Source organism: Panthera tigris, chromosome C1 (assembly GCF_018350195.1).
Source record: "Panthera tigris isolate Pti1 chromosome C1, P.tigris_Pti1_mat1.1, whole genome shotgun sequence".
NCBI lineage: Eukaryota > Metazoa > Chordata > Mammalia > Carnivora > Felidae > Panthera > Panthera tigris.
In genome coordinates, this window is record NC_056667.1 from 31,226,941 (window position 1) to 31,282,708 (window position 55,768).

Here is a 55,768-nt window from a genome sequence, read left to right on the forward strand (position 1 = left end):
ATTCTTATGAATACAAGGACTGTGGAAAAGCCTTCAAAAACAAGTTTTGTCTTATTAGACATGAGAGAAAAGCACAGAAGGAAAAAAAGCTTTGGCTGCACTGAATGTGGGAAAGCCTTCCAAAAGAGGTCTCATCTTGTTAGACATGAAAAAAAGCATACAAGAGAAAAAAACCCTTTGAATTCAATGACTGTGGGAAAGCCTTTAACAGTAAGGGACACCTTATAGCCCATCAAAAAATTCATAGTGGAGAGAGATCCTTTGCGTGCAGTGACTGTGGGAAAGCATTTGTGCACGAAGCACAACTGGTGGTCGGTCCCCCAGAGACTTCACACTAGAGAGAAGTCTTATGAATGCCATCCGTGCGGGAAGTTGTTCACTCACAACTCCTCCTTTACCCAACATGTGAAATCTCATGCACTCGAGAACTCGTTTGAATGTAAGGAATGCGAGAAAACCTTTGAGTACAGTTTATCCCTTTATAAACGTTCTAGATTTCCTATAGGAGAGAAGTCCTACAGATGTAGAGAATGTGGCAAAGCCTCAGTGCTTGTCACGCATCAGAGGATTCATACAGGCGAGAGACCCCACGGGCGTACGAACTGTGGAAAAGCCCTCATCAAGAAGTCACATCTCCTTAAACATTACTTAACTCCTACAGCAGAGCAACAAAACAAATGTGGCGCATGTGGGAGATGTTTTAACCGGAAGACACATCTCACTGTCCATCAAAGAACTCATAAACACATGGGAGCTTTGTGAATGTGGGAGAACGTGCAGTTAGCCTTTTAATAAAGCAGCAAAGAATTGATAATGAGAAAAAAAACACACCAATTGGATGAATGTGGAAAAGCATGTTCTGAAATTCATATTCTGTAAGTGGTACTGCTAATTTTATTGAGAAGATAACAGAAGATTTTGAGTTTACAAGTTGAGAATTTTACTGCATAGCATAAAACTGAAGAAGTTGTAAACAATTTCAAAATCAAGGCATCAAGCTGACTATAATTACATATATGTATTGCTCCAATTTATGATTTTTATACAAGTTATACAAGTGCATTGCTTAAGAAATTTGTATAACCATAGGTTTGAAATATGTGCTACGCACATTACACGAAATTATATCTGTTATGACGATGGTTGCACAGCATTGTGATTGTACTTAATGCCATGAATTACTTAAAATGGTTAAAATAGTACATTTTATGGTGTGTATATTTTATTGCAAGAAAAAACATATAAATAAAACTTAAACCAAAACTATGTCTGGTAAAATGTCTGGTAAACACCGTCATTGTCTCTTCAAATCTAAAATCACCATATGCAGAATTGCTAATTATAAGTGAAATCAGTGCCTTATTATGTAGAATGAAGTTCAGTACTATGAATTTTATCTCTGACCATTTCTTGGCACCTGTGAATAGTAGTGGAGGTTTTTACTGAGCCTTCTGGAGCCTCCTTTTAAATAATAGAAGTCAGGGACAGTGATGAAATCTTGCACTGCCTCTGCTGAGCTGAAGACATTGGGTAATATGTTTTCTTGTCTGTGCAGAACACCAAAGCGTGTGTGTATGTGTGTATTTAATCCTGATTAACTGGATACTGAAGAAAGAAATCAGCTGTGTTTTGTAATACTCTGAGCACTTAGTACGGGAAGAGAGGCATTTCTTCAGGTAAATAGTCATGTAAATAAAAGCCATCCTATTTAACTGGCAGGGCTACCTTAGTAGGACAGAACCTAGCTCAAGCAGCATGTAACTGGGGTACTTTGTTTGGAAAAATTAGGCATCGTGATACTTTGCAGAAACTTCTGGAAGAAAATTAGTACTTTTTTGTTGTGGAAATTGATTCAGAGGTCTCTCAGGCCTGTTTGGAAGTTTCCAGGTGACTAGCACAGGTGTCAAATCCAGCTCTTTGAAAAGCTTTTCTGCTTTCTTGAGCTGCTTACCAGCTCTTGTATAATTTGACATTATGTAAGTTTTGTGTTTTCCTTTTAGAAACACGTGAACCAACAGTGATTTAAGTGGAAATTTTTTATTTCAGTTTAAGTGTTACTTGATAATGTAAAAAAGTCTTCAAGCCTTTCAGTGGTTGTGAGGCTTAGGTACAGACAGCATTGAACTTGAACCTAAATTCACCAAATCAGGTTTTCTCTTGCAAGCAAAGTTGTTGGATTAAATGTGTGAACTTGGAATTGTTTTCATGTCACGAGCATTTTTGCAGGGTGACGATGGGTGAAGACTTACTATACCTGAGTGATTTTCTGAATATCCATCAGATCTAAAGTTAAGCCGTGTCTCGCAAAGTTTCCAATACTAAGACTCCATGCTAGTTAAACAGGCAGCCACTCCAGACCTCTTGGCAAACCACAAAGGTGTATATGTAAACTGGTTATAAACTCAGGGAGTTTTTCTCAAGTTCCCCTGCCTTGTCTCTCATTTCCTCTTTAAAGCTGTCACTCCGCTTTATTTAACATTACTCTTCCCCTCCTAGTTCTTTTTCAGCTCCTGTCCTTAGCAGTAATAGCATCTGAACAAACCCAAACTTTAAGACAGCAAGAAGACTCCCTTAGGGGTGTGGAGTATGTCATTGCCTCTAGAAGGATGTGAGACCCCTAAGAGACTGTCTTGCGCATCAGGGTGGCCAACTGAGGACAAGGAGCCTGGGAGTGTTATTTGACGTTACCACCTGAGCTCCATGAACTAAACTGTTTGCTCCCTTTCTTAAATGCTGGAATTAATAGAGTGAAAGAATTAGCTAGGTATGAACCAAAATCAAAGAGGTGTTTGAAAAGTTGAAACAAAGGAAAAAAATATTTTTTTTTTCCTATTTAAACCAAGTCATCGTCAGGCACTAAAAGTCATGAATCCCGCTATTTCTGATGCATTTCATGGGGCCAGAGCTCATGTTTGAGAAGGGGAAACTGGGTCCCACTGTGGTACAAATAGGTAAGTGCATAAATTAGCAACATTTTGAGATTAATTGTGAGGCCTGCAGAACGTCATGTCCATTAATCAAGTATGCAAACTATGTTTAAGTAAAATGGAGCAAACTTAAGGTTCTTTTTTAAAGCATCATGTTTAGGGTTACAAGGAGCACTAGGTATTTATACTGAATTGGAAGACTCTCATCTAAGACAAGACTGTTTGTTGTTAATGATTTGTGTGATCACGTGTTATTGTAGTGTTTACTTTCTTGAATATGTTTTTAAAAATATATGTTGCTAAATTTATCTTTTAAAAAAAATTGAGATATAGAACTGACGTATAACACGGGCGCCTGGGTGGCTCAGTCGGTTAAGCATCTGACTTCAGCTCAGGTCACGATCTCCCAGTTTGTGAGTTCGAGCCCCGCGTCGGGCTCTGTGCTGACAGCTCGGAGCCTGGAGCCTGCTTCGGATTCTGTGTCTCCGTCTTTCTCTGCCCCTCCCGCACTCATGTTCTGTCTCTTTCTCTCTCAATAATATAAAAAATAAATGTTAAAAAAAAAAAAAAAGAACTGACATATAACGTTACGTTCCAGATGTATAACATGATTTGATACTCATATATGCTGTGAACTGTTCACCACAATAAGCCTAGTGAATATCCATCACCACACATAGGTAAACATTTTTTTCTTGTGATGGGAACTTTTAAGATTGGTCTCTCAGCAACTTTCAAATATACAACACAGTATTGTTAACTATAGTCACCATGCTCTACGTTACATCTCTAGGACTTACTTATTTTATAGCTGGAACTTTGTACCTTTTGACCCCCTTCACCCGTTTTCCCCACCTCCTGACCCGTGCCTCTGGAAGACACCAGTCTGTCCTCTTTATGAGTTCACGGTCTTTTTTAGATTCTGCAAAGAACTAGCTTCGTATGGTGTTTGTCTTTCTCTGTCTGACTTATTTTATTTAGCATAATGCCCTCAAGTTCCATCCATGTTGTTGCAAATGGCAAGATTTCTTTCTTGCTGAATAACAGTTCCACTGTATGTGTGTGTGCATGGCATCTTCTTTGTGCACTTATCCACCAATGAACACTTGGGCTGCTTCTGTGTCATGGTTATTATAAATCATGCTGCAAGAAAAGTTTCACACAGTAACTAGTTGTATTTTCAAGTGATACGTTTAATGTGTTTTCTTTCAATCTCAGACACATTTGTGGGCAAAGTACTTCTATATTTAAAGTTATAAGTAGACCATTAACCTGAAAAAAAAAATCACTTCCCCACATTTCCAGACTTCTTTGATACCTCGTTTTCGAGTACTAGACACATACATGTTGCTATATGGGGAGCTTTGTACCATTGACCTCATTGTTTTCCTTTAAAAAAAATTTTTTTTAAGTTTATTTATTTATTTTTAGAGAGATAGGGACAGCGTCCCAGTGGGGGAGGGGTAGAGAAGGGGGGAGAGAGAATCCCAAGCAGGCTCCACGCCGTCAGCACAGAACTGACGGAAAGCTCAAACTCATAAACCACGAGATCGTGACCTGAGCCGTAACCAAGAGTCAGACACACTCAACCAACCAAGCCACCAGGTGCCCCTCATTCTTTTCCTTTATAACCTCAATCCCAGAACATGATTTTGGCAAGAAGAAAACCAAAATGCTATTTACACTCCACTCAAACATGATCTTAGATGCCCCAGAAGCCCATTTTTATTTATTTGAAGTCTGCACCCTTACCTGGTTGTCAACTATTTCTGAAATGGTCATGTATAATGTTAGCAGAATATCCTTTTTCACACTCACCTTCCCTCCAGAATGTTACACGTGGAGATATGTTTACTTTTACTTTTTTCCCCCTTTGACAAGAACACTCAGATATGCTACTTTTTTCCTTGCTTAGCATTTACACGCAGATGTTAGGCTTATTTTTTTTCCAGTATGAAGATAGATTTATTTTTTTATACTTATATAGTACCTGCTTATTAAAAAATATTTTTTTAATGTTTACTTTTATTTTTGAGAGAAAGGGAGACAGAGAGCAAGTGGAGGAGGGGCAGAGAGAGAGGGACACACAGAATCCAAAGCAGGCTCCAGGCCCTGAGCTGTCAGCACAGAGCCTGATACGGGGCTTGAATTCATGAACTATGAGATCATGACCTGAGCTGAAGTCGGATGCTTAACTGAGCCACCCAGATGTACCTCATTAGGAAAAAAAAAAAAAAAAAAAAAAAAAAAAATATATATATATATATATATATATATATATATATAATACAGGGGTGCCTGGGTGGCTCAGTTGGTTGGGTGTCTGACTTTGGCTCAGGTCATGATCTCACAGCTCGTGAGTTCGAGCCCTGCATTGGGCTCTGTGCTGACAGCTCAGAGCCTGGAACCTGCTTCAGATTCTGTCTCCCTCTCTCTTTGCCCCTCCCCTGTTCACACTCTGTGCCTCTCTCTCTCTCTCTCTCTCTCTCTCTCTCTCTCTCTCTCTCAAAAATAGACGTTTAAAAAATATATATATAAAATACAAAAAAAATTATTTAATAAAATACCACCTGGAATCTCATTTTTCTGAGAAAACCTTCATTAACATCAGGCCACTGGGGGGAATAGAATGCAAGAGGCACTGGTGAACAAACAAATTGTAAACATGTTGCTAAATCTGAATTTATGTCGGGTCTGAGTAATTTAAATAAGGATTAATTTGGGAGAGGGCTAGAAATAAGGTGAAATGAATATTATACATAATAACATTAGAAAAGTGGGAGGAATCAGGGTTAAAGTCTTTTAAAGTCCGTGTTCTGGGATAGATATTAAATTCATACCTTACTGAAGATGCATGACAAAAACTGAAGGCTACCCACTAAAAGAAACAGACTATGTCACAAGTCACTAGGGAGAGGAAAGGGAATAAAGAGAACTATAAATGCAGTAGAACACAGGAAAGGAAAACTAAAGCAACAAAGGAAAGGCACAGTGAATAGAAGGCAGAACTCAGGGATGTGTCCAAGTATATCACTAATCACAAGAAAGGCAAATGGATTGAATCACTTATCCTGAGGAATAATAAAGTCTGTCATATTTTAGGGTTACTTTTTTAACGTGTCAGAAACACTTTAAAACTTATGTTGCAAAAGGGAGATAATTAGGTGCTCTCCAAAAAATAACAACTAACTAACTAAATAAATAAATCTACCCTATGACCCAGCAATAGCACTGCTAGGAATTTACCCAAGGGATACTGGAGTACTGATGCACATGGGCACTTGTACCCCAATGTTTATAGCAGCACTTTCAAAAATAGCCAAATTATGGAAAGAGACTAAATGTCCATCAACTGATGAATGGATAAAGAAATTGTGGTTTATATACACAATGGAATACTACTTCGCAATGAGAAAGAATGAAATATGACCTTTTGTAGCAACGTGGATGGAACTGGAGAGTGTTATGCTAAGTGAAATAAGTCATATGGAGAAAGACAGATACCATATGTTTTCACTCTTATGTGGATCCTGAGAAACTTAACAGAAGACCATGGGGGAGGGGAAGAAAAAAAAAAGTTAGAGAGGGAGGGAGCCAAACCATAAGAGACTCTTAAAAACTGAGAATAAACTGAGGGTTGATGGGGGGTGGGAGGGAGGGGAAGGTGGGTGATGGGCATTGAGGAGGGCACCTGCTGGGATGCGCACTGGGTGTTGTATGGAAACAAATTTGACAATAAATTTCATATTAAAAAAAGAGCAAAAAAAAATTTAAAAAAAAGCAACAAAAAACCCAATCGATCAATCAAGCTGATACCTTTTTGGAGAAAAGGAAGAAAGAAGGTAAATTAGTGATGTGATTGATTTATTTCATGAACTAATACTATCTCTTGTAACACGAAATGTTTTATTCAAATAATTTTTTTCAATTCTAGAAATTAGTTATAGCTAATAAAGCAGTAAGCACGTTTAATTAGTTTAAGAGTTATCTTTATGTTGGGCAGAGAAAGGATTAATGTAGTCTGATTTTTGAGCTAGACCCTTCACACAGCAGCAGTACAAATGTCTTTAAGGTAGGAATTACTGTTTTCTTTGCATCAGGTTCTCCATCTTTGCTGCATTAAAAAAAATTTTTTTTAATGTTTATTTTTGAGAGAGAGACAGAGCATGAGCAGGGGAGTGGGAGGGGTAGAGAGAGAGGGAGACACAGAATCTGAAGCAGGCTCCAGGCTCTGAGCTGTCAGCACAAAGCCCAATGCAGGGCTTGAATTCACACACTGTGAGATCATGACCTGAGCCGAAGTCGGTTGTTTAACCGACTGAGTCGCCCAGGCGCCCCAGTTTGTTCCATTTTAATCAAGAGGGAGAAGGAGATACTTTTTATTCCTCCATCTTTTGTCTTAGCAAAAGAAAGGCCTGGAAATCCATACTTTTCCAAAGCAGAGACTATCAGATTGTTTTTTAAAATCCAAATATAAGCTGCATACAAGATTGAAACCAAATCATTCAGAAAGGATAGAAAATAAAGGAATGGTACAAGATCCACTCAGCAAATAATAGAAAGCTGATATATCAATAATTGCTATAGATCAGGGGTTGCTAAACTTTTCCTGTAAAGGGCTAGATATTAATTATCTTGGGCTTTGTGGGCAATTCAGTCTGTTACAACTACTCTGTTGCTGTAGCATGAAAGCAGCTGAAGACGTGTACACAAATGAGTGTGACTGTATTCTAATAAAACTATTTCCAAAAACAGGCATAAAACCAGATCTGATGTAGATTGCTGACCCCTGTTCTCTTGTATACTGATAATACAGCAGTGAGCAAAAAAGGCAAGATACCAGCATGCGACCCAACAGTAAACAAATAAATGATCATCTTAGGTAACGATAAGCAAAACACTTTTTAAAACCTGTAAGGAGATTGAAGATGATAGGAAACTAATTTGGAGTGACTAAGGAAGTCCTCTGAGAAGAAGGAACCTTTAAACAGAGACCTGAATGCAATGAAGGAAGAGCCTTGGAAAGATCCTGCAAGGGTCCTGAGGCAAGAGTGAGTCTAGCCTGTTGCAAATCAGCAAGTTCAGTGTGGCTGGAGGAAAGATGTGGAGATGAGTTCTGTGCATTAGATAGGTGCCAGACTATGTGAGATTTCACTCTAAATGTGATGGGAAGGTTTTGAAGATTTCGAGAAGAGTGGTATAGTCTGATTTACTTTTGAAAACTTTTCCCTGGCTGTGCGTGGGGAATAGACAGCAGGGATGGCAAGAGGGCAAATAGGGAGACCAGGTAAGAGGCAATTGCCCAGACAGTAGATGATGGTGTTTTGGACTAGGGTGTTGGGAGTGGAGATGCTCCTCTGGGGGGGCTGGACCGTGTCAGCCAGAGCAACCTTGGAAGCAACGTGTTGAAGAGGGTAGAGCCACTGTCAGTCTGGATCATTGCTATGGTCTGGGTTTTTGTGTCCTCTCAAAATTCCTCTGTTGAAAACCTCATGCCCACGGTGATGGTATTAGGAGGTGAGGCCTTCGGAAGATGATTAGGTCATTAGGGCAGCGACTTCATGGTTGGGATTAGTGCCCTTAGAAAAGAGGCCCCACAGAGTTCACGAGCCCCTTCTGCCATGTGAGGAAATAAGTCTGCCAGCCTGAAGAAGGTCCTCTCTTGACCATGCTGTCACCCTGATCTCAGACTTCCAACCTTCAGAACTGTGGGAGATTTCTGTGCCTATAGGCTACCCAGTCTATGGCATTTTGTTATAGCAGCCTTAATGGACTATGTCACTGAAAACCACGTGGAAAAGAAGCTGCCCACCAACACGGACCACCTGCCTTGTACTGTGAAATGAGGAATAAGGAACTTCTATTTTGGCTGAGCCAATGCATTGGGAAGTCTATTTGTGACAGCAGTTTAGTCTCCTATAACTGACATAGGGGTTGTCATTGAAATATAGGTATATGCTGGAAATATTGCAGATTCAGTTCCAGACTGCTGCAACAAAGCAAGTCAAATTTTTCTGGTTTTCCAGTACATATAAAAGTCATGTCACACTATATAAGCATGTATATGTATATATATATACTATGTATATTATAGTCTATTAAGTGTGCAATAGCATTATGTCTAACAATATACACACCTTAATTGAAAAATGCTGCTTGTGGTGCCTGGGTGGCTCAGTCCGTTAAGCTTCCAACTCTTGATTTTGACTCAGGTCATGATCTCATGGTTCATGAGATTGAGTCCCACGTCAGGCTCCATGCTGACAGCACAGAGGCTGCTTGGGATTCTCTCCCTTTCTCTCTGTCCCTCTCCTGGCTTGTACTCTCTCTCTCAAAATAAATAAATACACTTAAAAATTTTTTTCTTAAAAATGCTAATTGTCATCTGAGGTTTCAGCAAATGGTAATCACCGATCTTAGATTATCGTAACAAATATAATAATGAGCAAGTAGGAAATTTTGTGAAATTAATAAAATGTGTCAGAGACATGAAGTGCACAGGGAGCCATTTTAGAGGCTGCCTGCACATCGAATGTTACAATTTCTGGGGGCAGAGAGAAAAGAAACAGGACAAATTGTGTATTGGCTCTTAAAAGACTCCTTTTGAAAGTGGCATACATTACTACTTGTATTTTGCGGCCAAACAGGTCGCACTGTCACCGCTAAATTCCAAGGGATGGGAAACTGCAGGTCTACCACATCCTGGAAAGAAGTGGGAATCCAGAATATTTGTGACTACTACAGTCACAGGTGCAGAACATGATGTTAACTGGGATTTGTCCTTTAGCCCAGGATGGAAAGTAGGATTAAGAGGTGAGGCATCAAGTACCCTACAATGTAAAAAGAGCCATAAATAACCGGGGGCCAGACAACCTCTCCACTTCCAGGACTTACTAAAAGGTGGCCAAACAGGCTTCTCCATCTTCAACCATTTTCCCAGACCTGACAATTTCCACTACAAGATTAGTTAGACAATTCCTAACGACAAGATTAGTTAGAGGGGGTGGGGATGGGAACCAGCAGCCACGAATCAGCCTTGGAGAAGCAGCCCCGCGCCTCCCGAGTTTGGCTCCAAAAACCAAGTGAGAAGGTTTCCAAGAGATTCCACGTGGAGATTGGGGCTGCTTGCAAGGAGATTGGAAGCCTGTATAGAATCAGGAAGGAAGCGGGACGGCCAAATGGACATCACCTTAAGCGTACTGGCTGGAGGCGGGGGACGGGCCCAGGGGTTAGCAAGGGTCACATTAGGCGGGGCTACGCATCAGAAAACCGTGCAGGAGGGAGGGCCACCCTGAGAATACCTGCCGGCCCAGTGGAGCCTTTGCGGTGACATTCCAGATAGGACCACCGGCCGAATGAGGGGCACCAGTATCCCCGTCTCTTAGCTCCAACCCCTAAGCAGCCAGACTCTCAAGTGCCAGGCGCGGGCCCCGAGGTCCTAGGTGCGGGGCTAGCTTCCACAGCGAAGGAGGGAGGCCGTTTTTCCATTGCAGGATCCCAGGAACTGAAATTTAAAAATGACTTTCAGGGCGCCTGGGTGGCTCCAATGGGTAAGCAGATGAGTTGGGCTCAGGCCATGATCTGAGGTTTGTGAGTTCGAGCCCTCCCATCGGGCTCTCTGCTGTCCAGGCAGAGCCCGCTTCAGATCCTCTGTTCCCTTCCCTGCTGGTGCTCTCTCTCTCTCAAATAAATATATATATATTTTTTTAAAGTGACTTTTCTACCCCCACCTCCGCACCGATAGGGCTGGCCGAGGAACCTCCGCAGACCCTGGGACCACGCAGGTCGGTCACCCGGGGCCTGAGGCCGCAGTGGGGCGGTGCGCCGCGGGGTCTTGTGGGAGGTGCCCTGGGCTCGCTCGGCGCAGGCGCAGTGCTGCCGGGTGGCGGGCTTGGCGCAGGCCGGCGCGGGCTGGTGAGTCCGGGTGGCCCTTCACATCGCCGCGGTTTCTCGCGGAGAGACTGGGGCTCACAGGGGCACCCTGGGTCAGCAGGAAGATGGAGATCGGAGTGCGGGTGCGATGGAGGGACTTGAACCTCCAAATCAGGGGCCTCGGGAGCTATGGTCCTGAAAAGAATATGCTGCCGAGATTTGGCTGTGGAGGGTGGGAACCTTCCAGGTACTCTAAAGCACTCCAGCTGGCTCTGCTTATCTCCGACTGGGGTTAGTGGCATCTGCCGCCCCAGTGGCTCCAGGACTCCTTTCTCTTTCCGAGTCCAAGTTTGGCTCCACAACCCTGTGCCGGCCGCTCGGGTCTGAGCGCGCCCCCAGGTCTGGCCCGCGATCCCGCGTCTCCCCACAGAGCAGTGTGCCCCGGGGGCCTCCCCTCTTTGGTGCCTCAGGTCTCCTGCTTTGCCATTCCTGTGTCCAGTGGTCCCTAGCCTGAGTTCCTGCAGGTATGTATCCTGAGAGGTGCTTAGCGTTAACTCTGACCCCGGCTGGGTTTCCGGAGACTCTTGCTGGAGGATACAGAGATTTGGAGCCCAGGACAAAGATGCCAGTCGAGGACAGGCTGTAGGAGCCAGCCATGCTGTAATGAATGAAGGCCGCAGCTCCACAGCAGCTGGAACCCATCCTTGAGGGGGCACACCTGTGACCTGAGCCTTGCCAAAACTGAGCCAAGACTGGGGTGTGGAGGAAGATGGGATTTTGGAGCTGCTGGGGTTGCAAGTCTTGGGTCACATGACCACTTGCGGAGAACAGGGAGAGACCGTGGAGGTTTTGACTCAGAACAGAGGAAAGACGAGTTAGCTGAGATGGTGAACCATCTGCAGTGTGGAGAAAAGAAAGCAACATAGGGCAGGATGGTTGAGGGAACGGTTCAGACAAGGCAGAAACAATGGCCACTCTGGGAGCTACAAGGAAGGCTTGATGTCTCATGGCTCCTTTCTCCTCCAGCTCTGCCTCCTTAACTCGCTGACCTTGCCCAGGAGGAAGAAGAGATGACCAATTCCCAGGTGAGATGCAGTTTTCCTTTTTTCAGTCCCGACTCTTGAGGAAGAACATAAGTTCCTCTTTCTCCCTTAGGAAAGGAGAGGGAAACCTTTATGGAGCACTTACTGCCTGCTAGGTACACTCAACATTGACTTTTCTTTTAATTCTCACAATAGGTGTGAGAAGTGGATATTATTCCCATTTTGCAGACGTATCAACTGGCCCAGTGAGGCTTAGAGACTTGTCAAGTTCAATAAGCTATTAAATGGGGAAGCCAGTATTCATCTCTAGGTCCCTTGTGTCTGCTGTACATGTTGTCAATGGACAGGTCTTTTCATCCATGGACTGGGCGTAAATCGTCCACATCCGAAGGGCTGGGTCTAATCCATGAAATTAAGGACTCCGAAGAGAATGCTCCCTTCTGGCCTGATACCCTCCTTTTAAGTTTGTTCTCTACCTAACGCGTTGCTCCTTCATTTGTCCACTTAGTTATGGTTGCTCTTTTTATTTGTAAGAGCAAGACAAATTGACTTAGATACAGTTCTTCAAAGTATGTGGTTTCTTTGAGGGAGACTTATATATACATGTGTAAAGTGGTGATTACGACTCATGTATACACTAAGTAAAATGAAAGAAGCTATATTTAAGTGTCAGTGGTATCAGTGTGAGAGAAGGGTGCCCGAGGAAGACTTCGGTGAACTTTTGTTTCTTAAAGAGAAGATTTGAGTATATGAACTTCCATACCTCTTTCAAGTCTTTACTTTTTTTGTTGTTGATAATTGCTTATGGCCTAATATATGGTCAATTTTTACAGCATTTCATGTGTGCTTGAGTAAATTATGTATTCTCTAATGTTAGGTGCCAATGTCTATATGCGTTCATTTATTTTTGTTTGCTTGACCCATCAATAATTTAGAAAAAAAAATGTGTGGAATTTCTTTGAGTAGTAGGTATGTCAGTTTCTCTGTACAGTATTTACACTTTAAAAATATGCAATTCATGGGGGCACCCGGGTGGCTCAGTCAGTTGGTTGAGTGTCCGACTTCGGCTCAGGTCATGATCTCATGGTCTGTGGGTTTGAGCCCTGTTCTGTGCTGACAGATCAGAGCCTGGAGTCTGCTTCCTATCCTGTGCCTCCCTCTCTCTCTGCCCCTCCCCCACTCTCACTTTGTCTCACTCTGTCTCTCAAAAATAAATAAATGTAAAAAAAAACCTAAAAAAATGTAATTCATGGATGTTTTAAGAGGTATATACAAATTTAGAGTTGTGATATCTTCATGGAGAATTGGATTTTTAAAAAAATCTCTATGTAGTGACCTTTTTTTTCACTAGTGATGCTTTTTATCTAGAAATCTACTTTGTTTGATATTGATATAGCTATTCTTTCTTTTGGTTGTTATTTGCCTGGTTTATCTTTTTCCATACTTTCAACTGTTTCGTGGCCTTATGCTTTAGGTATATCTCTTGTTAACTATTTATTTATTTTGTGTGAGAGAGAGAGAGTTTGAGCATGAATTGGGGAGGGGCAGAGTGGGGGGGGGGGTGAGAGAGAATCCCAAGCAGGCTCTGCACTGGCAGCACAGAGCCTGACTCGGGGCTTGAATCTATGAACCATGAGATAATGACCTGAGGAGAAATCAAGAGTCAGATGCATAACCAACTGAGCAATCCAGGCACCCCTCTTGTTAACAGTTTAAGGGTGAATTCTCCCTCCTCCTCCTCAATCTGATCATCTCTGCTTTTTTAACTGGCAAGTTTAGTCTATTTACATTTAGTGTAATTATTGATGTATTTGATGTGTTTATACTGTCTTACATTTTAATTATATTTGTCCATTTTTTGCTTTTTTCTCCTTTCTTACCTTTGATTTTTCTTATATATTGTTTTTTTAAGTGGCAAGGGTTTTTTTTTCCCCCTCTTGTTTTAAATTTATAACCTAAATCTGTTCTTTTGGTGATTATCCTTGAAATTGTACCATATATTTGCTAGTCTACATTTAAACAACTTTCAGGGGTGCCTGGATGTCTCAGTTGGTTAAGCATCTAACTCTTGCTTTTGCCTCAGGTCATGATCTCAGGATTGTGAGGTTGAGCCCCGCGTTGGGCTCTGTGTTGAGTGTTGAACCTACTTAAGATTCTCCTTTTCCCTCTCTCTCTCTCTGCCCCTTCCCCGCTCACTCTCTCACTCTCTCTCTCAAAAAAAAAAAAAGGTAATAAACAACTTTAAGAATATTGCAGAGACTTTAAAACTCTTTGTTACTGATTGTATCCTTGCTTGACTTATAAGCTATTATTTTCTGCATTTTAATTCTGTTTTTTAACTTAATAAATTAGATATTATTAGAATTATTATTTTGTACAGTGTCTGGATTTATGTACATATTTATCACTTATTTGCTTGCCATTCCTTCTTAGCCTTTTGGGATCAATTTTCTTTTTCCTCAAGTCCATTCTTTAGAAGTTTCTTTTTTTTTTAAGTTTATTTATTTATTTTGAGAGAGAAAGAGAGAGAGCACAGGGGAGGGGCAGACAGAGAGGGAGAGAGAGATTCCCAAGCAGGTTCCGAACTGTCAGCACAGAGCCCTACACAGGGCTCGATCTCACTAACTGTGAGATCATGCCCTGAGCTGAAATCAAGAGTCAGATGCTTAACCAACTGAGCCACCCAGGTCCCCCCAGAAGTTGCTTTTTAATGCCCTCTTTAGATGTTCAATTTGTTGTTTTTTCACAGTTGAATGTGATTTCCAGGTAATTTCTTTGCTTGATCGTTTTATGGTTGCCTTTTTAATTTTTTCAACTAATTCATGTATTGCTGCTCTGATTCCGTATCTGGTGGTTTAAATATCTATAGTTGTTGGTAGTCTAAATTTGTTTTCTGCTGACCCTCACCTTTGGTGACTTAAATTGTGAACTCACTGATTGATCTTAATATACATGAGTCCGATGAGAAATTTTCTGCCAGAGGGAATTTGCTTCTATTTCTGGTAGTAGCTTAGAGGATGCTACTAACATGGGATGATTCCAGTTCCTTAGAGTCAGTCTAAACCCCCCACCCTGCAGCTGGCACAAGGTTCTGTGTCACATAATAGTGCTGCTGTCGGCATCTCTCTGTGGGACAAACCTATGCCTTCCAGCTGCCTCCCACTGTAATTTCAGCTCACTCTGCGGTTTTGTTATAGTTTTCATTTTCGGTTTTGGGGGAAAAGAATAATCCTTTTTCATCGTTTCTAGTTAGGTGAAATTACTTGTTTCAGTAAAATAGTGTGATTGACCTGTCGAACTCCCAAATATGTATTTTTTAGCTTAAATCCAATTTAGTTAACATAGTTTAACAATGATTTAAGGAATAGAATTTAGTGATTCATCACTTGCATATAACACCCATTGCTCATCCCAACAGGTGTCCTTTTTTTTTTTTTTTTTAACGTTTATTTGTTTTTGAGAGAGAGAGAGAGACAGAGCACGAGCAGGGGAGGGGCAGAGAGAGAGAGAGAGACACAGAATCGGAAGCAGGCTCCAGGCTCTGAGCTGTCAGCACAGAGCCCGACGCGGGGCTCAAACCCACAAACCGTGAGATCATGACCTGAGCTGAAGTCAGATGCTTAGCTGACTGAGCCACCCAGGCGCCCCACAAGTCTCCTCCTTAATGCCCTTTGCCCATTTAGCCATCCCGCCACCCAACACCCCTCCGGCAACCTTCAGTTTGTTCTCTGTATTTAAGAGTCTCTTATGGTTTGTCTCCCTCCCTGTTTTTATATTATTTTTGCTTCCCTTCCCTTATGTTCATCTGTTTTGTATCTTAAATTCCACATGAGTGAAATCATATTTGTCGTTCTCTGACTGACTGATATCGCTTAGCATAATACCCTCTAGTTCCATCCACATTGTTGCAAATGGCAAGATTTCACTTTTTTACCACTGAGTAATATTCCATTATATATATATGTATACCACATCTCCTTTATCCATTCATCAGTTGATGGACATTTGGGCTCTTTCCTTACTTTGGCTATTGTTGATAGCCCTGCTGTAAACATTGGGTGCGTGTGCTCCTTGGAAACAGCACACCTGTATCCCTTGGACAAATACCTAGTAGTGCTATTGCTGGGTCGTATGGTAGTTCTATTTTTAATTTTTTGAGGAACCTCCATACTGTTTTCCCAGAGTGCCTGCACCAGTTTGCATTCCCACCCGCAGTGCAAAAATGTTCCTCTTTCTCCGCATCTTCACCAACATCTGTTGTTGCCTGAGTTGTTAATTTTAGCCATTCTGACAGATATGAGGCGGTATCTCATTGTGGTTTTCACTTCTCTTTCCCCGATGATGAGTGATGTTGAGCATTTTTTCATGTGTCTGTTAGCTATCTGGATGTCTTCTTTGGAAAACTGTCTATGCATGTCTTTGCCCATTTCTTCATTGGATTATTTGTTTTTGGGGTGTTGAGTTTGATAAGTTATTTATAGATTTTGGATACTAACCCTTCATCTGATATGTCATTTGTAAATATCTTCTCCCATTCTATCAGTTGCCTTTTAGTTTTGCTGATTGTTTCCTTCACTGTGAAGAAGCTTTTTATCTTGATGAGGTCGCAATAGTTCATTTTTGCTTTTGTTTGCCTTGCCTCTGGAGACGTGTCAAGTAAGAATTTGCTGCAGCCAAAGCCAAAGAGGTTGTTGCCTGTTTTTTCCTCTAGGATTTTGATGGCTTCCTGTCTTACATTTAGGTCTTTCATCCATTTCGAGTTTGTTTTTGTATGGTGTGAGAAAGTGGTCCAAGTTTATTCTTCTGTATGTCACTGTCCAGTTTTCCCAATACTATTTGCTGAAGAGAGTGTCTTTTTTCCATTGGATATTCTTTCCTGCTTTGTCAAAGATTAGTTGGCCATACTTTTGTGGTCCATTTCTGGGTTCTCTATTCTGTTCCATTGATCTATGTCTCTGTTTTTGTGACAGTACCATACTGTCTTGAGGATTACAGCATTGTAATATGGCTTGAAGTCTGGAATCGTGATGCCTCCAGCTTTGGTTTTCTTTTTAGGATTGCTTTGGCTATTTGGGATCTTTTCTGGTTCTATATAAATTTTAGGATTGTTTCTTCTAGCTCTGTAAAGAATGCTGATGTTATTTTGATAGGAATTGCATTGAATGTGGAGATTGCTTTAGGTAGTATCAACATTTTAACATTATTTGGTCTTTCAATCCATAAGCATGGAATGTTTTTCCATTTTTTAATGTCTTCTTCAATTTCTTTTATAGCTTTCTATAGGTTTCAGTGTACAAATTTTGCACCTCTTTGGATAGGTTTATTCCTAGGTGTTTTGTGGTGAACTTATAAATATTTTTACATCTGGTTTAGTATTTTTCAACTTTACTAGTAATCCAAGAAATGTTAATTATAATATAATGAAATGGCATTTTTGCCACCTATCAAATTGGCAGATAGGTGTTTTTTAGTGCTTTTTAAAAATTTATTTGAAAGAAAGTGCACGCACATAAGTGCGGGAGGGGCAGAAAGAGAGAGGGAGAGAGAGAATCCTAAGCAGGCTCCATGCTGTCAGCGCAGAGCCTGACATAGGTCTTGAACTTACAAACCATGAGATCATGACCTGAACCGAAATCAAGAGTTGGACTCTTAACTAACTGAGCCACCCAGGCGCCTCCAGGTATGTGTTTTTTAAAAACACTTTCTGGTAAACTGAGACTGCCAAATACTTTTAAATTAAATGTCCTTTTGCCACAAACTTTTTGGAGGGCTTTGGGAAATATGTGTCAGAAGTCTTTAAAGTGCCTATATCTTTGACCTAGCAATCCTACTTCTAGGAATCTACCCAAAGGAAAAAGTTGATAAGTAAATACATTTGAAATACAGTGATAAAACTTGCAGTATCAGTATAGTAATAAAAATTGGGAAGAAGTTGAGGTGTTCAATATAGGGAAATTGTTAAGTAAATAATGATGTAACCATAACATGAACCACTCTGTCGCTATTAACAAGGTGTAGAAGGGGGCGCCTGGGTGCCTCAGTCGGTTAAGCCTCCGACTTCAGCTCAGGTCACGATCTCGCGGTCCACGAGTTCGAGCCCCGTGTCGGGCTCTGGGCTGATGGCTCAGAGCCTGGAGCCTGCTTCCGATTCTGTGTCTCCCTCTCTCTCTGCCCCTCCCCCATTCATGCTCTGTCTCTCTCTGTCTCAAAAATAAATAAACGTTAAAAAAAAAATTAAAAAAAAAAAAAAAAACAAGATGTAGAAGAATAGTTACTAACAAGGGAAAATGTTCATGATATTTTAAGAGAAAATTATTTTTAAGCTGTAAAGAATATTCCCAATTAAAAAATCTACATATGTATGCCAGAATATAAATAGCAGTTCTTTTGGAAAATGCGATTATGTATTTTGTATTTTTTTTCCTGTAGTTTTCTCTTATTTTCTATAGCACTTTTGTTATCAGAAAAAAATAGCAAATGAAATGTGACTCCCTTTTGGGGGGCAGAGGGTTATTAGAGATGTTTGTTGTTTTATTATCAAGTTTTCTTACCATATATGAATAGTAATTATATTAGTACATACCCTGGTGTGGGGGGGAGGTCATAATTTAAGTTGTCTAGCCTAGAATGCAAGCTAGCACTCTGCCAAATTAGTGAGCTACATTGGTGGGGTTTTATATATGTAAAGAGAGTACGCAGCATTGAGAAAAAAATCCCCAACCAAGTGGTACAGCTGTATTGCACAGACATTCTAGAAACAAGGAATATGAAGAAGAACCAGAGGTTGTACTTTCTTTACATAAGATCAACCAGAACAGAGACTTAGACTATATATTTATATCAGCAGTTAATTTATGTGTGTTAGTACTGCTCACTGAGTGTAGGATCTTTATAAACATGAGACATTTCAACACTGCCAGTGGTTTTTCCACATACTTGGTAGTGGTACAGCTGTATATACACTTGATGTTACTTTTTCTTTAACAGCCGAAATAAAACCTAGCGTTGGGCGTTAAAAACTGTGGCTTTAGGCATTTATAATGATACATCTCTATTATATTTAGGAACGCATTTTAGAAAACAACAAAATGTAACTGATGTGATTATTCATTATTGACTACAGATAAATCCAATTTTATATTTGTAAATTTATAAAACAGACTCTTTAACAAATATTGTCAATATCCTGATATTCAAGACCAAGCCAAAATATTAGCATTGTTTCTATATTCAAGACCAATGTGAATATTTTCATTTTTACAGGGAGTTCCCAAACGCTTCTCATGATTAAGAATTGAAATTGGGTGATACAGGGGCAACTGGGTGGCTCAGTTGGTTGAGCATCCTACTTTGTCTCAGGCATGGTCTCATGGTTTGTGAGTTCTAGCCCCGCATTGGGCTTTCTGCTATCAGTGCAGGGCCCGCTTTGGATCCTCTGTTCCCCTCTTTCTCTGTACCTCCCCCACTCGCACTCGCTCTCTCTCAAAACTACATGAACATTAAAAAGAGAAAGAAAGAAAATGAGGGCTACTGTATGAACACGCCTAATTACTGGGAATTTATTTCGATCAGCTTTGTTTCTGAGGTTGCTATATCTCTGGATGTAGCAATTTTGCATTAATTCACTGCATGAATAACAAATGACATAGAGGAAATAAGTTTGTGATGATTGAGAAACAGAATTAAGATAGGGGCTAGTTATCTAGAACATATGTCTTAAATATGTCTTTTTAAAACTACCACTTATTTTGCCAGCAAAAAATGGGTTTATTCAAGAATAGCAGAGAATTGCAACCAGAGACAAGCAAGCTAAGGCAAAGCCATAGTCAAGTCTATAGAACAAAGGAGAGGAATGCTCTTTTATAGAGGAAGGGGGTGGGGGAAGTTGGGAGGGCTGTTATAAACAAAAAGTCCATTGGAGTAAACTAGGAATTTTGAATAGTGGCTTTTTAAAGTTTATTTATTTATTTTCAGAGAGAGAGAGAGAGAGCGTGTGCGCGAGAGACAGCACCCACGCACAAGCAGGGAAGGAGCAGAGAGAGGAGAGAGAAAAAAATCCCAATCAGGCTCCATGCTATCAGTGCAGAGCCTGATGTGAGGCTCGATCTCATGAACTGTGAGATTATGACCTGAGCCAAAATCAAGAGCCAGACACTTAACTGAGCCACCCAGGTGCCCCATATAGTGGCTGAGTTGTGACAGCCTCTCATTGGCTGGGCTGTTGTCAGGGAAGGAGGAAACCTTTCTTCCTTCTGCTGGGATAGCGAAGTAGTAGCTAAAGTAGTGTGGACTTGCAAGGTACAGGTGCTTCTGTTGGGTCTGCAGTTTATCGGCTGGTAGTGTGTGAGAGCTCCCCCTGCTGGCCTCCTGACTCCATTCTAACCGAGGTTTCCTTTATTAATTTTCAGTCTTTAAGTCACATATAATACATAGTCCTAGAAAATGAGTTATGATTATTATACACTGAATATTATTGATGCTGATGTTTGAATTTCAAGATTGACAAATCATTAGTGAATTATTTTAAATCTTTATAAAAGGCATTGAATTTCATTCTTAGAGTCTTCCTACAGTACAACTTAATCTTTCTTCTAGAACCATAATAAATACAAATAAGCACACTAAAAGATCTGTCACATCCTTATTCATATTGGTTGTTTTATAGTACAGTAATTGGGAAGAAAAGCACTAGCTTTTCATTAATCCCATAAAATCATTTTCAGTTCATAGGACACATGCTCGTCTATTGTGCAAACTGCCAGTTCTTATCAAGGGCATTTTAATACCTAGCCACTCTATTTGGGTATGAATGCAGCTATGTTTACAGTCAGTAGTTAGCCTATAAGATAGTTCAAGAATCTATAAGTTTGCTTGAAAATAGGAATGATATCTTCCTAGTCAAGTAAGAACTATAAATTTTGTGAAAATGGGGGTCAAAAGATCATCAATATGATCAGAAGGGTTTTGAACTCCTAAGCAAATGGCTGTTGTTTTAAAAAAAATCATCATCGCATGTTGATATGTTATTCTCATTTTGGTTTATATTTCCTCTGTTTATTTCACCGATGCATCCCAACTACCTAAACCATTGTCCTTTAGAAGGGTTTTTAAATTGGACGTTTATTTTCTTTTTTCTTTCTTTTAATTGAAGTATAGTTGACACAGAAGTTTATTTTATTAAATGTTGTTTTGCCATCCTGTGAGATGATCACATAAGTTTTCCTTTTTCACTTGCTATGATTACATAAGTAATAGATTTTCTAATGCCAACTGTTCAAATAGCCAAAATCCTCATTAGCTAAAAGGAATTTATTGAGGGATATTTGGTAGCTCGCAGACTCTCTTCAAAGGCCAGAAAGATAGGCCTGGAAGCCACACAATTTGGAACGATGCTCAAATCCCACAGTTGGACCATCCCAATGGAGCAACCACTTCTGCTGGGCACTCAGTTTGCATTGCTGACCCAGGGCTGCAAACACCACCCCTAGAACATTTGCTTCGACTGCTTCTGTAACTAGATGCCTCTGATGCCGTCCTTACTCTTTCCAACCATTAGCTTCTGAATTAAAAACTTGTGCAAGTACCTCTGGTTGGCTGATCAAGCTACGAGGGATGCTGGCAAGCAAGTTTCTGGCTTTTATCTTGAGGACACACAGATTCATAAGGTGAAAAATTCCTTAGACTTAGGGTGTTTAAAATTGCTGGGTTGCCAAAAAAGAATGATAGATCAAGGGATCCTTAGATTTGTTTAATAATAAATGTATCTGTTAGCGTGCCTAATTAGGCAGAGTTCAGTGAACTTAATGTTGAACTATAACTTTGAAATGAAATGGAAGCTGGCTGTGTAGATAAATAAGTATATAAAGAATGTGGACATCTTCAAGTTTGTATCTAAAACAGATAAAACACTATGGGTGGGGGAAAGGGGCCTGGTTAAGGCTGCAACACAAGTTTTGGGCGGCTGGGTGAATGGTGAACTCTTCACTGTGATAAGAAACAGAGGAGATGGAATGTGTATGTACTTGTGTGTTTGCGTGTGTGTGTGTGGAGGGGGAGTTAGAAGACACTTTGAAGTGCCTCTGGGACATCCAATTAAAGAAGTCTAGAAGAAAGATATCAAGGTCTGAGACAGATCCAGGTTAAAGATACAAATTTATGAGTTGTCACCATGTATGTGGTGACTAAAGTCATGGGCTTGGTTAAGATCATCCAGCCAATATGTGACAAAAGAAGAAAAAGAAGGTAACTAGAGAAAAGTCTTGAGGAACACAACTATTTAAGGACTGGTCACAATAAGAGGGGCCAGAGTAGAGGCTATGTTGCAGGGAGGCAAGATGGTATAAACTAGTTAGGTGAGGTGGTGGCTCAGAAAAGTGGTGTCAGCAGAGAGAAGAGAGATCTTTAGGAAGATTTAGTGATGGAGCAGGTGTGAGAGAGGACACAGAGGAAGGAAATGATGGTGCCTCTTTTGCTGACTTGAACATCTGAGTGGTGGAGGTGTGGTTGCCTGAATTAGGGAACATTGGGAGGGAAGCAGATCTGGAAAGGGAGATAAAGTCAGAATTGAGCAGGTTGATTTAGATGGCTTTGAAACATGCAGGTGGGTATTTATTTCATTTGGTAGATATTAATAGATTACCTACTTCACACTGGATGTTCATCATGTAGCTAATGGGGTCTGGAACTCTAGGTCTGGCTTGAGGTCTTGGCTGCCAAAGTGCATTTGAGAGTTGCCAGTATTTGAAAGCATTGGAAGTTGTCAGAATAGATGAGATCACATAGGGAGAGCGAGAGGAGGGCCTGGGAACCCCAACATTGATGAGTAGAAAAAGAGATTGAGAAAGAGTGATCAGAGAGTCAGGAGAAAAACTGGGTTGCTATAATATCCAGGCTCTAGGAGGAGAGAGTTTTGAGGAAGACCATGTGGGTGGAGCCGAATAATGTGAAAAGTCAAGCATAAAAAAGCTTGAAAGCTTTCCATTGGATCTATTAGCAAGGAAGTCATTGATTATCTTAATGAGGATAAATTTCTAGAATTGGGAATGTTAGATCAAAGTATATGTTTGATAGATACCGCCAAATTGTTCTCCAAAGTTTTTACCTGGTGTTTATTGGCCATTTATTTTTCTTTTAGAGATTATTCAGATCACTTTTCACTTGTACGGTTTTTTTTTTTAAGTTTATTTATTTTCAGAGAGTGCACGTATGAGTGGGGAAGGAGCAGAGAGAGAGGGAGAGAGAGAATGCCAATTTTTTCTTCTAATTGACTTTTAAGAGCTCTTCGTATTATTAGGGTTAGTGAACCTCTGCATAAGATGTTATCTTTTAAAATGTTTTAATTTTTTAATGTTTATTTATTTCTGAGAGAGAGAGACAGAGCATGAGCAGGGGAGGGGCAGACAGAGAGGGAAACACAGAATCCAAAGCAGGCTCCAGGCTCTGAGCTGTCAGCACAGAGCCCGACGCGGGGCTTGAACCCATGAACCACAAGATCATGACCTGAGCTGAAGTTGGACGCTTAACCAACTGAGCCACCCAGGCACCTCTCTTTTAATTATTCTTATGTCTTGGGGCAGAACTCTGAAGTTTTCTTTATTCTGTCTGCCTTTGTCAGTGTTCCCAAGTTTAGCCTTTTGTACCACAATCATTGGTGTAGATGCTTAAGAGGAATTACTGTTCTTTGGTATTTTAGGAACCCGTTACATTCAAGGATGTGGCCATGGACTTCACTGAGGAGTGGAGGCAACTAGACCCCACACAAAGGGCCCTACATAAAGAGGTGATGCTGGAAATCTATAACAACCTGGTCTTAGTGGGTGAGGACAACCACTCTTTGGAGGATTTTTGCTACCATGGTGTTTAAAATCTGTGGGCTCTTAAAGTTTTTAACTAAGTAAGGGCTTGAGATTCAAATATCAGAGTATCCAAATCACTATTTAAAAAAAATTTTTATTGAAATATAGTCGACATACAATGTTGTATTGGTTTCAGGTGCACAACATAGTGATTTGACAATTCTATACATTACACAATGATCACCATGATAAGTGCACTTACCATCTGTCACTATGCAATGTTGTTACAGTATTATTGACTGTCCCTATGCTGTAGTATTCATCTCCATGACTTATGTATTTTGTAATTGGAAGTCTGTACCTCTTAATCCCCTTCACCTATGTTGCCCATCCCCCTTTCCATCTTCCCTCTGACAACCACCAGTTTGTTCTCTATTTATGAATCTGTTCTCTGGGTTTTTGTTGTTGTTGTTGTTGTTACTGTTACTTCGTTTGTATTGTTTTTTAGATGCCACATATAAGTGAAATCATAAAGTATTTGTCTTTCTTGTCTGACTTGTTTCACTTAGCATAGTATTCTCCATCCATGCTATTGCAAATTGCAAGATCTTATTTTTTTTATGACTAAGTAATATTCCATTGTATATGTATATACCTCATTTTCCTTATCCATTCATCTGCCAGTGGACTTTTGGATTACTTCCATATCTCAGCTATTGTAAATAATGCTGCAGTGAACATAGGGCTGTATATATCATTTTGAATTAATGTTTTCATTTTCTTTGGGTAAATATCCAGTAGTGGAATTACTGGATCCTATGATATTTCTGTTTTTAAATTTTTGAGGAACCTCCATCCTGTTTTCCATAGTAGTTGCATCAGTTTGCATTGTCACCAACAGAGCATAAGGCTTCCCTTTTCCCCAGATCCTCGCCAACACTTAATTCCCTGTTTGGTACTAGCCATTCTGACCGGTATGAGGTGATATCTCATTGTGGTTTTTATTTGGATTTCCCTGATGATGAGTGATGTTGAACATCTTTTCCTGTGTCTGTTGGCCATCTGGATGTCTTCTTTGGAACAATGTCTAATCGCATCTTCTGTCCGTTTTTTAATCAGATTGGTTTTTTTGGTGTTGAGTTGTAGAAGTTTTTAAATATTTGGGTATTAACCCCTTATCGGATATGTCATTTGCAAATATCTTCTCTCATTCAATTGGTTGCCTTTTTGTTTTGTTGATGGTTTCCTTTGCTATGAAAAGCTTTTTATTTTGGTGTAGCCCCAATAGTTTATTTTTGCTTTTGTTTCCCATGCCTCAGGAGACATATCCATAAATACGTTGCTAAGGCTAACATCCAAGAGATTACTGCCTATGTTTTCCTTCAGGAATTTTATGGTTTCGGGTCTCATATTTAAGTCTTTAATCCATTTTCAGTTTATTTTTGTGTATGGTATAAGAAAGTGGTCCAATTTCATTTTTATGCATGTAGCTGTCCAGTATTGAAGAGACTATCTTTTCCCCGTTGTATATTTTTGCCTCCTTTGTCATAGATTGACCATATAGGCGTGGGTTTGTTTCCAGGCTCTCTATCCTATTCTGTTGATCTTGTGTCTATTTTTGTGCCAGTATCACACTGTTTTGATTGCTGTAGCTTTGTAGTATATCTTGAAATCTGGGATTGTGATACCTCTAGCTTTATTCTTCTTTCTCAAGATTGCTTTGGCTGTTCAAGATCTTTTGTGGTTCAATATGAATTTTAGGATTATTTGTTCTGCCATGAAAAATAGTATTGGTATTCTGATTAGGATTTCATTGGTAGCTTGCTTTGGGTACAGTGGGCATTTTAACAATATTAATTCTTCCAATCCACGAGCACGTATATCTTTCCATTTGTTTATGTTGTCTTCAGTTTCCTTCATCAGTGTCTTATCATTTTCAGAGTATAGATCTTTCATGTCTTTGGTTAAGTTTATTCCTTGGTATTCTTTTTGGTGCAGTTGTAAATGGGATTAATTTTTCTTTCTGCTACTTCATTATTAGTGTATAGAAATGCAAAGATAAAAAAGAAATGCAGCAGATATCTGTATATTAATTTTGTAAACTCCAACTTTACTGAATTCATTTATCAGCTCTAGAAGGGTTTTTTGGTGGCGTTTTTAAACATATCATATCATGTCATCTGTAAATAGTGACAATTTTACTTCCTCATCAATTTGGATGCCTTTTCTTTTTCTTGTCTAATTGTTGCAGCTAGGACTTCCCCTACTATGTTGAATAAAAGTGGTGGGAGTAGATATCTTTGTCTTGTTCCTGATCTTTGAAGAAATGCTTTCAGTTTTTCACCATTGAGTATGATGTTAACACTGTGTTTATCATTTATGGCCTTTATTATGTTGAGATATTTTCCCTCTAAACCTACTTTGTTGAGAGTTTTTATCATGAATGGATGTTTTACTTTGTCAGATGCCTTTTCTGCATCTATTGAAATAATCCTGTGGTTTTTATCCTTTCTCTTGTCAATGTGATGTATCACATTGACTTATTTGAGAATATTGAACCACTTTTGCATCCTTGGAATAAATCCCTCTTGATCATGGTGAATGATCCTTTTAATTGTATTGTTGAATTTGATTTGCTTATTATTTTGTTGAGGATTTTTACATGTGTGTTCATCAGGGATATTGGCCTAGAGTTTTCTTTTTTTATAGTGTCTTGTCTATCTTTGTATCAAGGTAATTCTGGTCTCATAGAATGAATTTGGAGGCTTTCTTTCCTCTTCTATTTTCTAGAATAGTTTAAGAACAGGTATTAGCTCTTCATTAAATGTTTGGCAGGATTTATCTGTGAAGCTATCTGGTCCCAGACTTTTATTTGTTGGGAATTTACCAATTCAATTTTGTTAATTGAATCAGTAGTAATCAGTCTGTTCAGATGTTTTATTTCTTTCAGATTTAGTTTTGGATGAATGTGTTTCTAGGAATTTATCCATTTCTCCTAGGATGTGCAATTTGTTTGCATATAATTTTTTAATAGTAGTGTCTTATAATTCTTTGTATTTCTGTGGTCTCAGTTATTACCTCTCCTATTTCATTTCTGATTTTATTTATTTCAGTTCTGTTTTATTCCTGATGAGTATGGCTAAAGGTTTCTCAGCTTTTTTTTTTTTTTTTTTTTATCTTTTCAAAGAACAGTTCTTGGTTTCATTGATCTTTTCTATTTTTTTTATCTGTATCATATATTTCCACTCTAGTATTTCCTACTTTCTCCTAACCCAAGGGTTTGTTCTTTTTTTAATTCTTTTAGGTATAAGGTTAGATTGTTCATATGAGATTTTTCTTGTTTCTTTTGGTAGGCCTGCATCTCTATAACCTTCCCTCTTAGAACTCCTTTTGCTGTGTTCCAAAGATTTTGGACCATTATGTTTTCATTTTCATTGGTCTCCAAGTATTTTTTGTTTCCTCTTTGATTTCTTCATTGATCCATTGGTGTTCAGTAGCATGTTGTCTAGCCTCTGTGTGTTTGTGTTTTTTCGTGTTTTTTTTTTCTTAGTGTTGTTTTCTAGTTTCATATCGTTTGGTCAGAAAACATGCTTGATGTGATTTCAGTCTTAAATTTATTGAGACTTATTTTGTGGACTAACATGATCTATCCTGGAGAATGTTCCATGTGCACTCAAAAAGAATGTGTATACTGCTGTTTTTAGATAGAACATTCTGTATATATCTGTTAGGTCTGTCTGGTCTAATGTATCTTCCAAAGCACTGTTTCCTTAATGATTTTCTGTCTTGATCATCCATCTATTGATTTAAGTGAGGTGTGAAAGTCCCCTGCTATTGCTGTGTTAGTGTCATTTTTTCCCTTTATGTCTGTTACTATTTGCTTTATGTATTTAGGTGCTCCTATATTGGGTGCATAGATATTTTCAATTGCTGTACCCTCATGTTGGATTGATCACTTTATCATTATGTACTACCCTATTTGTCTCTTGCTACAGCCTTTGTTTTAACGTCTATTTTGTCTGATATCAGTATTGTTACTCCAGCTCTTTTTCTCTTTTTATTGCATGGGTATCATTTTCCATTCCTTCACTTTCAGTCTCTTTGAGTCTTTAGGTCTGAAGTGAGTCTCTCATAGGCAGCATATAGATGGGTCTTGTTTTTTAATCCATTCAGTCACCCTGTCTTTTGATTGGAGCATTTAGTCTATTTACATTTAAAGTAATTATAGATAAGCCTGTACTTATGGCCATTTTTTTTTTTTTTTTCTGGTTATAGTTCTTCTCTATTCCTTTCCTCTTGTCTTGTTCTCTTCCTTTGTGGCTTACTGGATTTCTTTAGCATTATGATTGGATTCTTTTCTCTTTATTTTTTGTGTATTTATTTTAGGTTTTTGATTTGTGGTTATCATCATAGACTGTGTAGATAGCAATCTATTTTTTTATTAAAATTTTTTTTATTGTTTTATTTTTTATTTTTTAAAATTTATATCCAAATTAGTTAGCATATAGTGCAACAATGATTTCAGGAGTAGATTCCTTAGTGCCCCTTACCCATTTAGCCCATCCCCCCTCCCCCAACCCCTCCAGTCACCCTCAGTTCTCCATATTTATGAGTCTCTTCTGTTTTGTCCCCCTCCCTGTTTTTATATTATTTTGTTTCCTTTCCCTTATGTTCATCTGTTTTGTCTCAGAGTCCTCATATGAGTGAAGTCATATGATTTTTGCCTTTCTCTAATTTCACTTCACATAATACCCTCCAGTTCCATCCACATAGTTGCAAATGGTAAGATTTCATTCTTTTTGATTGCCGAGTAATACTCCATTGTATATATATACCACATCTTCTTTATCTATTCATCCATCGATGGACATTTGGGCTCTTTCCACACTTTGGCTATTGTTGATAGTGCTGCTGTAAACATGGGGGTGCATGTGTCCCTTCGAAACAGCACACCTGTATCCCTTGGATAAATGCCTAGTAGTGCAATTGCTGGGTTGTAGGGTAGTTATATTTTTAGTTTTTTGAGGATAAAAAAAAAAAATTTAATGTTTATTTATTTTTGAGAGAGGCAGAGTACGAGCAGGGGAGGGGCAGAGAGAGGGAGACACAGAATCCAAAGCAGGCTCCAGGCTCTGAGCTGTCAGCACAGAGCCTGGAACAGGGCTTGAACTCATAAACTGTGAGATCATGACATGAGCTGAAGTTGGGTGCTCAACCGACTGAGCCACCTGGGCACCTCTATAGCAATCTATATTAAGTTGATGGTCACTTAAGTTCAAACAATATTCTTTTTTAAGTTTATTTATTTATTTAGAGAAAGCATGTGAGTGGGGCAGAGAGGGAGAGAGAGAATCCCAAGGAGGCTCCATGCTGTCAGTACAGAGCCCAACGTGGGGTTTGATCCCGTGAACCATGAGATCATGACCTCAGCCAAAATTAAGAGTCAGATGCTTAACCAACTAAGCCACCTGGGCATCCCAGTTTGAACAACATTCCAAAAGCTTTGGATAGTATGGACATTTTAACAATACTTGTTTTCCCAATCCATGACCATGCTATATCTTTCCATTTATTTGTGTTGTCTTTAATTTCTCTGATCAATGTCTTATAGTTTTCAGAGTATACGTCTTTTACCTCCTTGGTTAAGCTTATTCCTAGGTATTTTATTCATTTTAGTGCAATTGTAAATGAGATTATTTTCTTAATTTCTCTTTCGGACACTTTGTTATTGGTGTATAAAAATGCAACAGATTTCTATATATTGCATTTGTATCCTGCAACTTTATTGGATTTATGTATCAGTTCTAATAGTTTTTTGGTGTAGTCTTTAGGGTTTTCTATATATAGTTATCTTGTCATCTGCAAAAAGTGAAAGTTTTACTTCTTACTTACCAATTTAGATGCCTTTTATTCCTTTATCTTGTATGATTGCTGCAGCTAGGACTTCCATCACTATGTTGAATAAAAGTGGTGAGAGTGGACATCCTTGTCTTGTTCCTGACCTTAGGAGGAAAGCTCTCAGTTTTCCCCTATTGAGTTGGATGTTCACTGTGGGTTTTTCATATAAGGCTTTTATTATGTTGAGATATGTTCTCTCTAAACCTACTTTGTTGAGTGTTTTTATCATGACTGGATGTTGTACTTTGTCAAATGCTTTTTCTGTGTCTATTGAAATGATCATATGGTTTTTATCCTTTCTCTTATTGATGTGATGTGTCACATTGAATTGATTTGTGAAAATTGAACCACCCTTGCCATCCAGGAATAAATCCCACTTGATCATAGTGATTGATTTTTTCATGTATTGTTGGATTCGGTTTGCTAATATTTTTGTATCTGTGCTCATCAGAGGTATTGTCCTATAGTTCTCTTTTTTTGTGATGTCTTTGTCTAGTTTTGGAATTGGGGTAATGCTGGCCTCATAGAATGAATTTGCACATTTTCTTTCCCTTCTATATTTTGGAAAAGTTTGAGAAGAACAGGTATTAACTCTTCTTTAAATGTTTGGCAGAATTAATTTGTGAAGCCAACTGGTCCTGGGCTTTTTTTTTTTTTTTTTTTTTCTGGGAGTTTTTTGATTACTGATTCAATTCACTGCTGGTAATTGGTCTGTTCAAATTTTCTATTTATTCCTGCTTCAATTTTGGTAGATTGAAGGTAGTTCAATCTAGCAATTCCTAGGTAGCTTTCTAGGAATTTATCCATTTCTTCTAGGTTGTCCAATTTGTTAGCATATAATTTCTCATAATATTCTCTTACAATCCTTTGTATTTCTGTGGTGTTGATTGTTATTTCTCCTCTTTTGTTTCTGATTTTGAGTCCTCTTTTTTTGTGATGAGTCTGGCCAGAGGCTTATTGATTTTGTTGATCTTCCCAAAGAACTAGCTCCTGGTTTCATTGATCTGTTCTATTGTTTTTTTTAGTTTCTGTATCATTTATTTCTGCTCTAATATTTATTATAATTTCTGTCCTTCTGCTAGTTTTGGGTTTTTTCTTCTTTTTCTAGCTCCTATAGGTGTAAGGTTAGGTTGTATAACCCTCACCTTAACCCTATCCCCAACCTTGCTTCCTGAGGTAGGCTTGTACTGCTGTAAACTTCCCTCTTAGAATTGCTTTTGCTGCATCCCAAAGATTTTGAATCATTGTGTTTTCATTTTCACTTATCTTTATGTATTTTTTGATTTTTTGGTTGATCCATTCATTGTTTAGTAACACATTATTTAACCTCCATGTATTTGTGCTCTTTCCAGATTTTTTCTTGTGGTTGATTTCCAGTTTCATTGCATTGTGGTCAGAAAAGATGTATGGTATGACTTTGATCTTTTTGAATTTGTTGATACTTGTTTTGTGGCCTAATATGTGATATATTCTGGACAATGTTCCATGTTCACTTGAAAAGAATGTGTATTCTGATGTTTTAGAATGGAATGTTCTGAATATATCTACTAAATCCATCTGGTCTAGTATGTCATTCAAAGTCACTATTTTCTTATTGATTTTCCTTTTAGATAACCTGTCCATTGATGTAAGTGAGGTGTTAAAGTCCCCTACTAGTATTGTATTACTGTCAGTTTGTGTTTGTTATTAACTATTTTATGTATTTGGGTGCTTCTATGCTGGGTGTCTAAATATTCACCATTGTTATGTCTTCTTGTTGGATTGTCCCCTTGATGATTACATAATATCTTTCTTTGTCTCTTGTTACAATCCTTGTTTTAAAGTCTATTTTGTCTGATATAAGTATTGCTACTCTGGCTTTCTTTTCACATCCATTTGCGTGATAAATGTTTCCCATCCCCTCGTTTTTTAAAAAAAAGTTTATTTACTTAGAGTGTGAGCGGGAGAGGGGAAGAAAGAGAGGGAGAGAGAGAAAATCCCAAACAGGCTCTACACTGTCAGCATGGAGCGTGATGTGGGGCTCGAACTCATGAGTTGTGAGATCATGACCTAAGCTGAAATCAAGAGTCAGACACTTAACCAACTGAGCCACCCAGGCACCTCCATCCCCTTGCTTTCAATCTTCATGTACCTATAGATCTGAAATGAGTCTCCTGGAGGCAGCATATAGATGGGTCTTGTTTTTATTATCTAGTCCATCACCCTATATCTTTTTATTACAGCATTTAGTCCATTTACATTCAAAGAAATTATTGATATTTTGTTGCCATTTTGTTGTTTTATGGTTGTTTTTGTAGATCCTATCTGCTCCTTTTTTCCATTGCTTTCTTCTCTCACCGTAAGTTGGCTTTCTTTAGTGATGTACTTGGATTCCTTTCCTTTCTGCACATTTATTACTGGTTTTTGATTTGTGGTTACCATTAGGTTTGTATATAACATGTTCCGCATATAGCAGTCTACACTAAGTTGGTGGTCACTTAAGTTTGAGCCCACTCTTTATTCTTTCCCACCCCCTACATTTTAGGTACATGGTGTCATAGTTTACATCTTTTTATGTTGTGAGTCCCTTGGCTGAGTTTTACAGATACACTTATTTTTACTGCTTTTGTGCTTCCTACTTTTCTTATTCTTATGATCTTTCCTTTCCACTCAGAGTCCCCTTTATCATTTCTTGTAGGGCTGGTTTAGTGGTCAAGAACTCCTTTAGCTTCCGGTTGGGAAATTCTTTCTCTTTTATTCCCAATGATAGCCTTAGTGGATAGAGTATTCTTGGCTGTAGATTTTTTTTCTTTCACCACTTTGAACATATCATGCCATTCCCTTCTGTCCTGCAAAGTTTCTACTGAAAAATCCACTTATAGCCATATGGGGTTTCCCTTGTATATAACTGTCTTTTCTTTTGCTGCTTTCAAAATTCTCCATCGCTACTTTCTGCTATTTTGATAACTGTGTCTTGGTGTGAACCTCCTCGGGTTGATTTTGTTGGGAGATCTCAGTGCCTCCTGGATCTGGATATCTTTCTCCCTCCCATATGCCCCATTTTTCCAGCTGCTGCTTCTACACTGCATCTCCATGGGTTGTCTGTCATGCTAGCTCCTTAATGGCAGTGACTCTGTTTCCTATTGCCCTCTGGGCTCTCCCAGAGCAAAGCCTGCTGATTTTTTTTTTTTTAATGTTTATTCATTTTAGAGACAGAGAGAGAGCATGAATGGGGGAAGGTCAGAGAGAGAGGGAGACACAGAATCCGAAACAGGCTCCAGGCTCTGAGCTGTCAGCACAGAGCCCGACGCGGGGCTCAAACTCACGGACCGCGAGATCATGACCTGAGCCAAAGTCGGTCGCCCAACCGACTGAGCCACCCAGGCGCCCCAAGCCTGCTGATTTTTGATGTTCCAGGCTTCAAGTTCTGCTGGTTGTAAGAACCCACAAAATTTGGCCCCTCCAGTTTTCAGAGCCAAATGCTATGGCAATTGATGTACCCTGTACAGGTTCCCTAGTGTGATCATCTTTTTCCCCCTTCTCCACGCCTGTTGCTCCCTCCCTTCCTCGGGTATCCCACAACTTATGTTTAGCTCCCTGCCATATTATTTATACCCTCTTTGATGTGCTTCTTCTTTACATTGAGTTGTAGAGTTTGTTCTACCATTCTTTGGGTTGTTTTCTGGGTTACTTATACTGATATGAGTGTTATCTAGTTGCAGCCATGGATGAGGTGAACTGGGTCCTCCTACTCCACCATCTTCCTCAGAAATCCCCTAGTGTGTTTTGCCTTGAATTCTGCTTTGTCAGATATTAATGTTGTTCATCTGTTCTCCTAGTTAGCATTTGCCTGGTATAGATTTGTCTCTTGCAAGCTGAAAATGGCTGTATTTTTTAAACCTAATCTTGGAGTCTTTAAGACTCTTGGGGAATTTAGTCCTTTTACATTTACTGTAATAATGATTCTTGACATTTTATGCATTCTAATTCCTCACCCCCTTCCCTTATTTGGGAGTTCTAAAAATTGTTACTTTCCTTTTTCCCCTCCATTTTTATTCTTTAATTACCCTTAAGATTTTAACAGGTTTTAAAAGTTATGTTTTTCTGTCAGTGGCAAGTGTTAAACAGTTCTTTATAACTTCTACTTTCCAGAACAATACAGACCTATTAACAAACTTTCACTTAGCATTCTCACACACACACACCCTTTTCCCCATGGGCTGTGTTTAGTTGAAACAAGATATAATTCACCCAAAGCTATCTACACATTCAATGCAATCCCAATCAAAATTGCACCAGCATTCTTCTCGAAACTAGAACAAGCAATCCTAAAATTCATATGGAACCACAAAAGGCCCCGAATAGCCAAAGTAATTTTGAAGAAGAAGACCAAAGCAGGAGGCATCACAATCCCAGACTTTAGCCTCTACTACAAAGCTGTCATCATCAAGACAGCATGGTATTGGCATAAAAACAGACACATAGACCAATGGAATAGAATAGAAACCCCAGAACTAGACCCACAAACGTATGGCCAACTCATCTTTGACAAAGCAGGAAAGAACATCCAATGGAAAAAAGACAGTCTCTTTAACAAATGGTGCTGGGAGAACTGGACAGCAACATGCAGAAGGTTGAAACTAGACCACTTTCTCACACCATTCACAAAAATAAACTCAAAATGGATAAAGGACCTGAATGTGAGACAGGAAACCATCAAAACCTTAGAGGAGAAAGCAGGAAAAGACCTCTCTGACCTCAGCCGTAGTAATCTCTTACTCGGCACATCCCCAAAGGCAAGGGAATTAAAAGCAAAAGTGAATTACTGGGACCTTATGAAGATAAAAAGCTTCTGCACAGCAAAGGAAACAACCAACAAAACTAAAAGGCAACCAACGGAATGGGAAAAGATATTTGCAAATGACACATCGGACAAAGGGCTAGTATCCAAAATCTATAAAGAGCTCATCAAACTCCACACCAGAAAAACAAATAACCCAGTGAAGAAATGGGCAGAAAACATGAATAGACACTTCTCTAAAGAAGACATCCGGATGGCCAACAGGCACATGAAAAGATGTTCAACGTCGCTCCTTATCAGGGAAATACAAATCAAAACCACACTCAGATACCACCTCACGCCAGTCAGAGTGGCCAAAATGAAGAAATCAGGAGACTATAGATGCTGGAGAGGATGTGGAGAAACAGGAACCCTCTTGCACTGTTGGTGGGAATGCAAATTGGTGCAGCCGCTCTGGAAAACAGTATGGAGGTTCCTCAGAAAATTAAAAATAGACCTACCCTATGACCCAGCAATAGCACTGCTAGGAATTTATCCAAGGGATACAGGAGTACTGATGCATAGGGGCACCTGTACCCCAATGTTTATAGCGGCACTCTCAACAATAGCCAAATTATGGAAAGAGCCTAAATGTCCATCAACTGATGAATGGATAAAGAAATTGTGGTTTATATACACAATGGAATACTACGTGGCAATGAGAAAAAATGAAATATGGCCTTTTGTAGCAACATGGATGGAACTGGAGAGTGTGATGCTAAGTGAAATAAGCCATACAGAGAAAGACAGATACCATATGGTTTCACTCTTATGTGGATCCTGAGAAACATAACAGAAACCCATGGGGGAGGGGAAGGAAAAAAAAAAAAAAAGAGGTTAGAGTGGGAGAGAGCCAAAGCATTAGAGACTGTTAAAAACTGAGAACAAACTGAGGGTTGATGGGGGGTGGGAGGGAGGGCAGGGTGGGTGATGGGTATTGAGGAGGGCACCTTTTGGGATGAGCACTGGGTGTTGTATGGAAACCAATTTGACAGTAAATTTCATATATTAAAAAATAAAAAAAAATAAAAAAAAATAAAAAAAAATAAAGAAAATTAAAAAAAAAAAAAAAAATCCGGAGATGTTTATTCTTTGAAAAATGTCATAATAGTAAAAAATATTTAAGATGTATATGCACTGAGTAATTAAATGCTCACTATAAAATAAAATTGTGAATAATGAAAAAAAAAAAAAAAGAAACAAGATATAATTCTTAATTTTTTTACATCGTGTCTTTATTTTTTCAGAGATTAAGGTGGCTTTAATTTTTTCCATAATTTCTTAAACCCCACATCTGTTTTTTGCTTGGATCTATTTTTCATTTGCCAACAAACTTTCTGAATCTCTACATGTTTGTAAGGGTATTTATATTCACCCCAGTCTTGGATACTAGTGTAGCGGAGTAGAGACCTCTAGATTCAAAATCATTTTTCCCTGAGAATGTTTTAGCCATCCTATCTTTGTTTTTAACCTCCTGATATTGCTTACTTCAATTTGATTCATTCATTTAGTAATTCTCTCATTTTTGCTTAACCTGTTCTTTTTTTCCCCCTTCCTTCTGAAAACATTTAGAACTTTCATCTTTTTCTCCTTGGAATTTTGAAATTTAACAGAATATATCTAGGTGAGCAAAAAAATTTTTTTTAAGTAATCATGTTTGCCAGTCATTGAGCCTGTTCATCTCTGAATCTTTCAGATCAGAGAAGTTTTCCCTTATTGTTTTATGAGATTTTGTTGGGTGAAAAGGAGGTAAAGCTTTTACTTTATTTTTTAAGTTTATCTTGTGTGAGAGAGAGAGAGAGAGAGAGAGAGAGAGAGAACGAGCAGGGCACAGAGAAAGAGGAAGAGAGGGAATCCCAAGCAGGCTCTGTGCTGTCAGCATAGACCCTGATGGGGGGCTTATACTGACAAACCATGAAATCATGACCTGACCTGAAACCAAAGTTGGGGGCTTAACCGACTGAACCACCCAGACACCCCAAGCTTTTACATTTTTATTATTTATTTCTACTTTTTATATTTCGTGTTTTCCCTCTTCATGAGTTTTTATTTTAATTTTGGTTGTCTTTGCTTTTTTGCGGGTATCTTCCTTTTGCCTATGTAAAGGAACCATCAGGTGAGGTTTTAGAATTATCGAGTATCATCTTTTTCCTTCAGGATACTGGAGACCTTGTACTATTGTCTTCTGCCAATCTTACTCTCTTTTCAAGGGAGTAACTTGTTTTATTTTTTTAAAATGTTGTATATGCTTTTGTTTTCTTGATCCTTGAAATTCAGCAATTTCATCTAGATATGTGAATATGTTTGTCCTTTTTTCAACTCCTACATGGTACTGGGTGGGGAGGGTTATTTGATTTTCTAGATTGAAAGTCTCTTTCAGATTAAGTATACTTTCATGAATTCTTCTATTTGTTTTCTCTTTCTGGATCTCCTACACATTTGTAAGATCTTCTAGATCTAGCCTTCACGACTTAATATTTTTCTCATAATTTCATTTTCAAAATTTCACTTTCTTGATCCTTTCCCTTTGAATCCTAGTAGAACTCTTCAAGTTGGTTTTTTAACTAAGATAGTTTTCCACATTCTCCAGTCTGATATCCTATTGCTTGCAGCCTTGATTGAGATTTTTAGTTAACATTTTCTTTTTCTCAAAACATCCTCTTTTCCACACAGCGAAGAAACTTGACGACTGTGCTGAATGTGGGAAGAGCTTTAGTCGAAGCTACCATCAGAGAATTCACCCTGGAGAGAAACCTTTCATATGTGATACGTGCGGCAAAGGCTTCAGTTATAACACAAATCTTCGTGTTCATTGGAGAGTTCACACAGGAGAGAAACCTTTTAAGTGTGAGTGCGGCAAGGGCTTCCCTCAGACCTCCAACCTTCGCATCCATCAGAGAGTCCACGCTGGAGAGAGACTCTACACATGTGATAAATGTGGTAAGGGCTTCAGTCGGAACGTAGATCGCCAAGTGCATCAGAGAGTCCACACAAACGTGAAACTCTGAAAACACAGACTTATATGCTCATCTGAAAGTCCACAGAGGAGAGAAACTCTACAAGTGTGTGTGGTAAGAACTTCTTCAGTCAGAGCATAGATCTCCAAGTTTATCGAAGAATTCACACAGAGAAACCATTAGATAGGATAGATGTTGTAAGAGTTTGTTACCTTCATCATCAGGTCCCACGTGGGAGACAAACCCTACAGGTGTGGAACGTGTGGTCAGAACTTCTATTAGAGTGCATCCCTCCCCCTTTACCAGAGTCTGTTTCTGCAACAATTCTGTGAGCCCCACGAGCGCCTCGTTACACATGCTTTGCTCACCATTTTGTCCCCAGCTCCTGACATACTGCCTGGTACAAGTAGCTATTCAACAAATATCTCTTGAATGCAGATCCACTTGGGAGAGAACCCCTTTAAGTGTGATGTGCAGTAAAGACCTCACAGTCCACACATTGAAATACTGCACGGTAAAGATTTCAGTCAGATCATGGGTCTCATCGTTAGTTAATCCCTGCAGGGGAGAAGTCCTGTCAAACTGATGAATATACTAATGGACTTGAGATAATATTCGTGTTATTAAATCGCTATAGTAAATTTATATGCCTTCAACATAAGAATTCTCACCCCTAAACTATCAATTGTAAAAATACTTTTGTCAAAACTCATGCTAAAACATGTATCTATTGTATTATTCAGGAAAAATCCTGTGACATGAAATTATGTGTCAAGCTCTGGACTGACAAGCTCCACAGAAGGTTGATTCCATCACAAAGAGGTTTATGTTAGACATAACCAATAAGTAACCCAGCACCCGTGCCAAACAAGGTTTTCCTCCTGGAAAGATGCCCCTTACCTGGCAGAGGCCCTTCTAGACTGAAAGCCTCCTGGCTCTAATTGAGCATCTCCCCGTCCATCATGTCACCAGGCTCCTGGGTGCCTTGCACCATGGATTATAGAAGTCTCCAGGTAAGGCATCTTCAGAGTAGATGTCTGTAGAAGAGACAGCTAAAGAAAGGGGCTGGGTCAGGAGAGGAAAGCAAGTCTGAAAGGAAATGATTAGAGGGAAAGGAAAAAGAACAGTGCGTAGGAGGGAGGTTGTAGGATGGTGGGGGTAGAAAGCCCAGAGGCTTCTCCAAAGTTTCAAACAAGTGTGGTGACCCCAGTACAGGGCTTTCCCTGAGTAGTCTGAGCTGAGTAGAGGGTGAGCTGTAGTGGGTAGAGATGGACCCCATCAGCATTAGGGCCAGTTGGGACCAGAGGTGGAAAAGCTGCTGTGAAGGGCCTTGGAAAGCAACTCCATGCTTCATTGTTTCCCCAAGTGGCCCAAGTCAGGTGGGACCATCAACCGCCCAATGGAAGGAGGGATCCTATAGGAAGGCAGTAATAAGGCTGACTCCCTTCAGGAGGCATAAATTAATCAGAGACAGAGCCTGAGGGCCTGGCCATGAAGCAGGAAGACTGGGGCCAGTGGAGGTTAGGAAGAGGTCAGGGACCCAGCTTCATCATTAAATGTGAGTAAGGAAGAGAGCGGTTTGTCTAAATTCTTTGTACTATGTGCCCCTAGGCAGCCATTGCAAGGGGAAGGATATCCACCATTAGAAAGACTTTGGGGCTCTAGGAGGACTGTCAGCTGACCTGACCAGAGACCATCGGCTCACACTGGGAGCTGGTGTTGGTATGCCCAAGGGCTATAATGGCAACTGGCTTGTGAGAGGCCCTCAAATATTGAATGAGGGTATTAATAAAATTCCAACAACTCACATTTATATTAGTTTCTTTTCCTTCTTCCTCTTTGCTTTTTCCTCTCCAACTCTTCTTCTCTTTTCTGTTTTTAGATTTAAAAACTACTTTATAAAATATTTCAGGCATACAGAAAAGTTCAGAAAATATAACAATAGTATGTTAAATTTTGCCACATTAGCATCAGGTTTTTGGGGGGGGGGGTGGTAAGGAAAAAACAGATTGAACTGCAGCCTCATGCTGTCTTTTCCCTCAGCCCTGCTCAGAGGTAACCATTATGCTCAAGTTGCTGTGTATTATTTCTGTGTGTTTGGGTTTTTTTTTTTTTTTTTAATTACCTGTGTGTCCATGATATCTTAGTTTTTTTTTGTTTTGTTTTTGTTTTTTTTTGCAATTTGCTTTATGCCCCAAGCATTACATTTTTGAGATTTTTTATGCTGATGTTTTAGAACTAATTAAGGGATTTCAGCTTCTGTCATCTAAGCTATCAGATGATCTACTGAAGACATTATTTGTGTGCCTCTGTGCCAATAATGCATTTTTGAGTGATCTAGCTTTATAAAAATCATCCTGGCTATTTAAAACCCTTTATTCTTTCATGTAAGTTGTAGAATCAGCTTGTCAAAGTCCTTGAGAAATTTGTCAGATTGGGATTTTTGGGTTTTCTTTTCATTCCTTCCATTGGGTTATGTTTTATTTATTCTCTCTTTTGTTCTAGAAGATAGTAGTTACATTTGATCTCTTTTTGTTTGCTGTTAACATTCATAACTTGAGAAAAGGCATTAATGCAAACTTTATTAACAGTAGAGACTAGAACACTCGCTTTGCTTCTCCTTACATGTTATGGTTGTATAATATGTCACTATTTTGTTGTAAGTAGACCCTGCAAGTTTAGATTAACCTGCACATTTGCCAGCTTCTTACCACAGGTTCTTGTATTTCCTCCTTCCTTGTGAATTCCCCTCCTCGGCATCCTAGAGCAGAGACAGCTTGTGCATTGGTCAAAAGCACCGACTCTGCAGCCAGATGACCTGTGGTGGCTGTGCAGCTCGGTTGTTGATCACGAGCTCTGTGACCTTTGACCTTGATTACTGAATCTCTTTGTGCCTCAGTTTTTCTATTTATAAAATAGGGATGATGATAGTATCTACTTCATGGGGTTGTTAGAAGGATCAGATGAATTAATATTTGTGGAATGGTTACAATAGTGCTTGGCACATAGTAAGCCTTATAAGAGTTTCTTATAGAAGTAAATTATTCCCTGAGTGTAAGTTATTTCTCCCTTACTCTTGAATTATAGCATAGCAAGGCATAGAATTCTAAATTGACATTTATTTTTACTTAGCAGTGCCTTAGCCTCTGGGGCTGCTTTTTAAAATCCATAATTGGGGCACCTGGGTGGCTCGGTTGAATGTCCAACTTTGGCTCAGGTCATGATCTCATGGTTTGTGAGCTCGAGCCCCACATTGGGCTCACTGTTGTCAACCTGTCAGCACAGAGCCTACTTCAGATCCTCTGTCCCCCTCTCTCCAAGCCTTCCCCACTTGCGCTCTCCCCAAAATAAATACAAAAATAAATAAAGAAAGTCCATAATTAACCAATTTATTGTTCCCTCTGAGACACTGTCTTTGGTCAATTTTCAGGTTACCTTTTTAAGATCTTATTTTTTAAGAAATCTCTACACCCAACATTTGGCTTGAACTCACAATCCCAAGACCAGAAGTCACACACACCACCAACTGAGCCATCCAGACAACCCAGATTACTTTATCTTTAAAAAGGTTTAGCAAAATCGTGAAAAGTAGAGAAGTGTTCTGCCATTTTATGAAATATATCTAGGTGTGGGTTTACTTCTGTTTTTTCTAATCAGGACATATTGTGCTTCTACGTGCTATTTTCTATTTTTTTTTTTTTAATTCTATCCTTGTACTTTTAGGTTTGTCATTTTTTCTAGCTTGAGTTACATGTTTAGAGCTTATTTTTAGCATTTATTTTCTAATATTTTCTGTATTTCAGTGACTTAAATTTCCTGTGAATACCTTGGCAGCATCTTTTCCAGAACACAGTTTGGCAATCTGTGTCAAAGGCCTTTAAAGTGTTTATACCATCGACTCAAATTTCACGTCTAAGAATCTATATATATTTTTTTAATTAAAAAAATATATTTATTTTGAGAGAAAGAACATGCAAACAGGGGAGGGATAGAGAGAGAGGGAGAGAGAGACAATCCTAAGCAAGCTCCCTGCCATCAGCACAGAACCTGACACAGGGCCCAAACCCACAAACTGTGAGATCATGACCTGAGCTAAAACCAAGTGTTGGACGCTTAACAGGCTGAGCCACCCAGGTGCTCCTCTAAGAATCTATATTAAGGACATAATCAGATGAATTATATATTAAAGGCATATATTACCATTTCATTTCTACTGTTTTTTAAAAAGGAAAGGATTTATACAATGCAGTATTCAGCAAGAAAAATATTCTGGGTCATTTTTAATGACTTAGAAAAATGCACCCAATATAGCAGATGTAAAGACACAAATAGTGTATTTTTCAAGTTTTTCCCTCTAATATATTAACAGTGTAAATGTTTGCTTTTTATTTTCTATTTTGTGCTTTTCATTATTTTGCAAGCAGTCTCTAATGCTTCCCAGTCCCTACTGACAAAAAATGCTGGTTCTTTTGTTGTCAAATATCACAATATTATGAAGCAAAAGTAACTGGTTTACTATGGAGTGTCAATTCAGTGGGGCATATAAGATCATGAAACAGTTTTATTTTTTTTCAGCCACTGCCTTCATGCTGTGAATTCTTCACTCGTTGAATTCTGTTGAATTCCCCTGATTGATTGCTGGGTTGAATGAATATTGAGTGGGAAAGAGAGGCCCCAAGGGACGGAGGGCTTTAGGAAAGAGGAGGATTTTCTCCCTCACCAATTCCCTGAAGAAGAGTCCAAACTAAGTAAAGATTATAAACTGGTGAGAGTATTTGCAATCCATATCACAAAGGGATTCATCTCCCTATTTATGAAGAGCTCTTAGAAATCAAGCAAAGCATTAAAAAATGTGAAGAGATTATTAAGGGCCATTTATATTATCTCTAAAATGTACAGAGGTGTCAGACTTTTCTAATATGAGAAATGCAAATCTAAACCATGCTAAGATACCATTTCTCACTTAACAGATTTGCAGAAAATGGAAAAGTTAAATTCATTGTTAATGAGGCTATAGAGACACAGGCATCCTCATGCATTGCTGTGGGGATTATAAAATAGAACTCCTAGGGAGGGGAATTTGATAGTGTCTACCAAAACTACAGATACTTTTACCTTCCCCCCCCCCCCCCCCCGATATCCCATTTCTGAGAATTTATCGATACACCTGCATGTGTGCTTTGAAAATATCTGACATTGTTTCCAATAGTAACAAATGGAAAACACCACAAATGTCCGCCAATAGAGGACTGGTTTAATAGACTATTCTGTGGACGTACAGTGTGCAGCTGTAATGAAAAGGAAGGTCTCATGCTGAAATGGAAAGATCTCCAAGATAGAATATGAAATGAATACAAGGTGAACAATGTGCATATATGCATGTATAAGTATAGTGTATAAAACATATAATATAGTTTATTAAAAACAATGAGTATATCCATGTTTGCTTATATTTGCATAATGTCACACTGAAGGATTAACAAGGGGCTAATGAAATGGTTGTCTGGGGACCAGGGGTCAGAGTGAGGGTTTTCTGTTTTTGTATTTTTAAATATAGTTTTTATTTGAACATGCTATTTAAAATTTTTTAATGTTTATTTTTAGAGAGACAGAGAGAGAGAAATAGAGCCTAAGTGGGGGCGGGGGAAAGAGAGAGGGAGACACAGAATCTGAAGCTGTTAGGACAGCACAGAGCCTGACCCGGGGCTTGAACCCACAGACCACAAGATCAGGACCGGAGCTGAAGTTGGATGCTTAACGACTGAGCCATCCAGGCGCCCCTGAACATGGTATTTTTAAAACAATGCTGGATGAAAGCCAATGGCTTTTAGCATTTATTGATATTACATCAGCTTCCCTATTTTATGTTATTTTTAATAAAATATACATAAGTTTTGCACCTATAGGTTTGTCTGAGTTTTTGTTTTATTTTAGTCAGGATTTGTTATTATGGTTTTACAGTCTCAAAAATGGGGTAGTTCACCCAAATAACCTATAAAAACAAATATAAAATATACTCAAAAGCAAGCAGAAGAAAATAATAAAGGCAAGAAATCAATGAAATCCAAAACAGAAAGAGAAAAATCAATGAAACCAAAAGTTGATTCTTTAAAAAGAGTTGATAAGTGTCTAACCAGACTGACCTAGAAAAAAAAGACAAATTGACGAAAATGAGAGGACATTACCCTTGTCTCTACAAACATTAAAAGAATAAGGAAATACTATGAACACTCTACATATACATGCAACAACTTAAATGAAATGGACCAGTTCCTTGAAAGACACAAATTACCAAAACTCATTCAAGGAGAAATAAAGTGAACAGTACTAAAGCTATTAAATCTAATTCATGGCTTCCAAAAAAGAATACTCCAGGTCCAAATAATTTCACTAGTGAATTCTACCAAACATACAAGGAAGAATTAGCAATCCTTCGAAATCTCTTCCAGAAGAGAAGGAGGCATTTTATAAAGCTAAGAGTACCTTCATATCAAAACTAGACAAAGAGTAATGCAAGAAAAATGCAGCCCAACATCCCCCATTAATATAGATGCAAAAATGCCTCAAATTATTAGCAAATCAAATTCAGTATGTAAAAATTAACACAAAACAACCAAATGGTATTTATCCCAGGAATACAGGATTGGTGTCACACTTGAAAATCAATGTAATTCTCCACAGACTTAAGAAAAACCACATGATTATATCAATAGGTGCAGAAAAAGCATTAACATCCATTCATAATAAAGATTCAGCAGACTAAGAATAGAAGGGAACTTCTTCAATCTGGTAAAGATCATATGCAAAATACTACAGCTAACATATTTAATAGTGAAAGATGGAATGCTTTCTTCCTATGATTGGAAACTAAGACAAAAATGTCCACTATCACTTCTATTGAATATTGCTCTGGAAGTCTTAGCAAATGCAATAAGGCTAGCGAAAAATAAAAGGCATTCTGGTTGAGAAGGAAGAAGTAAAACTATTCGCAGCTGATACGATTGTCTTTGTAGAAAATCCCAAGGAACCTATAAAGCTCCTGGAACTAATAAGTTTATCAGGGTTGCAGGATACAAAATCCATATACAAAATCTATTGTATTTCTATACCAATGAACAAGTGAAAACTGAAAATTTTTAAACTACCATTTGTAAAAGCTCCAAAAGAGAAAGAGAAATACTTAAGTATGTAATAAAATACATGTAGGTTCTACAGGCTATAAAAAATACAAAGTGTTAATGAGAGAGGTGACAAAAAAACTTAAAAAATGGAGACCTATCATGTTCACAGATGGGAAGACTCAATATAGTTAAGATGTCGGTTCTACCCAAACTAATATATAGATTTAAGGCAATCCCAAACAACAAAAAAAATCTATATAGGAAGGTGAAGGGACTAGATTAGCCAAGACAATTTTTTTTAAAGATATAATTTTCAAAGTAATCTCTGTATCCGCTGTGGGGCTTGAACTAACCCCAAGATCAAGAGTCATATGCTCCTGTGTCTGAGCCACCCAGGTGCCCCTAGCCAAGATACTTTTTGAAGAAGAACAAAGTTGAAGGATCTGTATATGATTTGTAAGACATACTATAGATCTACAGTAGTCAAGACAGTGTATTATGGGCTGAAGGATAGTGTAGAATAATGGAACAGGATAGAAAATCCAGAAATTGATTATATTCCTGTGAATCTATTGATTTTTGACAAAGGTACAATAATAATTCAGAGAAAGGACAGTCTTCAACAAATGGTGCTAGAACTGGACATCTATATGCAAAAATATGAACCTTGATCTACACGTTGCACTATACAAAAATTAACTCAAAACGGATCACAATGAAACCACAGTGAGATACCACTTTACCACCACTATCATGGCAATAGTCAAAATAGTCAAGTGATGGTGGTTGGAATTCTCATATATCCGTGGTGGAATGTAAAGTTTCCACTTTAGAAAATAGTTTGTCAGTTCTTCAAAAAGTTAGTTACCAAAAGACCCAGTAATTCCACTCCTAGGTATATCCAAGAGAAATGAAAATATATGTCCACATAAAAATGCGAGGGGCGCCTGGGTGGCTCAGTCGGTTGAGCGTCTGACTTCGGCTCAGGTCATGATCTCGCGGTCTGTGAGTTCTAGCCCCACGTCGGGCTCTGTGCTGACAGCTCAGAGCCTGGAGCCTGCTTCGGATTCTGTGTCTCCCTGTCTCTCTCTGCCCCTAACCCACTCGCATCCTGTCTCTGTCTCTCTCAAAAATAAACACTTAAAAAATTTTTTTTAATGTGTACACAAATGTTCATAGCAGCAGCATTCATCATAGCTAAGGGGTTGAAACAACCAAAATGTTCATCAACTTTTACATTCCCCTCCCTTGATGAATACATAAGCATAGAGTATTCGTACGATAGAATATTATTTGGCTATAAAAAGAAATGAAGTACTGATACATGTCACAACACGGACTTTGAAGATATGCTAAGCGAAAAGGAGTCAGTCACAAAAAGTCATACATTGTATGATTCCAATTACATGAAGTGCTCGGAACAGGCAAATTTATAGACAGAAGATAGATTAGTGGTTGCTAGGGCTAAGGATGGGAAGTGGAGAAGGGGATTGATGGCTAACGGGCAAGGAGTTCTTTGAGGTGGGGATGCAAATGTTCCAAAAGTAGATTGTTGTGATGATTACACAACTTGAATATAGTAAAAATAAAGTAAAAATCTTAAACATTACATGTACATGTTAAATGGGTGAGTTGTATGGTGTGTAAATTATACTTTAATAAAGCTATTTTTTTTTAATATGGATCAGAGACCTAAGTGTAAAGCGTAAGTTTATAAAACCCCTAGAAGAAAACATAGAAAATCTTCATGACCTTTAGTCAAGCAGAGTTCTTAGGATACCAAAAGCAAGAAGGCAAGAAAAAAGGCAAGAAGGCAAGAAAAAAACCTTGATATCCTCAAAATTTAAAACTTTTGTTCTGGGAAGGACATTGTAAAGAGGATAAAAAGACAAAATCGCAAACTGGGAGAAAACACTTGTATGACACATAAATAAAGGGATATATCCAGAATACATCTTTTAAAAAACCTCCCAAAACTCAACCAAAGAACTCAATTTAAAAAGAGAGAAACAAACAAAAAAAAATTAAAAAAAAAAAAAAGAAACAAATGAATGGACAGTACAGCAGAGAATATACAGATGCTCAATATTATTAGCCCTTAGGGAAGTGCTAACTAAAACCACAATGAGGTATTATGACATACTGTCTTAGTCATCTATTGCTATAACAAATGATCCCCCAATTTAGCAACTTAAAACAACATACATTTATTTTTTTTTAAATTTTTTTAAGTTTATTCATTTTTGAGAGAGAGAGAGAGAGAGAGAGTATGAGCAAGGGAGGGGTAGAGAGAGAGAGAGAGAAAGAGAGAGAGAGAGAGAGAGACATAGAATCTAAAGCAGGCTCCAGGCTCCAAGCTGTCAGCACAGAGCCCGACGCGGGGCTCGAACCCACAGACCACGAGATCATGAGCCGCAGTTGGACGCTCAACCAACTGAACCACCAAGGCGCCCCTAACCAACATATATTTCTTATCTCACTTTCTGTGGGTCATGGTTTTTGGCGCAGCTTCACTGGGTCCTCTCTTTTAGAGTCTTTTGTAAGGTTTCAATCAGGATGTTGGCTCTGCCGGAGATGGGGGCAGCCTCAAATGGAAGCTCCACTGGCAAAGGACCTGCTGCCACGCATGGCCATAGGTAGGATTCAGTTACTTGATGACTGTTGGACTTTGGGCCTTAGTTCCTTGCTGGCTCTTGGCTAAAGGCTGCCTTAATCCTTTTTGCCAGGCGAATCTCTCCATCAGGGAGAGATTTTCTCTCTCCATCAGGGAGAGATTTTTCTCTCTCAAGAAAAGCCAGAAGGAGAAGGTCAGCAAGATAAGAGTCACAGTCTTTTTCTTTTGTAATCTAATCACAGAAGTAATACACCCCCCCCGCCCCGTTACTGCTGCCATAATCATTTCAGTCTAAGAAAATGCAAAGGAAATTAATATCATTAGTATTTCTCATTCTGTTGGTTAGAAGCAAGTTATTAGGTCCAACCTAAATTCAAGAGGAGGGGATTATCCAAAGATGTGATTATCTGGAAGAATGAACACTATGGGAGCCATGTCAGAAGCATCCTTCCACACACCCTTTTTAGATGAGCTAAAATTTTAAAGTACTGACAATCCGAAGGGCTAGCAAGGGAGCAAAGCAACAGCACTTTCATACACCGCTGGTGGGAATGCAGAATGTTACAGCCACTCTGGAAAACTGAGTTTCCTAAAATGTTAAACATATACTATGTGACCCGGCAATTCCACTTCTAGATATTTATCCTAGAAAAATGAAAATTTACATTCACACAAAACACATACCAAAGGTATAAAGCAGCATTGATAATCACCCAAAGCTGGAACCAATCCAAATGTCCCTGAATGGGTAAGTGGATAAACAGATTGTGGTATCCAGCGCTATCCAGCAGAAGAGAACGAAATGAACTCCTGATGCATGCAACAACATGGATGAGTCACAAATGAATTATTCGAAGTGAAAGAACTCAGTCCCCAAAGGTTACATACTGTATGATTTCATGTATAGGTCATAGGACATTTTGGAAAAGGCAAAAATAAATCAATAGAGAACAGATCAGTGGTTGCTAGCTTAGGGACAGGGGGAGGAGTCTGAATACAAATTAGCCAGGAATAGTATATTTGACAATAAAAAAAGCACAGAGATGGTTTCTGAACCTGAAGAGGAAGAGAGGGTACCCAGACACTATAAGGAATCTTCATGGGTGCTGACTAGACAATAAACACTGACTAAACAATAAATACGTCTTCTCTACCTGGTCTAAATCTTCATCAGTATATCACCATGCATTACATGAACGCATGAAATTGTTGATGTACTCAAAAATAAAATTGTTTCTAAAGACAGGGGCCATGCAAAAAAAAAAAAAATATCTGCCAGGACAGTTGCACATCCTAGATAGATACTTCTCCTTGACTGAAGCAGAGCACATTTGCTGGGACCAGTGAGACACCAACTTTATTCCATCAGGGAGGGCTCCTTAAGTCCATAGAGATTTTGTACTAGGGAAAGATTTAACCTTCTAGACATTTGAGAAGTGAATATATATTTTTGTAATAGACATAGAAAAGGGTAGAGACAGCAATAGTGAAGAGTTGAAAATAACAGTTGCAATTATTGCATGCTAACTACATACTAGGAATGAAGTGCTTTGCCTGTATTAATTAATTTAATCCTCCCAACAATCCCAAAAGGCAGAGACCATTATTATGCACACTTTACAAATGAGGAAACTGAAGCAAGGAGAAGTTATACAAAATAACACAGCTAATAAGGATTTGAGATCAGGAAGACTTGGCCCCAGAGCCATGTTCTTAATTCTTCTTCTGTGCTTCCTTTGCAATGTAACAACCCAAACGGGAAATTGGTATTGTTAGTATTCCTTATGTACCAGCCATGGTGCAATAGGTTTTATAATCAAAACCATTTATCATCCTCATTATAGCCCTAGTGGTGGAACCAGGTTGCTATTCCTTTTTTTACGGAAAAAGGAAACCAAGGGACAGAGATTTCATACCATGTTCCATGTTACACTGTTTGGCGATAGTTTCAGAATTTGAACCCAGGCCTGTCTTTGAACGTTCTTGTCTTCCTATTCTGGAATACTAAAGTCTGGGGGATGAGGGGACGGGGGCAGTGAGGGAGGACTTACTTGCCCTCATTGATTCTCACAGAAGGCTGGAATTAAAACTGTCTAGGAAATCCTCAGGTAACTTTAGGAAATTTTACAGATAGAGCTTCCTTGCCAGAATATCTAGGGAAAGGTGACAGACAAATAAGTGGGAGTCACAACTACATTATGACTCTTCAAGGGGAAGGATTTTAGAAACATAGAACAAGATCTTGCCCCATTATAGACGGGAAGGAGGACTTGCAGATTCAAAAACATGTAGTATCCGCACGCTGATTCTAAGAACCTAGAAAACCAAGAATATCTACCTTGAAAAATAGAGATCTGCCCACCCAGGGCCTTGTGTAAAATCCTATGTGAGTAAAGACTAAAATCCATTCTTCAGGCAGCAAAGATTACTTTGGGACCCAGAAAAATGTTGAAGGAGAAGTAAAATGGGGGGTAAAGAACATCTCCCACAGACCATTGCTCAGAGAAGCTCCAAGGTCAACTGTTGCCTGAGCTTACAGAGCAAAACTCTTCATTGCCTAATGACTAGGTAACCTCATTCCGCTCTATGTATATCAGTATAAGAACATTTGTAACTGAAAATCATAATTTGTCATAAATAGGCACCAAAGAGCTTACTCAGAAGAGAGGTCCTAAATTTGTAATAACCATGGAAACATCCTTTATAAAACCTCAAACTTAAAAGGATATAAAATAATTCATAGAAATTATTATATATACATGAATTGTATATAATTATATGAATATGAATATATATAATATGAAAAAAAAAAAATATATATATATATATATATATATGAATGTCTTGAATCTAGCTGAGCCCCGTAGCACTTATCTTCAAATTCAGACACGCCACAAATGAGAAAAACACTGCAAAAATTTGGGTATGGTAAGGGCTTCAGCTCGAGTGTGGATTTTTGATTACCTCAGACAATCCGCACAGGGGAGATGCTATGTATTTGTGAAAAAATATGTTAAGAGCTTCAGCAGAATTTATCTTAGAGTTCACACAGTGAACTTACAGATGTGATGAGTGGGTTGTGGATGGCAGAAGTATAAAAATATTTGCAATCATGAAAGTGGCCACGGGATTCCCAGGGAAAATGGTGGACTAGGAGGATCTTGCGTTCACCTTGTCCCATGGACACACCAGGGCAACATCTACATCTATGCAGCTAACTCTGTATATGACCTGAAGACTGACAAACATATCTTTCACAGCTAGTTGTAGAGGGAAAGCCACGTGGAAAAGGGTAGAAGGGACAGAGATGTGGTCAGGAACCAAGCCTCCAGCCTGACTAGCTATAAATGAGAAGGACACCACAAACACAGGAACAAGGGGATCAGACTGTACACTGGGAAGCCCTGGACCTGAGGACCCACACTGAGATGACTCCCTATCGTGTCTGGCTTTGGAAATCAGTAGGGCTTAACTCCAGGAGCTTTAGAAATTGGTGCAGCTTAATTCAGGGAGAGCAAAAGGATAATATGAAGTCCCCTCCTTTAAAGAGCCAGCAAGCTAAGTAACTCAGCCTGGGGTAAAGCACAGAAAAAGTAGTTTGAAAAGTGCCTGGGATACAGGTGAAGGAGATTTATGGACTCATCTTAGAATGTGTGCCAGATTCTAAGGATCTGCAGCTTTCTCCAGGAACAAAATCGCTCGCAGGTACCATTTTTTTCTGCCCTCCCCCAGCCTAGGTAGATGGATGCTTATAGAAGCCAGCTCTAACACTCTCCATCCACTGCTACCTTGCCTGTACTGGATGCCCTGCCCCAGCATTCCTGTACACACCCGCCCTACCCAACCTGCCTGACTGGGTAACCATTCTTCTGAAGTGGCTTCTGCCCTGCCACATCTAGCAGGCATGCCTGGCCAGGACTAGCAGCACTCCAAAGTGACTCCTGCCCTAGGAAAGGGAGGAGATAACCCCAGATACCAGTACATCTGTAGTTTCTGCCCTTCCATGCACCTTCAGCTATGGCAGAGAAGCTAATTGCTGACAACTAGGTTGAGTGCTGACCCCACCCACCAAAGAGCCCATGGCGGCAGCAGCTGGGCCTCTCAGCAGTAAGGTGAGTAAACCCTACTCAGTGCACCCATAGCAGACAAAGTTGGTCATTGCAACTTGGTGAGATGAAGGCAATCATGCCTCGGCCACAACAGAAAGGTGCCTGCAGCCCACCCAGGGCACACCCCTGGAAAGCCTGGTCCTGGTGACCAGAAGGGATTGTGCTACAGGACACCATGGGAACTACTTTCAAAACTAAGATGTAGCTGACCTACCTAGTATGTAGAAACAAACACAGAGTGTCAAACAAAATGAGGAGACAAAGGAATAGGTCTCAAATGAAATCACAAGACAAAATCATGGACGAACTAAATGGACTAGAGATAAGCAATAAACCCAATAAAGAGTTCAAAGTAATAGTCACAAAGATACTCCGTGGACTTGAAAAAAGAGGGGATAGAAAATATAAGAAAGAACCAGAGTTGAAGCATACAATAGCTGAAATGAAAAAATATACTAGAGAGAATCAACAGCAGATTCAAGGATGCAGAAGAATGGATCAGTGATCTGGAAGACAGGGTAATAGAAAGCAACTAAGCCAAACAGCAAAAAATAAAAAATAAGAAATGAAAATAAGTGACATCATCAAACATAATAAAATTCACAATATGAGGATCTCAGAAGGAGAAGAGAGAGACAATAGTGCAGATCTGAAGAAACAATAGCTGAAAACTTCCCTTATTTGGGGAAGGGAACAGACATCCAGGTCAAGGAAACAGAGACCCTAATAAGAAGCCAAGGAGGTACATGCCAAGACACATAATAATTAAAATGGCAAAAAGTAGTGATAAAAAGAGAATCTTAAAAGCAGCAAGAAAAAGGAAAACAATTACATGTAAGGGAAACCCCATAAGTCTATCAGCTTATTTTTTACCAAAAACTTTACAGGCCAGAAGATACTGGCATGATATATTCAAAGTTATAAAAGTAAAAAATCTGCAACCAAGAATACTCGACTCCAGAAGGTTAGTATTCAGAATTGAAGGAGAGATAAAGAGTTTCCCAGACAAAAGTTAAAGGAGTTAATCATTGCCAAGCTAGCCTTACAAGAAATGTTAAAGGAACATCTTTAAATGGAAAGACAAGATCACAACTAGTAGAAAATCATGAAAGGAAAACAATTCATAGGTAAAAGCGAACATATTGTAAAGGTAGTAGATCACTTACAAGCCAGTATGGAGGTTAAAACACAGAATTAGTAAAATCAATTATAGCTACAAAAATTAGTCACGGGGTACACAAAATAAAAAGATAGGGCACCTGGGTGGCTCATTCAGTTAAGCATTCGACTCTTGATTTTGGTTTGGGTCATGATCTCGGGGTTCTGAGATCGAGCCCTGCATCACTCTCTGCGCTGAGCATGGAGCCTGCTTGGGATTTTCTCTCCTTCTCTCCTGCCCCTTCCCCACTCATATTCTCGCTCGCTCTCTTGCTCTCTCTCTCAAAATAAACATTTTTTAAAAAGATTTAAAACATGACATACATAAAACATGGATGGGGTAGCAAAATTTTAGTGCTTTTAGAATGTTGTTCAAACTTAAGTGGCCAACTTATTATAGACTGTTATCTACATAGGGTGTTATAAATGAATCCAGTGGTAACACCAATTAAAAACCTAAAATATATACACACAAAAAAATAAAGAGAAAGGAATCCAAGGCTATCACTAAGTCACAAGAGAGGCGAACAAGAGGAAAGGAAGAGAAAAGAACTACAAAAACAACCCTCCCAAAAAAGTTAAATGGCAATAAGATATTTTAATAACTTCAAATGTAAATGAACTATACATGCAAATACACATGTACACATACATATATAAGTATGTGTATATATATATTTAGAAAACATTACATTAAAAACGTTTTAAAAAACATAAATGGACTAATTGCTCTAATCAAAAGATACAGGGTGACTGAATGAATAAAAACACAAGACCCATATAGGTGCTGCCTACAAGAGACTCAATTCAGACCTAAAAACACATACGGACTGAAAGCGAAGGGATGGAAAAAGATATTCCATGCAACAGGGGGAAAAAGCAAGCCAGTGTAGCAATACTTACATTGGAAAAAAATAGATTTTAAAAACTGTCACAGGAGACAAATAAGGACATTACATAATAAAGGGATCAATTCAGCAAGAAGATATAGCAATTGAAAATATCTATGCACCCAACATAGCAGCACCTAAATACATAAAGCAAATAGTAACAGACATAAAGGGAGAAACTGACAGTAATACAATAGCAGGGGACTTTAACACTCTACTTCCATCAACAGATAGAGGATCCAGACAGAAAATTAATAAAGGAACAGTGGCTTTGAAAGACACATTAGACCAGATGGACCTAACTGATATACACAGAACGTTCTATCTAAAAACAGCAGCATACTATATGCTAACTAATTTGGATGGAAGTTAAAAAAATAAAATAAAAATAAAGTTAAATAAATAAGTAAATAAATAAAAACAGCAGCACACACATTCTTTTCAAGTGCACACGGAACGTTCTCCAGGATCGATCACATTTTAGACCACAAAATAAGTTTCAATAAATTTAAAGACTGAAATCGCATCAAGCATATTTGCTGACCAAAATGATATGAAATTAGAAAACAATTACAAGAAAAAAAATACTGGAAAAACACAAACACATGGAGACTAAAACAACATGCTACTAAACAACCAATGGGTCAATGAAGAAATCAAAGAGGAAATTAAAAAAAAAAATACACACACCTGGAGATCAACGAAAATGAAAGCACAAGGTCCAAAATCTTTGGAACACAGCAAAAGTAGTTGTAAGAGAGAAGGTTATAGCAATACAGGCCTACATAAAGAAATAAAAATCTCAAATAATCTAACCTTACAGAACAAACAGAACCAAAGTTAGTGAAAAGAAGGAAATAATAAAGATTATGATGGAAACAAATGAGACAAAAAAAAAAAAAATCAATGAAACCAGAACTAGTTCTTTGAAAAGACAAACAAAATTGATAGACATTTAGCCAGATTCATTAAGAATAAAAGAGAGAAGGGGCACCTGGGTGGCTCAGTCAGTTGAGTGTCCAACTCTTGATTTTGACTCAGGTCATGATCCCAGTGTTGTGGGATCGAGCCCTGTGTCAAGCTCCTTGCTGAGCGTGGAGACTGCCAAAGATTTTCTCTCTTGGGGCTTCCTGGGTGGCTCAGTTGGTTGAACATCTGACTTCAGCTCAGGTCATGATCTCACGGTTCGTGGGTTCAAGCCCTGTTGGGCTCTGTGCTGACAGCTCAGAGCCTGGAGCCTGCTTCAGATTCTGTGTCTCCCTCTCTCGCTCTGTCCCTCCCCGACTTGTGCTTTCTCTCTCTCTCAAAAATAAATAAACTTTTTAAAAGAAAGATTCTCTCTCTCTCTCTCCCTCTGCCTCCTCCCCGACTTGTGCTCTAAAATTAAAAAAAAAATTTAAATTAAGAATAAAAGAGAGAGGAGCACCTAGGTGACTCTGTCGGTTAAACGTCCAACTCTTGATTTTGGCTCAGGTCATGAGTTTGAGCCGCACATTGGGCTCTGCACTGAGAGTGTGGAGCTTGGTTGGGATTCTTTCTCTCTCCCTCTGTCTCTCCACCGCTTTCTTGCTCTCTCTCAAAATAAATAAGTAAACTTAAAAAATGAATAAAAGAGAAAGAACTTCAATAAAATCAGAAATGAAGGAGAAATAGCAACACTACAAAATATAATTATGACACTAATATAAAATTATATGCAAAAAATTGGGTGTCCTACAAGAAATTCCTAGAAACATATAATCTTCCAAAACTGAATTTGGAAAAAATAGGAAATCTGAACAGACGGATTACTAGTAACAAAATTGAATTGGCAATCCAAACACTCCCCGCAAAAAGTCAAGGACCAGATGGCTTCACAGGTGAATTCTGCCAAATATTTAAAGAACAGTTAGTACCTATTCTTCTCAAACTGTTGCAAAATCTAGAAGAATAAGGAAAACTTCTAAATTCATTCTATGAGACCAGCATTACCCAGATACCAATACCAGACAAAGACACTGCAAAAAAGAAAACTACAGGCCAATATCCCTGATGAACATAAATGTAAAAATCCTTAACACAATAGTAGCAAACCAAATTCAACAACATATTTAAAAGGATCATTCACCACAACCAGGTAGGATTTATTCTGGGGATGAAAGGGTGATTCAATTCTTGCAAAATCAACACGATACATCACATTAACAAGAGGAAAGAAAAGAACCACATGATCATCTCAATAGATGCAGGAAAAGCATTTGACAAAACAACATCCATTTATGATAAAAGCTCTTGACAAAGTGGATTTAGAGGGAACATACCTCAACATAATAAAGGCCATGTATGACAAGCCTACAGCTAACATCATATTCAATGGTGAAAAACTGAAACCATTGCCCCCAAGATCAGGAACAAGATAAGGATGTCCATTCTCACCACTTTTATTGAACATAGTACTGGAAGTTCTAGCTGCAGTAATCAGACAAGAAAAAGACATAAAAGGCAACCAAGTTGGTAAGGAAGAAGTAAAACTTTCACTATTTGCAGAGGACATGATACTATATATAGACATCCCTAAAAACTCCA

General features: G+C 38.8%; 1 protein-coding gene and 1 pseudogene across 6 annotated transcripts; both read left to right on the forward strand.

The window, feature by feature from the left end:
* LOC102960405 overlaps window positions 1-1,225 on the forward strand; it is an 11,120-nt pseudogene extending 9,895 nt beyond the window's left edge.
* Window positions 1,226-10,800: 9,575 nt separating this feature from the next.
* LOC102960021 (zinc finger protein 214-like) lies at window positions 10,801-39,169 on the forward strand. Of its 6 annotated transcripts, none has more exons than XR_006221092.1 (5): window positions 10,801-10,841; window positions 11,826-11,884; window positions 23,535-23,658; window positions 37,028-38,324; window positions 38,923-39,169. XR_006221092.1 is itself a non-coding variant. In XM_042996189.1 (5 exons), the coding sequence occupies exons 2-5, from the start codon at window positions 11,870-11,872 to the stop codon at window positions 38,066-38,068; spliced, it is 420 nt and encodes a 139-aa protein (XP_042852123.1). In that variant the 5' UTR covers window positions 10,801-10,841; window positions 11,826-11,869; the 3' UTR covers window positions 38,069-39,169. The 6 variants fall into 6 exon arrangements, 4 of the variants coding, with proteins under 4 accessions (XP_042852123.1, XP_042852122.1, XP_042852120.1 ...); XR_006221091.1 differs by having other exon boundaries at window positions 37,028-37,425; window positions 38,055-39,169; XM_042996189.1 differs by having other exon boundaries at window positions 37,028-37,294; window positions 38,055-39,169.
* The last annotated feature ends 16,599 nt before the right edge of the window (window positions 39,170-55,768 follow it).

Coding starts and splice junctions, on each gene's coding strand:
- LOC102960021 (XM_042996186.1), top strand. Junction 23,659..37,027: donor TAACAACCTGGTCTTAGTGG/GTGAGGACAACC, acceptor TTTTCCACACAG/CGAAGAAACTTGACGACTGT.